Raw genomic sequence first — 71665 nt, forward strand, 5'->3', positions numbered from 1 at the left:
TACACACAGGGAAGAGGAGGTCAAGGTGAGATCAAGGCAAGGTCAAGGTGAGGTCGGACATGGGCAGTATGGCCCGAGCCATAGTCTCTCCCCTCATTTCTGTCAGTAGAGGTTTATCCTCACCCACATACGGACTTTGCAATGGAACTTGAGCTGTGAGGAGAAGGTGACACCAGGGAGTAGAATTGCTGATCCTGGGGACACTCCTCAGCACACACCCCACACAGCCCGTCTTGGGAACAGGAAGGGACACATTGGATCCTCAGGCCTTTCCCTTCCTTGCCTGCCTCTCAGCCCTTCCTGGATGCAAGGCCCCCAGGGGAAGCATGTTTAGATGGCCAGCTGCTTAAGAACTGTGATGAAGCTACTTGTAAACCACAGATCACAACAGGGAGGTATTTTATGTCTTGTTCTCTTTATGACTCTTCTACACGGGAGCATAAATGTCACTGGAGAGCCGCCCTTCGGTGGCTGAGTAGCTCCACTCCCATGTTCATAGAGGCCCCTGTCCTGGTACAGCACAGGAAGGGACCAATGGCTGCATGTTTGCACTGAGTTTTCGAGAAAGAGACCCTGGTGGCCCAATTGAGAGACACAGAAAGTGCAGAGAGGAGGGCCGTCTTCTATAGCATCGAGGGCCCGTCTCCCTCAGGCGTGCCGCCTCTTTCACCCTGCTCCTGGCCAAGGATGAAGTGAGGATTAACAGCTGACACCATGCTCTCTGAATCTGGGGCAGCCATTCTGGATTAGTGGGGGATCATTCTTCCTGGGAGGACGGTTCAGCTGGGAACTCGAAGGTTTGGGATTATGATGAAGGGCCCACTCGCTGCCAATCAACCTTGGGCCTCAGGCATCAGTAAAACGCTGGGCCTTGCTTTCAGCAAATGGATCAGTTTAATCGAGGCTCCTTGCCCTGGGCCTGAAAGAAGGAAGCTGTGTCTTGTGCAAGCAGAAGAAAAGATTGCCTAGTGTTTCCTTGAGACCTTTTTGTGCATCCGCGCCCCTGACACTCTAGCGTTGGAAGGGTTTGCTTTATCCCAAAGGGTGCTGGGCATTCCTGGCATCCAGAGAGGTGGGAGATGAGAGAATGTTCTAATTTCGCTTTTTGGGGGGGAAAGGAAGATGGAGAAATCACAAGCCAGGAAGTGTTAGAACTGGAGAGTCTTGGCTTGGAAGCCCGCGGGCTCGGCGTGCCCTGTATTCGTCATTCCCACGTGGATGATTTCATTTAGAAGTGTGGACCAAGAGCAGAGGGGTTCTTACAAGAGGCAATGCTTACTGTGCAATAGGAGATTTGGGGGTTGACATAGAGGTAGCTTTTGGGTGTTGGACAGGCACAGGCAGGAGACAAATGACTCCCTTGTGTGACCTTCAGGGCTCCGGGGACACAGAGTTTTGATTCTTAAATCAGAGCTGTTAAAAGTTGTTCTAGGCTACCCCTTCACTAGCTAGCTGAGGGTGGACCAGCTGTGGCAGGGCTCCTGTATGTGGGGTGGAAGGGACTGGATTAAATGCTCAAGAGCTGTGGGAGGAGGTCTCAGGAAGGCCCAGGAGTAGCTCTTTACTGATGCTTTTTCCAAAAGGATTCTGGTGTCTCTGGTCACCATGATTCCCTCTCATTCTGTGGGGGCTAAAACACCGCTCCCCTGAGCAATGCTATCCAGAATAAACCATGGACTCTTCACAGAGCTGAAGCCCCTGTGGGCATGAACCTTTCTTTGTGTTTGGCTCCTCTCGGAGGGCAGAGTCTGTCCTGTCCTTGGTTCCCTGTTTGTCAGTTAGAGAAGGTTAGCAGCCCCCAGGAGCCAGACTTTCAGTCTTGTTCTATATCCTGTGCTCAGCGGTATTCTGTCCCACACGTAATAAACCAATCTACATTGTGAAGACCACTCTGGAGAAAATGGCAGTGATTCTCTAGTCTGAGGACCCCCATCGTGCCCTAGTATTAGGAGTGCCAACCAGAAAGATCATGCTATGCCCTGTTCTGGGATGGAAATGGCTACAGTTCAAAGTCCTCCTGGCTGAGTAGGGCGGAGGACACGCAGTGACTGTGCACGTGGGGTATTAGTCAATTGCTTTGTTTTACTTATCAATTTAATGTTTTTGAGACGAGGCCTTATGGATCCCAGCCTGGTCTCAGCCTCACCATGTAGCAGAGGCTGGCCTTGAACTCCTGTTCCTCCTCTCAGTGTTTGTGACATCGTGATTCACCATCACCTGGCACTGCCTTGACCATTGCCAGAACTGTCGGGGTACTCTGTCTTCCTCTGGAAGCCACGCTTCCCCTGTCTTTGGCTGCTTCTGGCTCCCATGTTTCCTTCTTTGCCTTCTACCCTGGGCAGCCACCCACTCAACCCGCATGGCCCCTGATGGTGGCCGAGGAGAAGAAACTTCCCGGGTAACGGAGAAAAATCATTTTCCCCACACAAACACTGCGTACCTCAGGCCTCATGTCATGTCTCAGTGCCCTCTTTTGTCCCCAATTTCAAATTAGTCCTCCTACTTTTATGTCTTTGAAAAATATATAGGCTCTAAATTCTGTATATGCACTGAGGAGGAAGGACTCTCCAAGTCAAAAAGATGATGTCTGGTCCAATCTTCTGTTGCTCACAGCCCACTGTGTAATCAATATATCTATTAGTGTGATATCTCTCTCTCTCTCTCTCTCTCTCTCTCTCTCTCTCACACACACACACACACACACACACACATACACACACACACCCCCACACACACATTGCCTCCCTCTCCTTCTCCCTCTCCCTCCTCCACTCTCTGTGTGCCTGTACATGCATGTTCATACATGTGAAGGTCAGAGGCCAACACTGATGTCTTTCTCAATGGCTCCCTTAGTTTTCAAAGACAGACTCTCACCAAATATGTTGTTCACAATTTGACTAAACCAGTTGACCAAGAGCCTTGCGGTCCTCTTGTCTTTTCTTTCCTGGTTCTGGGATCCAAGACCTGTGTAAACACACCCGGCTTTTCACACGGGTGCCGGGGATCCAAACTCAGATGCTTGTGTAGTGACACTGTACCAACTGAGTCATTTCTCCACTGCCAGACCTTTGTCGGCAGGGGATGACGGATGGATTTACAGACTGCATTGGCTTACTGAAGACTGTGCTGCTAGGAAGGACACCGTGGCGTGGGCTCTGTAAACAGAATGGATGTCAGGCGTGTAAAAAACGAGGGATAGATAGAATTTGCTTTACGATGACTCTTCCTGGAAACACAGATGTACCAAGCACACAGAAACGAGTTGTTCTGCTGGAGGTGGGGCAAGAGTCCAAGTGTCCAGCCCTGGGCACTGAAGTGGCCCTGAAGCAACTGTCAGCCCTGTTGCTGTAATTAGAGGGGAACTGAGTGGATCATTCTGGGCTTCAGCTTTCCTGTAGGCCAAGGCTTCCCATAAGCGTTTACGGCCCAATTTATTCATCTAACAACATTTTACAGGGCAGCCACCATATGCCAGGACTTGTTAGGTATTGGGGACATGGCAACAAACACGAAAAGATGGAATGTTTTTATAGATCTGTGGTCCAAGGGAAGGACTGGGACATGTTGCTACTGTGCCACGTGCAGGGCAGTAGATACAGGGATGGGCTGGAATGAGTGGGAGGGTTCGTGTCCATTCTCAAGGGGTTATATAAACAGATCAAATGTTGCCCTTGCCTCTCAGGCTCTCACTGCCTGGAAAGAGGCCCTCAAATGCACTAGATTCCAGAGATGCTCAAACAACAGGGCTCTCATGGGAGGAGGCTGGCTGAGGCAGGAAACTCAGTAAGGGACACTGGGCTCAGTTGCATGTTTGTAGACAGCCATTGAGAGCCAGGTTGGGACTAAGTGTCATTTACGGGGTCACTACATCCTCCACATGGGCATGAGAACAACTTCGGGGCATTACTGAACATCTCAAGAGTCTGAGGAAGAGCTTGAGAGCTCCCCAAAACCCCCCACAGCTCTCCCCAGCCCCCCACAGCCTTCACCCTCAGCTGAGCCTCCCAGGACCACAGAGAGCTCCAGTGTGGCTCAAAATCAGTGCAGAATGGCTCAGGGCTAAGACATCAGAGGACATCCCTGTTCTTCTCTCATAGGCAGAATTTACACTTTAAGAAGACACAGGAGTAAAAGAGGACTGTTTCGGAAGTATGGATAAGAAAGCGTCATGAGGCATGATTAGGACCGATGCACACACATATGTGTATATGCAGATACGTGTGCATGTGGAGGTCAGAGGTCAACTCAAGTGTCGGTCTTCAGGTACCAGCTACCTTGGTTTTTGAGACAGGGTGGGTGTCTTGCTGGTTCGGAGCGTGTCATGTAAGCTAAGCTGTCTGCTCACCAAACTCCAGGGATTCCCCTGCTTCCACTAGCTCAGTACTTGAATTATGATTGTAAGCATGCACTATCACATATGACTTTAAAATGTTCTTTTACATTTGTTTATTCATTTACTCCCCTCCCCCAATCTGTCTCTGTCTCTTTCTGTCTCTGTCTGTCTCTGTCTCTCTGTCTCTCTCTGTTTCTCTCTCTCTCTCTCTCTGTGTGTGTGTGTGTGTGTGTGTGTGTGTGTGTGTGTCACAGCTTGCATATGAGATGAGAGGACAACTTTTAGCAGTTGATTCTGTCCTCCTACCATGTGGTTCCTCGGGATCAGTCTTGACAACACGTGCTTTCCTACTGAGCCATATTGCTGGCCTGTGCCTGACTTTCAATGGGAGTTCTGGTGGTTAAACCAACCAAGGTCCTCATGCTTGCAAGGCAAACACTTTACTGACTGAGCTAACTCCTCCCCCTACTATTTTGTACAGCAGAGTATTGAACAAAAAGCCCAGTGGTCTAAACTGGGGTTTCTATTGCAGCAACTTATGGTTTGAATAAGAATCTGGAGTTGAATAAAGAGTGAATGAAACTCTTTGATAGGATTAGATGGATTTGGTGGCTTGGCCTTATTAGAGCAGGTGTGGCCTTCTTCGAAGAGGTGTGGCCTTGGAGGGGGTGTGGTGATCTTGTTGGATTAGGCAAGGCCTTGTTGAAGGAGGTGTTGCCTTATTAGGAGAGGTGTGACCTCTTTAGAGTGGGTGTGGTCTTATTGGAGTGGGCGTGGCCTTATTGGAGTGGGTGTGGCCTTGTTGGATTAGTTGTGGCCTTGTTGGAGGAAATGTCTCTGGGGATGTGTTTTGAGGTTTCAAAAGCCCATGCTAAGCCAAGTTCTCTCCTTTTTGGCCTGTGCATCAACCTGTAGCTCCTGTCTACTGCTCCAGTGCCACACTCCCCTCCATAATGACAATGGACTAAGCCTCTGAAACTGTCAGCAAATCTCCAATTAAATGCTTCCTTTTTAACCTTGGTCATGGTTTCTCTTCACAGTAACAGAACAGTGTCTAATGCACTGTGATAAAACACCATGACTAATGCCATTTGGGGAGGAGATGGTTTATTGCAGCTTATAGCTCTACACCACAGCCTACCACTGAGAAAGGTCAGGATGGGAGCTCAAGCAGAGGCCTGGGGAGTTCTGCTTACTGGTTTGCTCCTTATGTCTTGCTCAGGCTCCCATCCAGGATCACTTTCCCAGGGGTGGCAACAACCTCAACGATATGGGTCCATCCCCATCAACCATCAATCAAGAAAATGCCTACTGACCAATCCAGTAAAAAAAAAAGTGGGGGATACTTTTTTCAAGTCAGATTATCTCTTCCCAAATGACTCCAGCTTGTATCACATTGACATAAATTAGTTGGCACACCCATATCAAAGCATGAAAAGTAACAGGAAAACGGGGTGAGGGGAGCTATAGGCTTAGATTATCGAAAATCTACTTTTAATAAGGGTTCTCAAATGCTTCAACTCCTTTCCTAGCTCACTGTCCGAAGGTAGGAGAGAAAAGATGGTAAGTAGGACGAGGGGGTGTGGACCTGTTTAGAAGTAGATTCTTGGGGCGATTCCAATCTCTGTTGTCGGGATACCAGCCGTCCAGTTCAGTAGTGTGACCAAGCCTGAATCAGCAGCAGTGGCAAAATCCAGCAGAAACTGCCAGTCCTCCGCCACTGAATCGACACGAGGATATCTGTGTGTGTGTGTGTGTGTGTGTGTGTGTGTGTGTGCTGTGTATGTGCAGTTTGTGTATCTTTATGAGTGTGCATGTGTGTTCATGTACATGTGTATGTAAGTGTGTGTGGGCATGTGTGTGCACATGTGTGTGTCTCTCTGTGTGTGCATGTATGTGTGTGTGTGTGTGCTGTATATGTGCGGTCTGAGTGTGTATATGAGTGTGCATGTGTGTTCATGTGCATGTGTATGTGTGTGGGCATGTGTGTGCACATGTGTGTGTCTCTGTGTGCATGTATGTATGTGTGTGTGCATGTGCATGCGCATGTGTGTGTCCATGTATGTGTCTCTGTGTGTGTGCATGTGTGTGTGTGTGTGTGTGTGTGTGCCTGTAGAAGTCAGAGGACATCTTGGATATTATTTCTTAGGTGCTTCCCACCTTTCTGCTTGAGATGGGGGGTCTCTCGTTGGCCTGGAACTTCACCACATAAGCTTGGCTCAGGTCCAGCGACTTCCCAGAGATCCTTCTGTGTCTGCTTCCCATTTTTCCACTGCTGGGATTGCAAGCCTGCACTACCTCACCTGTGTTTATGTTTGTGCTGGAACCAAACTCAGGTCCTTGTGCATTTGAGGCAATCGCTTTACCAACTAAGCCAACTCCCTGGCCCTTGGGGCTTCTTTGGTTTCCCTCAGATGATTTCTAGTTTGCACTTGCAGATATCACACATATTTTAGAAGTTGCATCTTAAAGTGTTTCTTAAATGCTGTGGCGAAGCACATTGTTTTCGAGTTTCAACTCCAAGTTCCGTTGCTCGCTCTTATATAGAAACACAATTAACTCTTGTAAATCGACCTCCTGTTAGGTTCACTTGTCTGCCCACGGCATGAGTGGCCATGCGGCAGTCTCATCCCTACACTGGGGTCTTGTTTCTTCTCTGTTTCCCACTTGGTTCAGTCTGGCTACAGCTTGGCCAGATGCATCGTTTTACTTAAAGATCAACTTTTGTCGTTATTGACTGTTCTCCACGCCGTCCCTCCAATATCAGTTCTCATTGCCCTCGTTCAGCTCATTGGGCTTGAGTTCCTCCTCTGTGGCGAGCTCCCTGCCATGGGCCCAGAGACCACTGACTTGTGTGGAAACTGGCTAGTCATTCCAGATGGCCAGAGTCCCTTCTGAATTTCTTTTCAGGGACCCTCGAGCAATGCAATTCACCACCAAACTGGTGTAAGCTTGGTGACATTTCACTTCCTGTCTGAAGAATGGACCCCACAGCAGCCTCTGTTGTCTCCAGTCATTCCCAACACATGTGCAGTGACTTAGTTCTTTTGGGGACCATATGACACCCCAAAAACTCTTGCATGCGCTGTCTACCTCAGTCCTCTAAAACTCTAAGCTGAGCCTTCTCAGTTCAAGGAGGCCACTGTGCTGTGCCTGGGCCATGGCCAAGAGACTTAATGTGGGCAGATGGGGCAGCTCAGGGTGCATTTCCCATGTCTCTTTCGTCAGCGCGATCCCATTCCAGTCTTGAGCATTGTTTTGGGCAGTGCTGATGTCTTCTTTTTTTTTTTTTTTTTTTTTCCTTTTTTTCAGAGCTGGGGACCGAACCCAGGGCCTTGCGGTTGCTGATGTCTTCTTAGTCAGAGTTTCTATTCCTGCACAAACATCATGACCAAGAAGCAAGTTGGGGAGGAAAGGGTTTATTCAGCTTACACTTCCACATTGCTGTTCATCACCAAAGGAAGTCAGGACTGGAACTCACACAGAGCACGAACCTGGAGGTAGAAGCTGGTGCAGAGGCCATGGAGGGATGTTACTTACTGGCTTGCTTCCCCTGGCTTGCTCAGCCTGCTCTCTTATAGAACCCAAGACCACTAGCCCAGGGACGGCACCACCCACCATGGGCTGGGTCCTCCCTCCTTGATCACTAATTGAGAAAATGCTTTACAGCTGGGTCTAATGGAGGCATTTCCTCAAGGGAGTTTCCTTTCTCTGTGATAACTCCAGTTTGTGTCAAGTTGACATATAAACCCAGCCCTTACAGTGGAGGACCCAGCCCAGGGACCTGTGCATGCCAGGCAAATGCTGTGTCCTCAGTCTTCTTGCCACAGGCTCTCCTCTCAGTCTCTTCATCTGTCGGTCCGACGCGCAGGCTCTCTCGAGTTCCTGCTGACTTACTGCACCAATCTCAGGACAGGTCAGTCTCCACGACAGGGGGTCAGTTCCTCAGGATGCACGTCTCTGCTCCTCTGGAGTATGTGTATGTGCATGCATCCCGCGTGCTCCCCATGTCCTGAGTGCTCCCCACATCCTGAGTGCTCCCCACATCCAGAGTGCTCCCCACATCCTGAGTGCTCCCCACATCCTGAGTGCTCCCCACATCCTGAGTGTTCCCCACATCCTGAGTGCTCCCCACATCCTGAGTGCTCCCCCCACCCTGCCTCATCTCCTCCTTCCCCACTCTGAGAAAGGCAAGTCTGGTTTCTTTGCTACAGGTTCACATTGCACAAAGACACAGTTTCTTCCTCATGCACTGGGTGGAAAGATTGGGCCAGCACTTGGGAAGGCTGGGCTAGCACAAGCTAGGTCTCCTATGTGTATGGCTACGTTTTGAGGGAGCTTCAGTGGAGTGGACTGCAACCCTTGGGCCCTCTTATGGCATATGCCAGTCTTTGGTTCCAGGCCCATCAAGGGAAGCCTGGTGGCACTTCATTTGGTCATCTTCTCCCTGTCTTCCCAGGTGGATGCTCCAAGGCCCTCACACTGGGTATAAAGAAGCGTTCACACAGTTAGCGTGTATCTCTCTTCCCACTATCTCACTGGAGTGGCGGCTGCCAGCCCCAATCCCTGCCTTTCAGGTCACATAAACCACGCTTGATGACACAGTAGCATTTGCCGGCTGACACATACAGCTGATCCTGTGATCCATCTGCTCCAAGCCAGGCTCCCCGGGTGCCATGATGGTCCCGAACAAATCCCGACAGCATGTCTGCCCTGGATGCTGCACGGACAAATGTCATTTCTGCTCCTGAGAGGGTTTCTGCGCTGCACTTAAGGACGTTTATGGGTTGGTGGTGACATTTCCATTTTAATTTGCTAATTATTATTGGTGAAATTGAGAGGCGACTCTAAATTTATTGGCATTTCACAGTCTGCTGTGCCCCGTGTACAGCTGTGAATCTTAACAGCCAAGAGGGCAACCTGCCCTGCGTGGTGGATATTAACCTGCTCAGCTCCAGGGGATCACTGGCTGCCATACATGGCTGTGCTCTGGAAGCTGGGGCTGCATGAACAGAGGGAGACTCTCTGCCAATCAAGCCTGCCACCATCTTCACTGAGAGAGATTCATTTTGGAAGATCGGGCAGGTGTGGGTGGAGCTTGGCTGACAGGATGTTAAGGACAGTTCAGGTGGAGCCTGGCTCTCCCACAGTGCTACACACAGAAAGATTATTCTCAGAGGCTCTGCTATTACTAGTGTTGTAATAGATCAGTGCTTCTTGGCCATCTTATACACACAGAGAGATATGCACATACATATATACACACATATATACACCTATATACATACACAAGCACACATATGCACACATACTCATACACACATGGATCCACACATATACACATGTATACACACATACACACACATACACATATATATGTGGACACACATATATAAGTAGACACATATATACACATGTAGACACATATGCACACATGTATACACATACATACATGCACATATACATGCATACATGGACATACATATTCACATTTACATACACACACATGCAGACACATACCTATGTACATATACACATATGTATACATGCACAGACATTCACATATACACACATGTGCACACATGCACACACACATACATATACGCACATATACACACGTGCATATATGGACACATATTCACATATACACATGCATACACATACACATATGTACATATACACACATGCGTACATATACACATATTCACATGCACACATACACACACATATATGCACATATATACATATGCATGCATTTATGTTGATGGGACCAAGCATTTGTTTCTGCACTGTCCCCTTCCCATGTTGATAAACGATTTTGTTCTGTGCACTGTCTGATAAGCTTCTTCCTTGCTCATGTCACAACTTCCTCAAAGACAGGCAATACTGGCTTCCTATCTCTCGAGCTCAGTTACACGAGTCTGGGCAAACGGGCAGTGTATGTGCTCTGATAATGAGCAAATTGGGCACCCGTGTCCCCAACTATTTATAAGGCCAGAAATCAATGGCAACTGTAGAAAAGGTCTTTGATAAATCATAGCAATTGAAGAAACATGGCAGTCATTAAAAGTTATGCTCAGGAATTCATAATAGCACAGGAGGCAGGCAGGCCACAACCTTAACTGGGAAGGCGTGTGACAAAGTGGGCCACCCATGATGCTCAGGGGCTAGGCATGTGATTCTTTCCTTACTCATTGACACGTCACTCCCCTCTAAGAACGAGTGTAAACAGGAAAGTGTGTATGGGGTCACGAAGACCCGGGACATACAAGTCAACACGCACTGTTTGCTTCTTCCTCACCAGTGGCCTCAGGGAGGGGGCAGCACTGGCCTTTTGGGTGACGCTTCACTGTCCATAGCCATGAAGAGATCTGAGATTCTGATCTACCTGAGGGACTGTGAGGGTCAAAGGTTGTGAGCCCTCTGTCTGCTGTGACAACAGCATACACAGGGCTCTGCTCTGGGTCTCTTCAGTGAGAGGGTTTGCATTCATTGGGGCCTGCACCTCATCCTGACCCCATTCCGTGTTCCCTGTGGATACTTCTCCAGAGGAAAGTGACTAACCCTGATCATGGCCCATAGGATGAAGGGCATGGACTTCTGATTACTTTTCAGTGTGTGTGTGTGTGTGTGTGTGTGTGTGTGTGTGTGTGTGTGTGTGTGTTGTACATGTGTGTGTACATTGTTAGCATATATGTGGGTGTACATGTGTGTGATTCTGTTGTGGGTGGACATGTGTATGCCTGCATGTGAAGGCCTGAGGTTGATGGTAAGAAGTCCCTTCGGACTTCATTCATTCACTGAGGCGGGGTCTCTCCATCAAACTCAGAGCTAACTGATGAGGCTAGTCTTGTTAGCCAACTTGCTCCAGAAACCCCTTATCTTGGTCTTTGAAGGCCACACATATACATGGGTGGTGTGGTGGTTTGAAAATGCTTGGCCCATAGGAAGTGGTACTGCTAGGAGGTGTGGTCTTGAAGCCCACCCCTCATAGTGGCACACTTTCTCCAACAAGACCACAGCTCCTAACAGTAGCACACTGTATGGGTCAAGCATATTCAAACCACCACCTGGCATTATGTAAGTTCTGGTGTGTTGGATAACATCTAAGAAATCTCAACCTTGTTGTACCCGGGACAGAGCCAGAGAGCAGAGGGTAGCTACCTATCCAAGGTCCTACAAGGCGGGGCTAGTGTGATGTGGGGTGGCACCAGCAGGACTCCAGGTTCCTTTACAGGACCCTAACCATTGCCTGCAGAGTTTTCCAGGGCACCCCACATAGGATTTCAGTCTCTGACATTAAGAAGACTTTATGGAGACTATAAAGTCAAGCTTTCTAATGCTGTGGTGAAATACCAGGGCCAAAAGCAAGCTGAGGAGGGAGGGGTTTCTTTCAACTTAGAGTTCGATGTCAAAGTCCTTCATCTCATCAATGGAACCCAGGCAGGAGCTGACACAGAGGCTGTGGAGGAGCACCGCTTCAGGCTTGCTCTTCATGACTCTCTCAGCCCGCCGCCTTACACCATCCAGGACCACTCAGCCAGGGTTGGCACCACCCACCAGTCACCAATTGATTGTGGCTTGCTCACAGGACAATTTGGTGGGGGCATTTTCTCAGTGGAAATTCTCTCTTCTAAAATGACTCTAGCCTGTGTCAAGCTGACATAGAACCTGCCAGCACAGAGGCTTGGAACATACTGTGTTCTGTCTTTGGCATAGGGCTAGCCGACAGGAGTATCAGAAGCTCTCAGAGCTGGCACGGATGCCAAAGGGAGGGGCCCCTGCCCGCACAGGTGCTATGGTCACCCAACTGTCCCCACCACGGTTACTATGAGCACCTGCAGCTGGCCGTGCAGCCTAAGCCTCTCACTGACTCCCTTGCTGGGTAATGACTGCTGCTCCCTAGCACTCAGGAGGCTGGCGTGGCACAGTCTTGTGGGTCACTGACTGCGGGACTGGGGACAGCTCCCCTGGGTTGGGGAGCAGCATTTCCGCAGACTGTTGATGGATTGAGATCTAATGGTATTGCAATGTGTGCGCAGAGGAGGGCCAGGCAGATGAAAAGAGAGATTTCAGACCAGAGAATAGAAATTGGTCTGTGGGAGCCTGGGCGCTGGCTGGAGATGTCCCATCTGTCAGCAGGACAACCTCTCAGCTCCACCTTCAGGATTGATCCAGAATCTACCGGCTCACACCTGCTCTGCCACCACCCATGCTCACTGTGTCTCAGCCTCAGTGCGGCCACAGGAGTCCTTTGAACCCAAAGTCACCGTGTATACGCTGCCTGTCTCCACACCATCCAGTGTCTTCGCCCAAGAGGACTGAGTGGTGTCCCTCCAAAACTCACATCTACCTGCCCAAATTAATCTGACATCAGTTGGAAGTAAGGTCTTTGTGGGTGTGGCCTCAAACCAGTGCTCTGGATCCTTGCAGCAGAGAACAGGGCTCTCTGATTCAAATGAGGGAGCCACAGGTCAAGGATGTTTGGGCCACTGGGAACTGAAGAGGTAGCAAGGGATTCTCCAGAGCCCGTGGAGGGGAATGACCCTGCCTGGGATTTGCTTCAGGATCTCTGCCTCCACAGGAGAAGGATCTGTGCTGTCTGTGCAGATTCGGTTTGCAGGAGCCACAGGAAAAAGGCATTGCCAAAGGTCTTAGGGGAAAGCCTGTGTCCTGGCAGGCCCCAGGTCCTTCAGAACATGTCCCCCCCCCCTGTGCTTCCTGCCTTTACGCCGACCTCACACAAGCTCGAGTTATCTGATAGAAGAAACCACGACTGAGAAAATACCTCCAACAGATGGGCCTGTAAACAAGTCTGTGGAGAGCCTTCTTGATTGATGGCTGGTGTGGGCGGGCCAACCCCCTCCTACTCCACTGTGAGTGGTCCCAAAGCAGGCTGAGAAAGCCTCGGGAAACAGCCAGTGAGCAGCACTTCTCCATGGTCTCTGCTTCAGTTCTTGGCTCCAGGTTCCTGCCAGGAGACCTGCCTTGACTTCCCCTCAGTGGTGCAGTGTGACCTGACAGTTGTACATTGGAATAAAATCTCTTTCCTTTCCAAGTTACTGTTGGTCATGGTGTTAATCCCATCCATAGAGAAGGAACCATGATACTCCCGACTCCTGGTTCTAAATAGCTTCTCACCACCATGGGGTAGGGCTGCCCATTGGCTCCCTGTTGATGTTCATACCTGGCACAGAGGAGGGCTTCCTGGAATCTACTGGAGGAACGTTCTGGATTGGCTGCCTTGCACACTCTAGAGCCCAAGGGGATGTTGAGCTTCCTAAGATCTGTGGCCATCTCTGCTCAGAGGCGTGAGACACAGGACACCGTGTGACCATGTTCTGAGCAGCAATGTTGCGTGTGTGGTGTACACGTGTTACAGTTTGTGTGCACATGAGATGACTCACACCACACACGTGTAGTGTAAACCCTTATCTAATGTGCAGATGACAAGGTCAGATGTCCACGTATGACAGAGGGACCAAGTATGGCTGGCTGTCTGCCGGTGCTCATCCTGTGACCACCGGGCCACAATCTGTCCACTGTCCTCTCTGAGCCTAACCATGTGTCTCTTCAACACGTTCTCACTCTTTCTCCTTAGGTGGCGCCAGGGTCACTGTCCCTGTGGGGGTTTCTGTTTGTATCAGTAGCTGTTTTCACAAATGAGTGGATTGATAGCACCCGGCTCTGTTGTGACCATCTCCCTCCTCATCAGCTCGGCGGTGAGGGCAGCAGAGTCCAGAGCCAGCACCTCTTGGGTTGGTCGGCGGGTTCTGTACATTGAGCATTAAACAGACTTCAGAGGGATCTTTCGCAGGAAAGATCCAGGTTAGCCGTTTGCTAGGGACCCGTGCATGCCCTTGAGAAGAGAGGGGAGAGCCACAGTGGCCTTAGGAATCACACCTGGGTGGTGAGCAGTTTTGTGAACGTGTTCAGACTCCTGCTTTGGTCATTTCATTGTCCGCTTGTGTTGTGTTCCAACAAGAAGATGGATGCCGAGTGCTACCCAGGGAGTGTGGTCCAGGGTGACGTTTCTGTGGCAGTGCCTGTAGTGGCCGGGGCTGGTGATGGGTTTGAGTCTTTCTCTCCTCCTCCGGCAACCTGTGTCAAGTCACTGGGACATAGTCCCTTGGTACCTGGTAGGCATTTTGACAGTTGCCAGGTACAAAGCCAAGGTACGTATGTGTTTTCTAACTCAGTCTGGCCGCTGAACTTCACTATTAGACGTGAGGAGCCACAGGGAACAAAGGTAAGTCCTTGCGTACAGGTCTGGGCTATAACTTGGATCTGGTGTTGGGGTACAGAGTCTGTGCACTTAGCCTTTGCACCATGGTATCCCTCATGTAAGAGTCTTCGTTAGGCTCCGTCGAGAGGAGCAGCCAAGCCTCCAGCTTCCGTGAATACCCACTGGGCCCTCCATGTTCCAGCTAGAGGGCACTTCTGTGAGCTGTGAGAAGGTCTCCTTGTTGGGTCCTCAGGGCGATGTGTCCAAGTGGCAGCTGATCAGAAGCTCTGAGAAGCCAGGTCCTTTTCCCTCCCTGCCGTGTGGGGCCCTCACGAATACTTAGTGATGTCAGCTTCTCTTATTGTTCCGAGCCCACTTGAAAGTGACTTTGTTTGGGCTGGTGTTTCACAGGTGCTTGCTGGCCTGACCTTGCCTGAGAGATCGCTGTGTGGAGCCACCATGTTCCTGGCCAAGTGCCCGCTCTTTCCCTTATCCCTGGATGAGGGTGAGCCTTTTCTCTCCCCGAGTGGCCCAGCCCAGTGGGCCTGGAGTGTTATCCACCCTGATTCCCCTCACCCCGATTTGCTGGTGGCAGACACGCCATTCCGGATCTGCACCTTTGATGTAACGAGGGCATTAGGGATGGGAGATGGAGGTGGAAATCACTCTTTAATGCATAAAACATAAATACAGCAAAAGTGCACAAATGGGCCATAACTTTCCCTCCTTTCATAGTCAATAAAAATATCCCCGCAATCTTTCCTCATTAATTTGGGCCACGATGAAGCCACGGGGCTGGTGATTTTCCAAAATGCTTTCTGCAGAATAATGAGACTGTTTGTTAACAGGAGAACCGGGCAGAAGGGAGCAGTGGCTACAGCGGTTTCCATGACAACCCCAAGGAGAGCTTCGAGGCACAGCCAGCAAGATCCAATCCCCCACCCACACCCCCAAATGCCAGGGCACCGGGGGTCCCAGGATCCAGGGATGGGCCCATTTGATGCTGTGTCAGCACGGGCATCTTCAGGTGGCGAGGAAAGGACCGGAGGGCTTGAGAGAAGCGATGTTGGATACGAAGGGACTTGTGGCAGTTTAGAACTCGTGGCTGTTGTGTGTAGTTTGGCTTCACACCATGAGGATGGAGAATGGCTGTAATCAGGACAGACAGTTCTAAGTGCTGGCAAGGATGTAGACGCTGGAGCCCATGTGACCTGCTGGGGGGATGTCCCACGGTGATCCCACGGTGAGGCTACTGCACAAATCCCTGTGGCAGTTCCTCAGGGGTTAAGGGCAGAGTCTCCATGAAGCCTGGCAGTTCTGAGCCTAGGCACAGACCCCATAGAGCCAAGAACACAGGACCAGCCAAACCCTCAAACGTGTCGTTTGCGTCAGGATTGCTCAATTTTAGTCCCATGGTGCAAACAACCCAAGTGTCCGTCATCAGGATTGGTCACAGCGATGTGGCAGCCAAACACTGAAGTGTGACTCGTACGGAGAGGGATGAAGTAACGATGCATCCTGCGAGGTGACGCCGGGCTAGTCTGACTTCATGTTTTCTGTGACAAAATGCCTGAAACATTTACTGAGAAAAAAAGGGTTTATTTCGGATCATGGTTTCAGAGACTTCTATTTATCATGATGGGGGAGGGCGTGGTGGAGAAGAGCAGCTAGCCTCATGATTGCCAGGAGGTGAGGGGAGAAAGAGAGGCAGAGAGGGACAGAGGGTGGGAGGGAGAGAGGGTGGGGGAGGGCGAGAGGAAGGGGAGGAGAGAGAGAGGGGGGAGGGAGAGAGGGACGGAGGGAGGGAGGGAGGGAGGGAAGGAGAGAGAGGGGTTACCAGGGTTTCACTTTGCAGCCAAGACTGGTTTAGCTTAGTTCAGGATCTGCTTTGGGCTAACTTCAAACACACATGGCGCCTACACCTCCTGTGATCCTGAGATCAGAGAGGCATGAACCACGCATGGACCACGGGTGTGACCTCATTTCTGTATAGTTTTTGAGATGGTGTTTTTCTCTCTAGTCTAGGCTGTACTTGAAAATGCTACATAGTCAGGGATCGGGTTCTGGAACTCAAGACTGTCCTGCATCAGCCCCCTGTGTGCTGGATTATAGCTCACTGGTGTTTAAACTTTTAGTCCCCAGAGCCTGGAAAAGCCAGATCCCAGCTCCTCTCCACGTGTGGGCTGAGAGCTCGCCTCTTGGGACTGAAGCACTAGGGGGGAGGGGGAAAGTTTCATTATTTTTACATTTTAGTTTGGGAATAGCCGCTGGTCAGTTCCTCCCTGGAAGCCCTTTCTGCCATTGTTAAGATTCTTTTCTTTATCCTTGATGGAGCTGTCTCTCCAAACGAAGGCTCAAGGCCACCACACTCTATGTCTTTACAGGAAAGAGCGGTTCAGGCCAGGATGTGAGCATGAGCTATGAGCTTACACTTCAGACACAGAACAAACACTGAGAAAATATGAAAACGGGAACATGCCAGCTTCGTCTTGGTGGGAGAGTTCAGACAATTTCTCCACAGCAGAAATCACAAGCAGACAAACTATCTGCTTGTCGGAATGTAGAGGCTCTGAACGATACCATAAATCAACCGGACTTAATTGACGGATAAGAAATAGCAGCCAGCGCCACCTTCCTTAGCTGCAGCAGTGGACATGGGACATTTACCAACAGTGACAACACAGTAGTTCATAAAGCACGCCTGACCATTTTCAAAGTAATGCAAGATGCGTTCACTGGCCCCGGCACAATTATATCAGAAACCAGTAGCAAAAAGATAAACAGAAAATCTCGAGCTGCTGGGCCTTTAAGCCTCACACTGCTAACCAGCCTGTGGTTCAGAGGGAACCTCAGTGGAAAGAAATTACAAAACATTCTTGACTAAAAGTCAACCAAGATGCACAGAATTGGATCCGTAGGTAATGGTGTTTGGAGAACAACGTGTGGCCTCATCTATATTTACAGCAGTGTAGGGATGCAATATGTAAGGAAAGACTGAACATATTTCAAAACTTTCATTTCATGAAGAAAGGAAGGAAGAAGAATGAAAGAAAGAAAGGAGAAGGCAGAAAAAAGGAAAGGAAAGGAAAGAAAAGAAAAAAGGAATTTAAGGGCTGGCGAGATGGCTCAGTGAGAAAAGTGCTTGTGGCCAAGCCTAATGATCTGAGTTCAATCCCAGGGACCCACATGGTAGGAGGAGAGAACAAACTTGTACAAATTTCCCCCTGACTTTCACCACAGTCTGTACTTTCATGTGTGTGTATGTGTATGTGCACGTGTGTATATGCATGTATATGATATACGTGAGTGTTTGCATGTATGTGCATGTTTGTGTGTGTGTGCAGATGTGTGTTTGTACATGTGCACATTTACATCTGACTTTCACAGTGCACCTTGGTCTGCATTTGTGTGAGTGTGTGTGTGTGTGTGTGTGTGTGTGCGTGCATGTGTGTGTGCATTCACACCCATGCACTCATATATAAAATTGAGCCAACTCCAAACAGAATAGAATGAAATAAATGATGAGAATAAAACCAAAAAATAAATATTGTAGAAAGTAAAACATGAGATAATAAAACAAGGGAGGAAAAAAGTTGCGTCTGAGGTCAATGAAATCGGCAGATCCCTAACAGAAACAATGAAGGACAAAGAGAATGCAAAGAGAATCCTATCAGGAATGATGGAGAAATATCAACATAAAGAGGCCACTAATCTGAGTAGATGGAAAACATCACAGACAGAGTCAACAAAGGATCATCCTGCCAGGCTGGCATGTAAGCATGGGGTGGGGGATTTTCTTGACTGTTATTTCATAGAGAAAGGCTAAGTCCATTGTGGGCAGCACCATTCCCTTGACTCGGCCCTGAATTACATGGGAGAGACAAAGCTAGCTGAGCAAAGCTGAGAAACAAGCAATGGGGAATCCATGTTTGCTTTCTGTCTTTGACTATGGATGTGATGTGACTAACTGCTTTAGGTTTCTGCCTTGGCTCTCAAATACACCTTTTCCATACTGCATTCCTTCTTGGTTATGTATACGTATATGTATATGTATATGTGTATGTGTATGTGTATGTGTATATATGTATATATATATGTATATATGTATATGTATATACACACACATACATACATATATATGTATGTATACACACACACATATATATGTATATTTAAAATCACAATAGTGGGAAAACATCTGTAACAATGGCCTGTCCATTGTTTATACTGACTACTGCATTTTTATATATATTTAAAATTCTTCATAGAAAAGAAATAGTAAGAGATTAAATCATTCTCCTGATGCTCTAATTGTTTGTAATGACGGAGACACATATATCCAATCAAAGACACTTTGTAACACATGCAGCATTTTAAGACAAGGTAGTCTGATTCTGACATTCTCTCTATTGGGTTCTGTCAGGAGGGTCTTGGTTGCCCTGGGGATGGAGTTACCAACTTAACAATCTCTTAAATGTTCGACACACAACTTCGTGTGTGGAGCTCGGGTCACTGGCTTGGCGTCCAGTGCCTTCCCTTGCTGCGCCATCTTGCCAGCCTCACTTCAGGTTCTTATAAAGCATTGAAACCATCCGTAGCAGGATAGCATTGTCTGCAACCCCGCCACATATTCTGCCTCCCAGGCTGTGCTCCCCACATCTTCTGCATCCTGACCCATGCTTCCTGCACACACGGACGCATCTCTGCACGCCCATGTGAACATTTCCCTCCTCTGCCACCGAAACCTCTGCACGTAGGTGTCTCTGCGACCCCTTTGCACCCGTAGCTGTCCCCACAGAACTCACCTATCCCAGCTCGCCACTCGGGACCCTGTGGTGAGAGGAGTCCAATGTACCTGAGCCTGACCCCGGCCACACAGGAGTGGAGCCCAGCTTGCAAGTGCTGTCGTAGTGTGCCTGGGGCCCTCTGGATCAGTGGTACACAGTCTCTCCCACACCCACAGGGAGGCGAGAGGAGACTGTTTCCAGTTCTTCTGGAGAACGAAGTGGCCTGCCAGTCGAGAAGCAGAACTGGCCTGTTGTGTGTGAAACTTCCCGTTTAACACCTTGTGGATGTGTTATTTTCGTCGCCCAAGAAATGGTTTAAATATGATTACAGTGAAGTTTGTAAGATGATTCTGGGCATCCTCCGGTGAGTTCGGAAGGGTTTTGAGCTTCATGGTTTGAAAGCCTGCCACTGAAATTCCTCTAAGGACCCTTATGTTTTTTGCTGCCTGAAATTCTGGTTAGGCATCAGAAATCATTCAAGAGGTAAGAACAAAGTCCTGTTCTTAAACTTTACTTGGCAAAATCTGGGACCATGTAGCTGATGCCTAGGGATAAACAAACAAATGCATGTCTAATTCCTTAAGGAGACGTAATTGTTTTTCGTTCATATCTGTGGGACTCTGTATAAGACCTCAGAGCAAGTGAACGAAATGATGAGTGGATAGATGGGTGGGTGGTAGATGAATGGGTGGGTAGATGGGTGGGTGCAAGGATGGGTGGGTAAATGGGTGGGTGAATGGGTGGGTGCATGGATGGGTGGGTGGGTGGATGGGTGGTGGGTGCATGGATGGGTGGGTGGGTGGATGGGTGGGTGGGTGGGTGGATGGGTGGGTGGGTGGGTGAATGGGTGGATGGGTGAATGGGTGTGTGGCTAGGTAGATGGTTACTTAGGTAAATAGATGGGTAGATAGGTGATTAGTGAGATCGATGGTTAGTTCAGTCACTGGATGTATAGCTAGATGTACGGTTGAGTAGATGGATAGATGGGTAGATAGGTAGGTGGATGGGGGGATGTACGTATTGATTAGACAGATGAATGTGTACATGAATGTGAATGTGTGGGATGGTTGGGTGGACACATGGTGATAGATGGTTGGGTGGGTGGATGGATGGATATATAGAGAAATGCATACCTGGGTTGGGTAATGATGGGTGAATAGATGCATGAGAGATGGGTCGGCAGATGGATGGGTCACAGCAAAGAGAAGGAAGTTAGCCCTGTCCTCATATCGCCTGGCCCTTGGCTTTAGAAGACGATCCAGGGTGCTCTGTATCTAGCATTCCAAACATATCCGTTCCTCCCACATGCCTGCCCAAGTGATGTTAAATCCCTTGCCTGCCCCCTTACCTGCCAGGGCACCAATGCCACTCATGCCTATGGCCTGCGCCTTAGAACTGAAGACTGAATTCAGATGAAGCCATTGTTGACACCGTTGCAAACGGGGGCCTACGTGATTTACTTTTCCATTGATGCGATATAACGCCATGACTAAGGCGGCTCGAGGAAGAAGAAGGTTATTTAGCTTTATGGTTCTGAGTGGATAAGAGTCCGTTGTAGCAGAGCAGGAGGCAGAGGTTGGAGGTGGAAGCTAAGAACTTAAATCTTGGAGCAGATGCAGCAAACAGCGAAATGGCAGGAGTCTAAACTCTCAAAACTTACCGTTAGTGACTCACCTCCAGAAGGCCATTATCTACTCAAGGCCACACCCCTCAAGGCCAAGGCCACACCCTCAAGGCCACGCCTCCTCAAGGCCACACCCCTCAAGGCCACACCCCTCAAGGCCACACTTCCTAGGCCTCTCCAACTGAGCACCAACAGAGGGCCAAGTGTCAAAATGACCCAGAATGAGAGGGGCAGACCTCATCATCTGACAAGCCGGGAGGTTGGAAATCATGGAGCAGACTGCCGCCCCACCTCCTTCTGCCCACAAAGCCCCAATCTGAGTAAATCCAGCTCCAGCAGGCCTTTCCCTCTGACAGACTCAACCAAAACAATCAGACTTGTCAGGACCCATCAAGCAAGGCAGGCTGCAGGCAGTGAATTGAATTTGCAAGCAAGATAATCAGTTATTGACTGAAGGGGTGAGCTGCAGCTCTGGCCTACTCCTGAGGAAATGAACTTCTTCACGTCCTGGTATATTTACTGGTCAGAGTGAAGGGTGCTGCTGGAAGTTGACGCTGGTGGGAGAGTGGAAAGATGGATGGGAGCTGCACCTTCCCTCCCCTCCCCTCCTCTCCACTTTATTCCCCTTTTCTCCCTTCCTCCTCTCCCTTCCCCTCCTCCCTTCCCCTCTTCCCTGCCCTTCCATCCCTTTCCCTCCTCCCCTCTTCTCCTCTCTCCTCACCTTCTCTCCCTTCCCCTCTCCTCCTCTACCCTCCCCTCCTCTCCAATCCTCTCCCTTCTCCTCCTTTCCCTTCCCCTCCCCTCCTCTCCCCTTCCCTTCTTCCCTTCTCTCCTTTCCCCTCACATCCCTTCCCCTCCTATTTTCTCCCCTCCCCTTCTCTCCCTTCCTCTCCCTTTCCCTCCCCTCCTGCTCTCCTCTTCCCTTCTCTCCCCACCCACTCCCCTCCCTCCCTTCTCTCCTTTCCCCTCCCATCCCTTCCCCTCTTATCTTCTCCCCTCTCCTCCCCTCCCCTCCCCTACTCTTCCTTCCCCTCCCCTCTCCACATCTGTAGGGAAAGTATATCCGGAAAAGCATGTGTCTTGGTAAAACGCACAGGTCAGTCTCATACCTCACAGGAGGGACGATGGGGGTGGAGGCCCAGACTCTTGATTTTGATTTTCCTGGCTCTCCTAGATGCTTCTGGCTTTGAGCAAGAATGGAAGGAACACAGCCAGCACCCCAGTCCTCTCCTCTAATGCCAGGCTCTCACAAGGGGTGCCGGATGCCGGGTTTGACTTCCACCCTTAAAGCTCCTGGCTGTAGGATGTCTGCATCAACTGTAGGGGGCACTATAGGCCTAACAACAGTACGGGGACAGCCTATGAAGTCCTGTTGTGCTCAGCATTCATCATAATTATAAAATGTGTCCCAATTCCAGGCAAGATAAAACGAGAATCGAGGACACGTGTCTCCGCGTCAAGAAAGCATGGGGCTGTTATTTTCATTATTCTCATTAATTTGTTTATATCTCACTCTGTACCCAAAGGGTTTGCCTTGGGGAATTGAGTCAGCTATGCCTGACTCTCTCAGATGTGGCTCGGTTTGGAGGCTACAGCGGACGAGGCAGCTTTGACCAGCCTTAGACCGCCAGCTCAGAAGGTCCTCGATGACGTCCCACAGGCAGAGAAGTCTGCAAGGTCAGGAGACATTAATTACATACTCAGGAAGGCCTAGAACCCACATGACAATACCCAGGGCGAAGGGCATCCCAGGTATGAATACTGAGGCCTTTCCAGGGTCCCTCTTAGGACAAACTGAGTGGCCAAGTGCCATCTGGACCAGCTCCCTGTGGCACCACACAGGTCTGGTACTGAATTCCAGGGAGTCTCAGGTTTCTAAGCTTGAACCCAGCCTCTGGGCTCTTAGAGAGTACATCTGTCAGGGTCAGAAGTAGGAGTGCTCCCTTTAGTCACTAGATCTTTCGATCTATTCGTGCACTCCGCTCTTCCTCTTGCTCTCGGAGGCTGGAGTGACATCAGGTTTACAGAGGGAAGGAAAGTAAAGGGGATGTGTTCATGGCCTGTGCTTGGCTTTTGTCTGGTTAGTTTTCTTTTCTTTTCTTTTCTTTTCTTTTCTTTTCTTTTCTTTTCTTTTCTTTTCTTTTCTTTTCTTTTGAGCTGGGGACCAAACCCAGGGCCTTGCACTTCCTAGGCAAGCGCTCTACCACTGAGCTAAATCCCCAACTCCTTGTCTGGTTAGTTTTACTCCATGTGTATGATTTTTTTTTTTTTTTATGCCTACTTAGGTCTGTGCACCAAATGCCTGTTATCTTCGGAGGCCAGAAGAGGGCGCCAGATCTACCGAATCTGGAATCGTGGGTAGTTGTGAGCCACCACATGGGTGCTGGGAATCAAATGCACGATCCCTGGGAGAGCAGCCAGTGCTCTTAGGTACAGAGCCATCTTTCTGGTTCCGAGTGCTTGTCTTTCCTTGGGCCCTGTATACCCAAGGGCCTGTGGGAGCCAACGACAGGTACCTCCAAATTCCAGGCTCTTCCCTTTTTTCCTGAGCTGCCCACCAGAGTCACATGGGCAGAGTGACGCTTGCAGGTAATGGCCCCATGTGCACCTGGCAGAATGCGAAAGGGGATCTGTCTACCTGGCTTGGTCTCCTCCATCCAGGGTCCCATGTCAACCTCTTTCTGCAGAGAGGGCTCTGGGCCCTGGGGGAAGACGGAACTGCAGGCCATAGGTGTGACCGTCCTCCTGTTCCTAGACATTTCTCCAAAACGATGCCATGCTTTTGCAGTTGGATCTCATGCAGGCATAATGCTGTGTTTGTAATGGAGGGAGCTTGGCCTATCTGCAAACATGAGACAATCTTTGGCTTTTTTTTTTTCCTGAGAAAGATGCCAGTGAGTTAGACAAAGGCTGGAGCCCCAGTCGGAAGCCTCAGCGAGAAGAATCGAAGCATGGAATCAAAGGCTCATGGGGGGAGCTGAGTCAATAGACACGGCTAATCCTGTGTCTCCTGCCTTCGCTCCTCATATGAGAGCTCAGTCCCTGGCCCCGGAGTGCCCAGGGCACAGGCATTTCTCCCTCATTAACTCTCGGCTTGTTTGGGTGTTAACTGGCAGGAAGGAAGGCACTAGGGATGTTGGTTCATAGAAAACACTCTGAGCTGCCACGGTCCCTCCTTGCACTTGAAAAGTAGAGTCTGTGGGAGGTCCTGGTGAGCCTTCTGACATGGATCCTGGGCCTCCATGGACAATATGGAGTCCCTGGCCCTTTCCAGTCAGGTCCTGTGTAGCTGGGCAGCTTTTCCTGGCTCCCCAGAGCATCCAGGGGCCAGACATTCCCAGGTCATCCAGGGGCATTGCTGTCTGGATCCTGGGTGATGAGGCTCTGCAAGTCTTCAGGTTGTGACAACTGCCTTAGCCCCATGGTAGCCAACACGCTTGATGACGTACGCAGGGAAGGAGGACTGACTTGCTCTGGCCTGTGCTTTGAGAAGTGTTTTTCCATCACAGAGGAGGCTGAATAGGAGAGTAAGTTTACGTCATGGTGGCCAGGAAGCAGAGCGGGGACCACACTGGAAGATATAACCCCAAGGCTACACTCCCAGCTTGAGCCTATCTAACTTTTTAAGCACTTCCTAATAAAGCCACCATCTCTTTAATGCATCAAGGGGTGAATCTTTCGCTTAAGTCAGAATCCCCGTAATCTAATTATCCACAGAAATTCCCTCAGAGACACGCCCAGAAGTGCTAACCTCCAGGGCAACTCTAAATCCAGGAGGATTAATCCGATCCAACCATGATTAATTAATCGAGACCAATCATCACACCTGTTTATTTGAGCTTTCTTTTCTCTTCTTCTGGGAGACATTAAAGGTGAGACAGGACTGGCCCTGTGGAAGGGAAAGAAAGTTGTTAGAGTCCCCAGCCTGGGTACACAGTCTAAAAAAAGAGAAATCTCGACCGAGGGATAGTTGATTTCCACTTCCTAAAATTTGTATTTAGAAGACTTCATCTTCTCTGGGCCCTGTATTTGGAATTGGGTTCTGTGAGGAAGTCAAGATTGATGGGGTCGTAGGTCAAGGTTAATAAGGGCATAGATGTGGATCCTTGACCCAATCTGGTGAATGTCCTTACAGAAAGGAGAAGGGACAGTGGATGCTCTCCTTCCAAGGATGACCACGTGAGGTACACGGTGAAGGGAACCACCTTGAAGCTACGGAGAGAGGCCTCAGAAGATGACAGCAGGAAACACCATCACCCTGGTCACCGATCTCCTCGAAGGCCTCAGAATGATGAGAATGCAGGTTTGTGCTGTGGAAGGCCTCGGGTTCCTTGCCAGTCTTGAGCTCACTAATGTCAGCACCTTGAGCCCATTTCGTGTGGTGCCTTGGTTCCCCTCCACCAGGGCCTTTCTGAGGCTGCCACTGGCCGTCTCTCCTCTGTCTGCCCAGCGGCCTCCTCTCTGGAGTCTTCCCCGACTCTGGAAGATCTACACCCTGGGAGCCTCAGATCCTTGCCAGAACCTCTGTAGTTGGCTCAGCTCAAACCTGGAGTTCAGGGAGAGGGGACACCTGGTGATTTGTCTCCACTAATGGAACTCGGCTAGAGAGAGCTGGAGGCCGGCGGGATTGTCTTAGACAATTTCCTGCGGTACAAATGCTAATATTTCAACCAGTGGGCTCAAGGGAGGAATCCGTAATTCCTCTAAAGAGGATGGCCATTTCAAGACATCCCTGGGCACCGATTCTGGAGACCAGCTCCTGGGCTGGATGGGCTGTGGGCTCAGCCCGCAGTGACCATTCTTATCGCCGTAACTAACCAGAACAGCTGAGTGAGAAAGGCAGGAAGATGCCTCCGGGTGACTTGTAAGGGATGGGATGGGAACTCATGAAGACGTAGGTGTTGGCAGGGCTCTGGGGAGGGTAAGACTATATCTCAACTGTATGCATGCTGTTCCCCTCAAAGCCCTTTACTCAAATCCACCCTCTTCTCGTGCTGTGGCCTTTGTGCACCTGTGAGCTGAGGACTCTTACAACAACATGTGTTATTGGTGGAACAGGGGTGAGTTACAGGTCTGGGGGACACTTTCTGTGGCTGATGGCTGCGTTGGCAGCTCAACATATGACTTCATGGTCTTGGTTTCCCTGGTTGCTATGACAACATGCCTTAAACCCAGTGGCTTAGGGCATTTCCTTTGAAGAGAAATCTGACTCGAGTCTATGGTTCCTTCTAGAAGTTCTAGGGGGCAATCTGGCCCTCACTATTTGCAACTTCTGGTGGCTCCCATGTTCCTTGACTTGTGTCTCCACATTGCAACCTCCGTCTCTGTTGTCACAGAGCACTGTCTCTGTCCCTGGGTCAGGTAGCCCTGGCCCTTCATCACAGGATGACCATGACTATACTTAGGGCCTGTGTTAATAACTTTCCTTGAGGCTGTGACAGAATACCTTCTAAAAGCAACCTAAGGAAGGGAGGGACGGTGGTTTCAGGTCTCAGTCATCCTGGTGCGTGATAGCGATTGGAGTGGGGTACACTGACTTAGAGCCTGGTCTGGATCCACTCAGAGAAGCCAGCTTTATGGTGTGGCCCTGGGCAAGTCACAGAGCACTTCTCAGGCAGAAAGGAACATGATTCCTTGCTGTCAGGGTCAAAGGGAAAGGTTACAGCACAGGTCTTATTCCAAATCTTCCCTGCATGCGGTGGGGTGTTCCCAGTTCACAGCCTTGCCATCGTGTAAATGTAGCTTACCAAGCAGGCGACACCAGCATCCAGTGAGCCCTAGGCATTCACCTGTCCACCTTCCCAACTCTGGAATTACAGATTAGGAAGTGGCTTCCTGACACACCCAATTCTAAGAAAGTACAGTGTTTACAGTATTTTCATCGATTCTTTGAAAATGTCATAAATGTGTATATCCTTTGGTCACATGCACTCCCACCATCCTCCCCCCCTCCCACTTCTTCCAGACCCACTCCCACCTTCTGCCTCTCCCAGCTTCATGTCCCTATTTCTCCCTGTAACCCACTCAGGACAATTTGTGCTGCCCGTGCACTCAAAGGGTGTAGAGCCATCCACTGAAGCACCATCAATCTGCCAGGTGCCACATCCTTGAGGAAACCTGGCTTTCCCTCCCTTAGAAGCCATCAACTGTCTGTAGCTCCTTGGCTGCAGGCAGCTCTTCAGGTGACCCTCCTTCCCCGGGTTAGAATGTTGGCTGGTTTGATCTTGTGCGGGTCTTGAACAAGTGCCACTGTCTCTCTGAGTTCAAGAGCCCGTTGGTCTCCTTGTGTCCAGATGGTTTAGTTTGACTCTGGTTCTCTCTAGCTTTGACAAATGTTCTGTCCCCACTTTGTCAACACCCCTGAGCAAGGGAACACGAGGGCCTTGGATGTGGGTCCTAGAGATTGAAGTTAGATGTTCCTTCACGAAAGGCCTGCTCTGCAGGCCCTGTGGTCATGTCCCTACAAGCGTCAAGCACGTCCTTTATCGAGTGTGTCCGCTGTCTTTGCTTCAGCTCTGGTGGTTACCTCGATGTCAGCTTTGGCTGTGGTGACAAATCCACGTGGCTGTGCCTCCTGCACACCCAACTGATGACTTAGGGTTCTGAAGGCATCAGGCTAAGGAGGTGGCAGGCTCAGTGCAAAGCCACTTCCTAATTAGCAGCTGCCTCCGTCCGGGCGTCTGTTGCTGTGATAAACACATGACTAAAAAGCAAGTGGGGAGGGGCTTGTTTCATTCATACACTAGCATCCTAGTCCCTTGGCAAAGGAAATCAGGGCAGGAGCTCAAGCAGAGCAGGAACCTGGAGGCAGGAGCTGAGGCAGAGGCCATGGAGGATGCTGCTGACTTACCCCTCCTGCCTTGCTCAGCCTGCTTTCTTATAGAAGCCAGGACCAGCAGCCCAGGGATAGAACCAACCATAATGGCTTACGTGTGCTCGTGTGACCTGTCATGTGTAGTCAAGTGTGCTCATGTGTGCCCAAGCTTGTGTGTGTTCATGTGTAGCAAACTTCTCAGGAGCCAGTTTCTGGTTTCTCTGCTCCATCCAAGAACTCTGTGCACAAATGAATGCTCAGCCTGGAGAGGAGTGAGAGGCGTCCGGGATGTGGTAGGGGACACTCAGTCCCTCGCACAGTGACATAGAGCGGCTGAAGGCTGTGTGCTCATTTCTGTCTCTGGCGATGTGTACGTGTCAAGAAAGCGTTGAAACTCTCTACATGTATCCCTGAGCTAAAGGGGACATTGTTTCCAAGCCAATGGGCAGAAGGAAGGAAGAAAAGCTGAAGGGAATTTTCTTCTGAGGAGCGGCACAGATCAGTTCTGCCTTCACGCGTGCGTGCACGTGTGTGTGTGTGTGTGTGTGTGTGTGTGACAGAGAGAAAGAGTATGTGTGTGTGAGTGAGTATTGTGTGTGTGAGTGTGTGTGTGTGTATGCGTGAGTGAGTGTGTGTGGTAGTATATGAGTGTGTGAGAGTGTGTTGTGTGAGTGTGTGTGTGCGTGTGTGTGTGTATGCATGAGTGAGTGTGTGAGTGTGTGAGTGTGTGTGAGTGTGTGCTCTGTTAGCTTGCCCTATTTAAGTTGCCAGGAAGGTGGGGAAGCTAGTGGCCAGCTCGCCACCCCCACACTGCCCCAGCCATGCACAGTGCATTGTAACAACAAAGGGGGGGCCTGGCAGCTGGGCCTTTAGCAGTCACAGCTACTGAGAGAGATGAGATGGAAGGCAGGGAGGTGCCCCCCGGGATGGAAATGAAGTGACCCCGTAGTACGCATCTACCTAAGCCTGTTCTAACCCAGAATGCAGTGCTCCGAGGAGCAGAGATCGAGGGGCTGGGACCACATTGTTAGAACACGAACCGTTTCTTAAGGAAAGAGGTGAGTCTTTTTCTGCAGGATGACTCACAGTGGAGGGGCGTCCAACTCCACACTCAGTCATTCAGCAGCAGGCATGTCTAACCTCAGCGAAGCTGTTCTGCTGTAAGAACCCGTTTCAGCAGGCTGGAGAGCAAGGCAAGCAAATGCAAGGCTGTGGCAAGCATCCCAGGGGCTGGATCTGCCGAGTGTCAGCTCCTCTGTCAGCTGACCTCATGGCCCCACCATCTCTTAAGAGAAGCACGGGGTGGTGACCAGCACAGAAGAAAACCTAAAAACTAGAGCGGAATCGGGCGTGAGAACCCTCAGCCTCTGCCTGCCTGGACATTTTTATCTTCCTAGGAACCAAGCTACAGAGGTAGCAGCCATCCCAGTTCCGAGGCTCACCTTCCAGAACACTGTCCACTTCACTTTAGTTTCAGTTCCCACTTGAGACCCAGAGTGTGTCCAGCACCCCACGCTGTCTCCTGATCCCTGTGTATAGAGCCAAACCATGAAAGAGCCCCCCGAACCAGCTGCAAAATAAGATGGCTTCCAGGTTTTGCTAATTTCTGTCATAGGCAACTGGAGACCCCCTGTGTGTCTTAGGGAGTAAAAGTGTCGGGTTGAAAGACTTCATGGTAAACACAGTGGGGCAGCCTTGTGGGCTTAAAACCACACGAGCAGTAGAGAGAAGGCTCAGCATGTAAGGGCACTTGCCATTCAGGCTGAGGACATGAGTTCAAATCCACAGAACCCACACGCAGGGAGCAGCAGGATGCTCCAAGTGCCTGTAACTCCTGAGCTGTAGGGGACAGAGGCAGGAGGATCACTGGGTTTGCTGACTGCCGGCTTAACTCAAGTTTCAGCAGCAGACCTTGTCTTAAGTGAGTAAGGCAGAGAGTTAGAGAACGGTACACTGGACATCCTCTTGTGACTTCAGTGCCTGTGTGAAGTAGTATATATACACCTATGTAACAAACAGAGACACCCCTTACACACACAGAAAGACAGGCAGGCAGACAGACAGATCACATACACCTACACATAGGACCCCCCCACATATACGCACATACAGAGAGAGAGAGACAGAGAGAGAGAGAAAGAGAAACACCACATACACACACCTTACAGACACACACACACACACAGAGAAACACACCACATACACACACAGACACCACACACTCACAACATAGACAGAAACACACCACATGCACCATACACACACACACACACACACACACACACACACACACACAGAAACACATCACATACACATAGACACCACACAGCCATATCACACCACACAACCCCCCCCTCCCACATACCTCTGTGGCAGAAACAATTCTTAAACTGAGTGGCTTCAAGTAGTAGAGCTATGTTGTCCCACTGTCACATCTACAGTGAGTTGTTGGCAGGGCTCCAGTCCCTTTGAGGCTCTGGGGAGGGATCCCTGCTTTGGGTGGCTGCTAGCACACCTTGTCTTAGATCACGCTGATTACTTTGTTGGCATCCCTGGGGTTCCTCTCTGGGAGTCCCATCTCCTTGACACCCTTGTCCACTCCCCTCTTCTGTGATGGATAGCTGTGATTAATTTCGGCTTCTCCTTGACGAAGTACAGCCTTGTGTTTGCTCAGTGACAATGCATTTCCAAATAAGGTCACATTCACAGTCATCAGGGACGACTTTTTGACAGGAAAAACTTCAACCCCATTAAATGTCACATGAAGTCTCAACCTTGTCATCCTGGAGGGGGCTGAATAATTTTCTTGCTGGGTAAGGACATTGTGGGCTCAAAATCTGCTTTCACTACCTGAAGATGGGGTACCCCTCCCCACCAGCTTTTCTTCATTGTCGTGAACTGGCATGGTAGTTCCAAGCACATTCTCATCCCTAAATGAGACATAGGGGGATGAATTGAAGGTTTGGCATCACAGAGGTTCATTTGTGGAAGGAGATGCTGGGGAGAGAACCCTCATGGGGGAGGGCAATAATGATAGCTCTTGGGTACTTGAGACATTTAAAGTTCACCTTGTGCAAGATTGAGCCAACATCTTTCCTACCAAATGCAAACATCCATCCTCAGCTTATGATGCACCTTCCTAGCTTGGGTGACTGTTTGGGGACTCATCCTGGACTCCTCTTTCTCTATCGTCTCTAAATTAGTCTAGAATCCAAGCACTTTTTCCCTATCCCCTAGCCAACACCTGCCCCTGACCACCATCTGCCCTTAGCCACCACCTGCTCCTGGCCAATACCTGTCTCTGGCCAACACCTGACCCTGGCCAACACCTGCCCTTGGCCAACACCTGCCCTTGGCCAACACCTGCCCTTGGCCAACACCTGCCCCTAGCCAACAACTGCCCCTGGCCCCCTGGGCTCCCTCTGGTGTCTTCTCTGTTCTCTTCAGTGACAAGAAAACACAGCTCCCAGGTCTGTCCACTCCACACTTGATATGGTAACCCAATAGGAGACCTGGGCATGTGTGAAAAACCAAACAAATGCTACCAATTATTCAGAAATAATTGCTCAGCAGCAAACAAAGATAGCCGGGAAGTATAATCTGGCCCGATTTATGGACTTTTCAACAATTTTATTTTTTAAAAAGAATAGCATGCTCTTTACATCATTTTCCCCCTCCCATGCTCCCTACAACTTTCCCTGTGTCCCACTCCTTCTCAAATCCTCTTGTTTTTCAATTATTATTTTCTTACAGGTATATAGTGGCAAACTTTTAAAGAGAACCTGATGAGTTCGTTTAGCGTTGCTCATATGTATATGCGTTTAAGGCTGTCCATGGGGGGTGGGGGAGTAGATCATCTACACGGTGCTCCTCCCCGTCTCAGCAGCTGGTGACTGCCTGTAGCTCATTGCCTGCGGATGGGCTCTGTCCACTGTCCACTGCCCTCTGTAAGAGACTGTGGACAAAAATTAAAACGACCGTAAGAGTTATTATGGATAACATGGAAACCAAAAATTGGAGATTTGGATAGAATTGAAACTAAATCTTTGGAAAGCATAAATGACTAAAAATGCCTGAGGAGGAAAAAGTTCCTCAATATTCGCATAACTGTTACAGAAATTGGATTCAGTTTAAAATACGTCTACAGAGAATGTACAATACCTTACGAGTTTTGCCTCCAAGTTTTACTGTTATTCAAAGAATAGGCATTATTTTTCCCACTCAAAAATTTTAGGAAACAGTTTTTCAAACTCAACCTATGAGAAGTATGTAACCTTGAAATCAAGACGAGGGTGGCCTGAGGAAAGGCTAGACTCAAACATTAACACCCCGTCCAAGGCCCTAAATATTTGCCGGCCCAGTACAGTTTGAAGGTGCAAATGTGTGTCATTTCCATTTCTAGAGAGCAAGACTGGGAGCTATATTGACTTTCTTGTTTCTTGTACGTTAACATCTTAAAGAAAGAGAGACATTTAGTTGTCTCAGTAGACATAGAAAGCTTTCCTTGCATCCAGCATTAATTTATCACAGTCCTTACTCAAACTCCAGGAGGCTGTTTTCCCTAGGAAAGCACACAGTCCAGGGCAAAATGGTTCCAGTGTTCTTCAAGGCTAGCACCATCCCATCACCGTCCAGGAAATGCTGTACCAGAGGAAGCAAGCAATGCAGTAACACAAGAAAGTGAATTTACACAGAAGACAGAGAGCCAAGGAGGGAAAGAACTGAGTGTGTGTGTGTGTGTGTCTGTGTGTGTGTCTGTGTGTGTCTGTGTGTGTATGTGTCTCTGTGTGTATGTATGTATGTATCTGTGTGTGTGTCTGTGTGTGTGTTTGTGTCTCTGTGTGTGTGTCTGTGTGTGTATCTGTGTGTGTGTCTGTGTATGTGTCTGTGTCCCTGTGTGTGTGTCTGTGTGTATGTGTGTGTGTGTGTCTGTGTGTGTGTGTCTCCAGGAATCCAGAGGGAAACACTACAAGTGAAGCAGCCTCTAGGGGAAGGAGGATCACCTTATCGATCCTACGTCTTATATAACCTTTGAAACCTTACTGGATATAAGATCAATAGGCAAGTTAATTGTATTTGCGTAAATAGAATGATCGAATTCATTTTACCAAAAAGAAATTTACAAATACCAATGCCAATAAAGGTAAACCAGGAATAAATCTAATCAAATGGTCGGGAGCTATTTATACAGAATGTTACTGAAACCATTGAAGACTCCTTCAAGACACTCTGATGAATTAGAACTTACCACACATTTATGGACAGGCCAAGACGAGAAAGGGACTAATCGATCGATTAGTAATGTTGAAATAATTGCTTATTCCATGGAAATATGGACTCTCCTGTTCACCTCTCATATGACATTCATCAAGATGTGTAGGAACCAGCACTTCAAAGAACAAAGAACACGGTAGGGAGATGGCACGAAGGTAAGACAGCTTGCCGCACAAGCAGGAGGACCTGAGCTTAGATCCCTACCACCCATGCAAAAGCCAAGCATGGCCCCAGGTATTTGTGACCCTGAGTTAGCAGTGGGGCAGGACGAAGCAGGGACAGCTGGACCCTGGGCGCTAGTTAGCCAGTGCAGTGGGCATGGTAAGCCTTAGGTTCAGTGAGGATGCTGTCTCAAGGAAATGGAGACAGAGAGCAGTAGAGGAAGACGTCCAATTTCCCCCTCTAGCTGCCAGATAAGCACACATGTGAACAGACAGACAGACGAATCACAGGCAGAATTACAATCACAGACAGACAGACACACAGACAGGCACACACACAGACAGAATCACAGACAGACACACAAACAAGCACACAGACAGAATCACAGACAGACAGACACACAAACAAGCAGACAGAATCACAGACAGACACACAGACAAGCACACAGACACACAAACAAGCACACAGACAGAATCACAGACAGACACACAAACACAGAGACAGACAGACAAATGCACACACAGAAACACAGACACACAAGCACACAAACAGAATCATAGACAGACAGATACACAGACAGGCACACACATAGACAGAATCACAGACAGACACACAAACAAGCACACAGACAGAATCACAGACAGACACACAAACACACAGATAGAATTACAGGCACACAAACACAAAAACAGACAGACAAGCACACACACAGATACACAGAATCACAGACACAGACACACACAGAGACAGACAAATGCACACACAGATACACAGACAGACACACACACAGACAGAATCACAGACAGATGGACACACAGACAAGCACACACAAAATCACAGACAGACATACACACAGATAGAATCACAGACAGACACACATGCAGATAGAATCACAGACACACACAGACAGGCACACACACACAGACAGAATCACAGACACACAAACACACAAACAAGCCGACAGACAGACACACAGACAAGCCCACAGATAGACACACAGACAAGCCCACAGATAGACACACAGACAAGCCCACAATAGACAGACACACAGACAGACAAACACACACAGAATCACACACACACACACACACACACACAGACAGGCACACAGATAAGCACACACACAGAGACAGACAGAATCACAGACACACAAACAGACAAGCACACACACACACAAAGACAGATGCACAGCAGACAGACACACACTATTCGAAAGAAGAGAAGTTGATTTCCTACTTTATTCCTTTAAAATGTTTTTCTTTTACTTTTGAGATTATAATTGCACTCTTCCTCCTCCCCCTTCTTCCCTCCAAACCCTTTCATATGTTCCTCCTTGAGAGCTGTTATTTCTTAAATGCATGTGAGCATACATGCACATGTATGTATGCATATACTTACACACACACACACACACACACACACACACACACACGAAGAGAGACTGATTTCTTAAAGGAGGTTTGGAAGAGATGTTACTAGTGAGATGCCCAATAAAATAATTCATAATGACAAATTAACACATCTGATGATATAAAAATCTAAATACTTCTATTTTAAATAAACATTTAGTGTATGCATATGAGAATTTTGCTTGCGTGTGTGCCTGTGCACACATGCATGCGGTGCCCACGGGGGCCAGAAGAGGACATTTGATTCCTGGAACTAGAGTTACAGGTGATTGTGTTTTCCTGGTAATGATTCACGATCTGTAACAAGGACACTAAACATCTCCTCAGTGTCATTTAAACAACACAAGGTGGACCAGAGAGACGGCTCTGCAGTTCAGAGCACTGGCTGCTTTATTAGAGGGCAGAGTTTGGTTTCCCGTACCCACAGAGAAATCCAGTAGTCAAGAAGAAAAGGGGGCAAGCATCACACGGAGGTGTTTCCCAGGGCTCCCCACTAACCTGCCATTGTGGTTATGTGAAGAGATTTAATTAGTAACCATGGAGATGCAAACTAAATAAGAACTAGGGACCCTCTTATTCTGATACAAGGGTCAGAGTCTACTGGGCCATCTGTCCTTCAGCCCTCCTCTTCTCCTCCCCCTCTGCAGACTAGCCTTGTAGGATTGACCACTGGCCCACACGTGCTGCTTGAACTTCATAGCTTGCATGGAGAAGAGTGAGTTTGAAAGACTCCCCGATGCCCTCAGGGTGCCCCTCTCCACCTGAGCCCTTACTGAATTGTCCTCCCCATGTCTCCAGTGAGACAGATCTCTGTCCATGCCTTCGCCTTCTCTTTGTCCCTTCACCCCAGGGATGGTATCAACACCCTTCACCACCTTGGTTCCCTGAAAGGGAACCAAGTTTGCTGAGTCCTTTTCATGGGAGAGCCTGCTTCCTGCTGGGTCTGATCAACACTCCCAACAGAAGAACAGAACTTATCTCACAGCCCAGCCGTTCCATGTCCACATATGTCATACCAGGGAAACTCCAGGCCCAACATGTGCTGATAATGATCTTATTGTGACAGACCCAGATGCTCATCGACAGTATCAGGGTGAGTAGATCCCACTGAGCATGCTGAGTTCAGCCAGCATAGATACTGAGGAATGACAGTGCTCGGAACAAACATGGGTAAGTCCTTAGGCGGGAAAGTCTAGTCAGAGAGCATGTGGGGGTGATGTTGGAAGCCGATGAAATCTAAGAGCATACCCTTTGGGATTGCAAGACCAGAAAAGTGCAAAGGAGGGGCTAGACAAAGCTAATGAACATTGTTAGGAAAGGGACGTTGGAAGGAGCTGGAACGATCAGCTTCTTCACGTGTATCTCAAACTGTGCGTAGCACACACATGTAACTGAACACGTATGGAGAGACCAGACACACAATAGCTCTTCTCCAGAGCCCCAACTCCAACCCTACTGTTAGGAGATGCAGGAGACGGACTGAGCTAAGGGATAGTGGGGGCACCCCTTGTCCCTCTCAGCCTCCTGGTGCAGCCAGTAACCCAGAGAGCTGGAGGAGCCATTATGTTCTGTGTCATTGCTAAGTGAAGGGAACGTGAAGCCTCTTTGCTGAGTGCCAGCAATTAGCCAGCAATCGGCAAACGTGATTAGCAAGGGGAGCCCCTTCTGATGGGCCTGCCACATCGCTGGCCGTCTGTCTGCTGTCTTTTCTCATTTACAACCCCATCTCCCTCTCTAATTTGGGGCCAAAAGGTAATTGGGAGTTGAGTGTGGCTGCATGGTGACCTGAGACAGTCCCGGTGGGATGTGAAGAGGCGAGAACATTGCAGGCACCTTCCTGCCTCCCTTCCAGAGCTGGCTGAGTGATACCGGCAAAGGGGAGAGCTGAGCTGGCCAGGGTCATGCAGTCCATCTTCCCATGGAGTCACAGCAACTGCTACGGGTTGACACAGCTTGGGAGGCTACACGTCAGTCATTGTTTTAAGAGATTATTGCCAGTAATTGCCTTAATGCTACCAATTGGCCCCAGAGGCCCCCAGAGGAGTCAACTTCTCTCTGCTGGAGCCACAAGCCCTGGTGCATTCCTCAGACGCTGGACCGGTCCAGCAGGCAGTTGGCCTGGGGGGACACACGGTCATGGGATGAAAACTAGGTCTGGGGAATTCGCTGTTGTTGGCTCAGCCTCCCAGGGAGACTTGCTGCTCATGACATCAGAGCTAGAATTAGGATCAGGGTCACAGTCAGGGTCAGGGGTGAGGTTGCTGATTAAAGGTTAGGGTTATTTTTTAAAAGAATCATTTGTTTATTTTATGTATACGAGTATGTCGTCCCTTTTTCCTCAGACAGACCAGAAGAGGGCATCAGATCCCATTACAGATGGTTGCGAGCCACCATGTGGTTGCTGGGAACTCAGGACCTCTGGAAGAGCAGACAGTGCTCCTAATCACTGAGCCATCCCTCCAGCCCCATCGAGTTAGAATTATTTGTTAAGGTTGAGTCTGGGTTTGGGCAGGGTTAATTGTCTCTTGGTTAGAGTTAGGGTTAGGGTTAAGGCTAGGTTAAGGTCTTGGTTAGAGTTAGGGTTAGTGTTAAGGCTAGGTTAAGGTCTTGGTTAGAGTTAGGGTTTGGGTTAAGGTTAGGTTAAGGTTAGTTAGGATTGTTTTAATGCCTCATGATGCTACAAAATGTGTAGAAATTTTATGGTTAGGGTTAGTCTTAGATTAGAGTTAGGTTGAATTTAGGGTTAGGCTATGGTTGTTTTAGTTTCTGGGTTAGGTTAGGTTAGATTTAGTGCTGGCCTCTGTTGGTGTAATGTCTTAGAATGTTCACTGGTTTTGCTGGAACTCCTCTTATGACTGAGAACTTAATTAAGCTCATCTTGAGGTCTGTCTTGGAACCCTAAGGCCTGGAGCTTTTCCTTTATCCTGCAGAGCAGTTCTCTGTGTCAGTGATGTTTATTCTGTGCTGCCCCTCTCCTGAAGAGTGTAGTTCGATTATGTACTCTTCCAGAAGGGGATGAAATGAATTCTGTGATGTGACAGCCTGGATGGAGGGACCATCTCTCCAAGATCTCCTAAGGTGGAAATAGTGCCCTATGTCCCCAGTGTTCACTGTGGATGCCTGAGCATGGGTGTCTTGTAGAATGTGGCGCTGAACAGGGTCCTGGTGAGCTTCAGTTGTCCACTCCACACAGTTTATGAACACGTGGAAGGAGAGTCTCAGTGGGGACTGTGTACATTGGGTTGGCCTGTGTGCTTGCCTGTGTTGACTGATATGGGAAGACTCAGTCCACTACTGGCAGCACCATCCCCTAGCAGGGTGTCCTGAACCGTGTGAGTGGGAACGCCGACTTGTGCACAAGCTAGAAAGCGTGTATGCATTCATTTTTTTTTCCTGCCTGATTGTGGGTGTGAAGCAAGCAGCTGAGTTAAGCTCCAACTGCTGTGAGTTTGCTGCTGTGGTAAACTGCAGCCTTGGATGATGAGCTGAAATAACCCCTTCTCCGTGGAGTTGCATCTTGTTGTGTTACTTTATCGCAGCAATGGAAATGAAACTAAATGGTAACCTAAACTGTGAGACGCAGATGCAACAGAAGTCGACTGCTGGCTGAGGCAGAGCCTTGAGGGCCAGGCAGATGAAGATTTTGTAAATATCACCCTTATTAAAGGTTTATTCGCATCTGAGAGCATGGACTCTATGTAGGCTCACGTTTGACAAGTTCTAAAGTGTATTTGTGTAGCTACCCCCAAACTCTCCCGTACCACTCTTCCTTGAGAGATGTGAAAAACGGTTTGCTAACCCCGGGGAGGGAACTGATGTCAAACCAAAGGACAGACGCCACCCCTGAGGTTCAACTCGGTAAAGCAATGAGTTTTACTGGGGTTAATTACAGGAGCAGAAATGAACAAAGACAGCTGTGTTGCCAAAGTCTGCCCCAGCATGGGTTACAGACGGCTTACAGGAGAGACAGAGCCTTGGAGGGGTTCATTGCACACAGCCTGTGCCTCAGCAGATTGGAGAGTTTGGGTAACTAGTTTGGTCTGAGTCTTCATGGAAACTCACTCTCTCTCCTTTCTTCCAGGCAGCTTCGTTTGTCTCTGCTTCTTTCATAGCTTGGCAGGTCTGAGCCTCTTCTCGGCCCTGGGCTTGTCTAAGAGTGACTCTCAGTAGTTTTTCCTGTTTAAATATGTGTGGAGAGAGAGAGGGACCTAGAGAAACTGCTCCATTTCAGGGACTTCCGGAAGCCATTTTGAGCTATTTCCTGTCTCAGCATGACTTCCTGTGGGACATGATGTTGCAATATCTCTTCTTTTACTGTTTCTTTAATGACCTCCCCTCCAAGATGGGTGGTTTGAATCTCATGGTAAGCTGCTACCCACACCCAACCCTAGTTCCTATATGTGCATAGCGAAGCCTCATTTCTGTTGCCTCAGCCTCAATCCTGCATCTGTCTGACCTTCTCAACACAGAGCAGGGCTCAGTCACCTTAGGCAACGTTCCAGTTTTGGGTCTTACTGTGGTCAGCGTACATGTTCACCCTGTGTCCATCTGTCGTCACTCCCCACTTCCCACCTGACAACTAGACAGAGCTCCCCTAGTTCAACCTCTTGTTCTCCAGCCCCCGGGTGCAGACACACACCGTGGTTAACCCTTAGTCCTGATGACCCCACTAAAATCCTTCCCTTTTGCCTGAAGCTGTGTGACCTTGGATGCTTTAGCTTCTTCCCATTAACTCCTCTGGGAAATGAACAAGAGTCAGCATGCTAAAACTAGCCAGGGCTGCACATGACAAGTGCTTTGGGAATACCCAGTGGTAGACTGAATGTCACTGGCAATTTCCTGTGATTTTTCGAATGTGAAATGCATCCCCCACCCCACCCAAGCTCATGTGTTTGAGTACCTGGTTTCCAGCTGGTAGAGGAGAGGTTGACTCTTCAGGAAGTAGAAGAAGTGGATTCCACCCTGCCCTGCCCTGGTTCTCTCTCTGCTTCCTGTCTTTTGTGATGTGAATAAGCATCTGTGCCACAGATGGATTGGCTCTGGCCGCCATGCCTTCCCTGCTCAAATGACCTGAAATCCCCTGATACCAGGAGCCCAGGTGAACATCCCTCTCTCAAATCGCTCCAGTCAGGAGTTTTGTCGCACAAAGTAACTCATATACCACCTAAGAGTTAAAGGATTCACATCCAGAGATAGAATTCTGTACCTAAGTCTCACGTGGGCCAATGCCCTTTCTGTCTTTCATTCTGCCTAGAACTGAGAACAATGCACAGCACACAGTAAGTGCTTAACACACACATTGGGATATGTGGGGGTGTTGGGGTGGGGCGTACATTCCCTGTAAAGAAGTTCGAAGCATCAGCAATGCCAAGAACCACGCCCACAACTACGCCCACAGACGTGCCCGTGACCACGCCCCACAGCCACGCTCTTCAGCTAGCCAGGCTCCTCCCCAGAGTGACTGGAACTGGAATATGGACAACCGACAATGTTCGCAAGGCTGGAATCGAGTTTTAACTGGACTAGTCGTGTGGGTTCCCTTCCTGGGTTGGCCTCGGGTGAGAGGGCAGGCAGTGTTGATGGTTCCCACGCTACTGTGAAGAGAAGATAACGTAATTGCTCACACTTAGTGGTGCGTACCAGACAGCAAAGTGACCCTGCTTCACTTCGAGGACAATGCTGGGCCATTTTCCCCCACAGGTGAGGACCAACACCCTTCCTACAGTCAGGCTGGGAGCGGGAGGAAAGAGACAGTTATGTGTGCCCTCGTTCCTGGAAAGATAGCATCCCCTCTGTCCTTTAGGTGCTTAGTTTCCAAAGGAACCAACCAGTGGCTTTCTCTGAATCCAGAGCGGAGGGCAGGACAGCCTGCAGCGTCTTCCTTCCTTCACCTGGAGAGAGCAAATTAGTGTAATAGCAACGCCCCCGCCGAGTGGCACGTGGGGTGGGGATCAACTTTCCAGCTCTGTCAAACTGAAATTCAACACGGGCATGGTAGTTTACACTTTGCCAGCGATTACGAAATTCGGTAAATCAGTGCCCAAAGATGGCTGTCTGAACGCCGCTGGCCCTAAGTGAAAAGGTCGGGCTTCCTCTGCTCCCTCCTTCATTGTCCCCTGAGCTCCAACCAGGCTGATGGAAAACGCTCATTGCGCTGTTCTTTCTGGAAGTGCCATGGGCCTCCGTCCCGGTGGCAAACCGCTCTACGAACATTTCAAGGGTTCCCTGGCAGATGGCCTGGCAAAAGCTGGGAACGGTGCCCAGCACCAAGCCCTCTTGTGATTAATGCTGGGGCTTTTATTATGCAGCCGTAAAGTGATGTATTTTACATACTGTGTAAAGCATTGAGCCACCATAGACTAGATTGCTTTCCCCTTGCTTTTATTAATATCGTTGCTCTCTTTGCCTTTGGAAAATTTAAACCTCACAGATGATGACCCCATCCCTGAGGAAGTCAAGAGGCAGCAGGTGGCATGGGACGCCGCTTCTCTGGTTGACTTGCCTCCTCTTGGTTCTGAGCACGACTAGAGTTTGTACGGGTAGCTGATTTTCCAGTGTATGTGTGTGCGGTGGTGTGGAGGGCTCAGTGAGCTGGCTCAGCCTTACAAGGATACCTGCAGTTAGGACATCGGTGACCCCATCAACAGGTCTGGACCCAGTTCCAGGAGAATGTGATCCGGCATGATGTAGAGGGTAATGTCATGAACCAACTTGACTTTCTAGGGCTTTCTTGGCTCGGTGGGAAAGAATTTGAGGGTGGGTCACTATAATGAGCATGCCTAGTCTTCCCTCCCTCCCTCCTTCTGACCGGCATGGGCTCTACGCTCTTCTCCTCTGGTTTCCTGCACAGGCTCAGAGACATCCTGAGCTGTCAGGTCCTACCAGGCCTTTCTGTAGGTGCTTCCTATGGGTTCTGAGGTCACTTCCGGCTGCTCTCTCTTCTCTGCTGTCTCATATTTTCATCCCAGCCTGCCTTAGTCAGGGTTTCTATTCCTGCACAAAACACCATGACCAAGAAGCAATTTGGGGAGGAAAGGGTTTATTCAGCTCACACTTCCACATTGCTGTTCATCACCAAAGGAAGTCAGGGCTGGAACTCAAGCAGGTCAGGAAGCAGGAGCTGATGTAGAGGCCATGGAGGGATGTTACTTACTGGCTTGTTTCCCCTGGCTTGCTCAGCTTGTTTTCTTAGAGAACCCAGGACTACCAGTCCAGGGACGGCACCACCCACAATGGGTCCTACCCCCTTGATCACTAGTTGAGAAAATGCCTTACAGCTGGGTCTCATGGAGGCATTTCCTCAAGGGAGGCTCCTTTCTCTGTGATAACTCCAGCTTGTGTCAAGCTGACACACAAAACCAGCCAGTTCACAGCCTCACCAGACTCCCATGGACAGGTGGCACACTTCATTCTGGCATTGTGAGGGGTTGGGGGTCACAGCGCTGTCTCCGAGGGACTCTAGTACAGTACCTGGGACACCCAGGGAGGCCAGGGACACCTGGAGAAGCCAGGGTAGATGGTCTCCTCCTAGGAGCAGGGTCCTTAATGAGTTTGACTCCAAGGGGCCTCCTACTGGTTCTGGTCAGCACCAGGAATGAACAGGGAGTGTGGCAGGTTCATGGCTGTTTTTCCCTAGCTGCCCTCCCTGATGTAATAGCAGCTGATAGTGAGGCTGTGATGGAGCACCTCGAGGAACGTGCTCCGAGATCCTCCTGAGAGTTACTGCCTGGTTTCACTGGTGCGACAACCTGGCTGACAATTGGACAGGCTGGTGTTGCCCAGCTGCAGAGAGAAATTCATCTTTATAGAGGAGTTAGGAGAGACTCTGCCTCAGAAATAGACCGTGGGTGGGGTGTCCGGCCCATTCTTGGAAAGCATCTCCTTGAGCTCTGGTAAGGAGCCCCTCCCCCAGCAGTCGGAAGGGGTTGTCTGCATTTTCTTCTCATTTTGGTGGCAGTCCAACAGGCTCCTGAAGGGCTTGGTTAGGGTCACAGATGTAGAATCTTGACTAGGGTGGCTGTCACTAGGTCCCACCTCCCCAGGCCTCCCCATGCCAGCCAGGGACTCTCTTCAGCCAAGTCAGATGGCAGAGGGGGAATCTTTCTGATAAGAGGGATCCCAGTAAATGGGACCCCAAGTAGTGACTTAGGAGGGGACAGTAGGGGACACTAGGGTGAGGTCTCTCCTGAGGCTCTGAGGTTCATCTGTGACACCAACCCTGGCTAAGTCTGCTCTTGAACACCAACGCCATTGTCACCTCAATGCCCAGTTCTGGCCCGGGCATGTTTGCTGAATGAATGTGTGAGGGCTTGGCTGGGTACCCACAGCAGGTCACTCTAAGTGCCTCTGAAGGCTGAACTACCTTAAGTTGCTGGCTGCCATGGTGACTCGTGTCTAGTTAATACTTGCTGTAAACTGGGGCCCACCACAGAGGTGTAGTGGAACCGGCATGGGACAGTTTTTGTTACTAAGATAGCCAAGGGATGTTTCAGGACTTGGCTGAGACACAAGGTCTAGACCTCAGTTCCAATTATGTCTCTAGCGATCTCTCCTGTGCCTGCCAGCTGCTGGGGTCCCTGGTGTCCTCGGCCTGACGGAGCAGTAAGCTCATTCTGGAGAGCCTGGGATGGCTATAATCTTACTGTCTCAGGCTGACTGGGCTCAGGAGTGACCCAAGGTCTGAAACAATATTTTTTAAAAAAAATTGTAAGAAAGCCAAGTTGATTAAAATTCATCCATTCATTCTTGGTTTGGTGGTTGTATTTTTCAGATTTTTTTTGTCAATATGAGATAAACTAGAGTCATCAGAGAAGAGGGAATTGCAAATGAGTAAAAGCCCTTACTAGACTGACCTGTAGGCACAGCCATGAGGCATTCTCTTGGCTAATGATTGATGTTCGAGGGCCCAGCCCATGGTGGGCAGTGCCACCCCTGGGCAGGTGGTCCTTGTCTGTGTAAGAAAGCACACTGTTGGGGTTGAGCCAGTAAGCAGCGGTCCTCATGGCCTCTGCATCAGCTCCTGCCTTGGGTTCCACTGATGACGGCCTGTAAGCTCTAAACTAAATGAACCCTTCCCTCCCTGAGTTGCCTTTGGTCTTGGTGTTGGATCACAGCAGCAGAAACCTGAGGTGGACTGGAACTGAGCCCAGAGCCCATGAATGACAGAACGGCATTCTTCTACTGAGCTGTGTTCGTCAGCCCCTCTTTGGTAAACCTTTTATTTCAAGATGGGGTCTCACCAGGCTGGCCTTGAATTCACCATCCTCCCGCCTCAGCCTTCTGAGTAGCTGAGACGACAGGCCCTTGCCACCAGACCTGGCTTCTTAGCATACATTGGTTTTGGTTGTAAGTGTCAATGGAGTCAGCGTGCTGCTTCTGCCCTGTACAGAGAGAGCTCTGAATCCACCCCACCTTCTCATCTGTCACAGCATGGGCTTCACCCTTAAGACAGTGCGAGCTCTAAGCAGCTCTGTCTTATAGCCTGAGGCCTCAGCCCCTTCAGACCTCTCTCTGTGTCAGAGTTCACAGTTAAGAGCTCCATAGCCTTAATCTGTGTCCCTACCCAACCCCTGCTCCTCTATGCTCCTTGTCAGGGTAGGCTACTCCAGACACGAGATAAAGAACTCCCCACCCCCCAGAAGACACATAATGTTTTTCTTTGTTTTGAACGTTTCTCTTTCCTCTAACCCTCCCCACCCCATCTCTCTGCTTGGGACAGCATCTCCTTTTTCTTTGAAGTGTTCCCTTTAAAAATATCGTATTCATCCTTCGGAAATTTAATACGCGTACACCCCGTGCATTTTCAGATTCATCCGCCTCTCCCTTCATCCACCCGCCATACTACTACTCACTCCATCCCCGACACAGCTTCTTGTTTCTCCTTTCCCCTTGATTATCAACAGCTTGCTACATCCTGTCAGTTTGGGGATTCGAGGCTGTTCCTTGCTGGGGAGAAAACCAATCGGCCATATTCCCAAAAAGACAACCACTCATCTAAGGTGTTTTTTATGGCTCCACCTCCAGGTCTTAAAGGGAAACCTCTTTCCCTTTAAGACCCCCCCGGCCATGTTGGTCTCCGATCTGCTGTACAGCCCTTTCTAACATTCCCTTACCTGACTGCCTCCATGATCAGTGTTAGCATTCTGTCTAAGCTCCACCCCACAGTTACCTGGCAATAGCCCTCCTCCCTCTTTTGCTCTTTTGCTCTTTTGCTCTCTTGCTCTCTTGCTCCTCTCTTGTTCTTGCTTTCCTGTCCCTACTCTCTCCCCATGCCCTATGTAGTGGCTATTCCTGGTTGTCAACTTGACTATATCTGGAATGAATTACATCCAGAATTGGAAAGCTCACCTTTGATCCTGATCTTGAGGTTGGGAGATCCAAGTTTCTGACCTGGATCTTGGTATGGAGATCTTGAGGCAATAGTGGCTATGAATCCCAGGAGCTTAAGGCAAGGAGATCTCTGAGTTCAAGGTCACCTGAGACAAAGCAAGTCCCAGACCCAGGCATGGTGGTACACACCTTTAATCTGGAACACACCTTCTGCTGGACATAAGGACATTGGAAGAAGGAAGAGTCTTTTTTGCCTGCCTGCCTGCCTGCCTCCCTCATGGACTGAGTCACCACTAGATCCTTGGACTTCCATTCACAGCTGCTGCAGATCATTTTTGGAGAGTTGAACTACAGACTGTAAGTCATCAACCAATTCTCTTACTAAATAGAGACTACCCATAAGTTCTGTGACTCTAGAAAACCATGACTAAGACAAATTGGTACCAGAAGTGGGGTTATTCCTGTGACAACTTGGCCATGAGGACTGTGGAAGGACTTTGGAACTTTGAGCTAGAAGAACTATTGGGATGATAAGAGTCTGTAGTAGCTTGGAAGATAATGTTGAGAACAGTGCAGAAGATGGAGGCCTGACTTGTGAAATTTCAGAGGGAAGATTAAAGACTCTTATCAGGGCCATGATGTTTTGATTGTAAAGATTTTGTGATTTTGGTTAGCTGGGGCTGAAGAATGAGCTGTGATTAACAAGATACCAGAACTACTAAAGTGAACCTTTAAGTTACTGGGACTATTGGTGCTGGTCAGCTGGAGCTAGGAAATTAGTGGTGATTAAGAAGAGACCAGCATCACTGAGGTGAAATCTTCTGGGAAGTGTTTCTGAGACCACAAAGAGGCTGTGTTCCAGAGATAGCCAAGGTTGTTCTTTGTGCTATGACTGGACTTGGTAATGTGTAAGAGTCACCTAGGTGGTAGTGGTTTTGAAGACATGAAGGGGTCATGAAGAGCAACTGAGACAAGGCACTGTGAGAGGCCATGGAAGGCCAATGGTGAAGGTGCACTCTTAGTTGCAACTGATGGCTCAGGACTGAAGGGGTCATGCAAAGGAGTTGAGGCCTGGTACCATGAAGAGAGCCTGTGAGAGGCTATTGGTGAAGCCCAGTTGCAATGGAAGACAGCAGCATTTTGGAGATGCCAGTACCATGAGATGACCACCAAGAGCAGTAGCAGCAGTGGAGAACAGGCATCTGGAGCCTAGAAGACAAGGTGTGGGCTACAAAGGGCAGAGGTGGAGGAATGACCTAAGCCCTTGGAAGAGCCTAGAAGATCATGGGTGCGTCCCAGACATTGGAGAGTTAGTTTGATTTTGCTTTTGATTGTGACTGCACCCTGATATTTTTCCCTCTTGAACTAAGAAGTCTTTTAGTGAAGTCCACAGTTAAGAGACTTTGAATTTTAAAAAGACTTTTTAATTTTAAAAGATATAGAACACTTTAAATGGATTGAACTTTTAATATGTAAAGACTGTGGGACTCTTAAAGTTATTTAGATCTTGGGGATGAATAAGAAAGTAAGGGTTGAGGTTTAATAGTGATGTGTTTGTGTGTCAAGTTGACAAGGGGTCAGTTGTACTGTCTGGTTTTGTGTGTCAACTTGACACAAGCTGGAGTTATCACAGAGAAAGGAGATTCCCTTGAGGAAATGCCTCCATGAGACCCAGCTGTAAGGCATTTTCTCAATTACTGATCAAGGGGCGAGGACCTAGCCCTTTGTGGGTGGTGCCATCCCTGGGCTGGTGATCTTGGGTTCTATAAGAAAGCAAGCTGAGCAGGCCAGGGGAAGCAAGCCAGTAAGTAACATCCCTCCATGGCCTCTCCATCAGCTCCTTCTTCCTGGCTTGCTTGAGTTCCAGTCCTGACTTCCTTTGGTGATGAACAGCAATGTGGAAGTGTAAGCTGAATAAACCCTTTCCTCCCCAACTTGCTTCTTGGTTATGATGTTTGTGTAGGAATAGAAACTCTGACTAAGACACCCTTCCCCTCTCTCTCCCTGTGTGCTCACATCGTTCTCTACTTTTCTCTTCCTCCTCCTCCTCTTCTTCCTCCTCCTCTTCCTCCTCCTCTTCCTCCTCCTCTTCCTCCTTCATCCTCTCTCTCTCTCTCTCTCTCTCTCTCTCTCTCTCTCTCTCTTTCTCTCCCTCCCTTTCTCTGCCCCTACTACCCTGGTAACCCCCCTCCATGTCCTGAATAAACTATTCTATACTATACATTTTGTGGCTGGTCCCTCAGGGGAAGGGATGCCTCAACATGGGCCTGTGGAGGCACCCCCTTCCCCACACCTCACCACACCTCCATAGAACATATCCCCCCTTTATCTTTTTATAAACACATCAGTCAGTACTCCCTCTCTGCTAGCACAGCTTCCCTAGGGGTAATTTCGTTTCTGCTCTTCATGCTTTTCTTTCCAAATGGCCTTCTGCTCAGCACCCACCCACTGTCAGGGGACCTCCGAGAGGGACACAGGACTCCTGCTCCAGTGTCTCGCCTGCTTTTGGAACAGGGCTGGAAATCCTGAAGAAAAGCCCTAGAGCTACCGCAGGAGGCTTCCAGTTTGGGGGCATTAGGCTTCAACAGTCAGACCCAGCCTCCCTAGGAGGTTTCAGGGTCACCTTCTTTGGGGTATGTGGTGGTTTGTATATGCTTGGCCCAGGGAGGGGCAGGATTAGGAGGTGTGGCCTTGTTGGAGGAGGTGTGGCCTTGGAGTGGGTGTGGCCTTGTTGGAGAAGGTGTGTCACTGTGGGTGTGGGCTTTAAGACCCTCATCCTAGCTGCCTGGAAGCCAGTCTTCTAACGGCCTTCAGATGAAGATGTAGAACTCTCAGCTCCTCCCGCACCATAGCTGCCTGGATGCTGCCATGTTCCCGCCCTGATGATAATGGACTGAAACTCCGAACCTGTAAGCCAGCCCTAGTCAGATGTTGTCCTTATCAGAGTTGCCTTGGTCATGGTGTCTGTTCACAGTGGTGTGATTCCAACCTGAGAGCCACAAGGTCTTCACAGATCCTGCTCAGCTTTCTGGAAGATTCCCAAGGCTGAGCCTGGCTCCTAGGGTTCAAAGCAGGAGGCGTTTTGGCCACAGACTGGTCCTCGCTGTTGAGATGTCCTTGGGGGAATGTGCTTCCTTCAATCTTCCACCATTTAAGTCTTTCTGCTCTCGACTCTGACTGAGTATGACCTCTTACTGTGGGATCCTAGAGGTAACAGGTGGGGCTCAGGCCTCTCTGGTCCTGCCCTCCATCCACACCTGAAGGCTGAGTGCTCTCAGAGGTGTCAGGCCACACCTGTCCTAGTGCAGTGTGACTGGCTGCAAATGCACTATTCTATTGTAACACCCCCCACCCCCCGCCACTGAGTTTCTGGGAGGGGCAGATGCCCCATTACATGGTGGGCGTGGCTTCCTCACCTGACACCAGCATGTGGAGGTAGGTCACTATCCCTACAGCAGGTCCACATGGAGAAATGGCTCTTTGTGGATCCTACTAGACCACGAAGCTACTGCCTGCAGTGCACACACCCTTAGAGAGAACGATTTCATCACTTCCACTAAACCTGCTTCTGCCAACACCACGTTCCCCATGTACATCTGGAGGAGCTGAAGCAGGACAGCTAAGAAACAGGAGCTCCCCTCCCCCAGCTAAGTCAGTGTACTGGACCACCAAAACATGGGGCGGAAGAGGTCAGTGCTAAGGACCACTGTGACACACTGGGGAAACTGAGGCAGCTTTAACCACACTCTCCCTTTACCTGACATTCCTAAGAACTGCTTTGGTGTATGTGTGTGTGTGTGTGTGTGTGTGTGTATGTGTGTGTGTGTGTGTATGTGTGTGTGTGTATGTATGTGTATGTGTGTATGTATGTATGTATGTGTATGTGTGTATGTATGTATGTGTATGTGTGTGTGTTTGTGCCCTCTAATCTTAGAAGTATTCCGTGCTCAGTACAAGAAAGCTGTAAACTGCAGAGGTAATGTATATAAAGGACCATAAAGATTAAAATCGGCTTCCCTTGATCCCATTTCAAAGGGTGGCTGGGATTTTCTGTTTATCTTCTGTGTTCTTTCCTGTATCTGAGAAACAAGGCATCGTAAAACTCCGGTGGCCAGGACTTCCTGTTTATCTGTGTGTTCCTCTCTGTATCTAGAAAATGAAGCAACGTAAAAAAAAATGATATCATGTCCTTGGTTAAGATCTCGACTTTGTTTTAGCATGACATTACAGGATAAACGTTTCCCCGGGTGTGTGTACCTGCTCTTAAGAGCAACACTTTTAGTTTTTTTGTTCGTTTGTTCATTTTTTGTTGTTGTTTTTGTCGGTTTTTTTTAGACACAGTCTCGCCAAACAGACCAGACTAGCCTGGAATTTGTAGAGATGCACCTCGTCGTGGGATTAAAGGTCGGGGGAGGCATCAACATGCCCTGCTCCAAACATTTTTTTTATGCATAAGTGATGTGTTTCCTTTTTGTGGAGAGATCAGAAATGCACAACACCCATGACTTGAGCCCTTATGGGGGTGCTATTTAGAGTCTGGGGACAACTACATGAGGGTCCTAGGTCTTGTTCCACAGAACACAGTGTTGACAGAGACACATAGTCAATTGCAGGCAAAGCAGAAAGTTTATTGAGAAGGGTTATGCTTTGAGGAAAGACTTTAGGGAAGACTGTGGGAAAGTTTAGTGAGTGCAGGTGTGTTGGACCAGGGATGGGCCTTTCTTTACGATATGCTTGGGCTCTGGGTCTCATCTGCTCAGCCTAGGATTTTCTGAGCATGCTCTGTGTACCCCCACGTCTCAGCCAAGGGTGAGAAGTGGGAAGAGGAGAGGGGGTTCGAGCCTTTCTCTTTGGCAGTATTTTTTTTCCCTGTATGCAAATTTTGTAATGTGACTAGAGGCCTTCCAGACCTCACTCTTCTGCCCCATTCTCTCTCAGTTGTCCTTGGTCCCGTTAGCTGCCAACAGCCATTTCCTGCTCAGTAACAAGGCCTCTAAGCATACATGGGGTGTCTATTGTATATCTGGGTCTAGAGAGAGGGTTGCAGGCAAGACCCCTCCACTTTGCCGTAGGCCTCTGCCTTGCCTCTCTGGAGGTCTGTCTCCAGGCCGCAAAGCTTCCTCTGGAAGATTCGAGCAGGTCTAGAAGATTTTGCCTGGGTGCAGAGAGCTGGCTCTCAAAGGGAGGTCTATGTGGGCTCCATGTGCTCAAGATCTTTAGTTTCCAGGAGAACAGGCTCATGGGGTAGAGTCAGAGGCTCCTGGGCTCAGCCCCAAGTCCCCTCTGTGGTCTGGGTGGGCTTGGGTGGGCCTGTGGCCCTGAAAGGCTTGGCCTTGATATTGTATGGGATACCACCAAGCTCCCTTCCCTGGATGCTCCAAGGAGTTTGTAATTCAGGACTTGCCTCAGTAATGGGGAGCTGCAGAGCCTTCCTTGGGGTCTCCTTGGACCTTGGCAATGAACACAGGGTGGTACAGACATATAGTCCTGTCTGCAGATCCATGCCAGCTGCTCCCCGCTCCACAGGTCCTCACTAACATCAGAACCCCTGTCTCCAGCAAGAGGTCTGCTGGTGGCCAGGGAGGGGCTGCAGCACACACCGAGTCCAGTTAGTCTAACAAAGGTCAAGGGGTTGTCCAACTTCTCTTAACACCTCAATATTTCTTTCCTTCCCCCTTTCAATCTGTTGCCTCGCGGCTGCAAGGTAGCTTGGCTGTCTTAGTTGGTGTTCCATTGCCTTGAACAGAGTCCACGATCATGGCTGCTCTTATAAAGGGAAGCGTTTGAGTCGGGGCTGGCTCCCAGTTTCAGAGGTTTGGTCCATCGCCATTATAGAGCAGAGTATGGTAGTATGTGGGAAGACATGGTGCTGGAGTGTTCTACATCGAGAGAGAGAGAGAGAGAGAGAGAGAGAGAGAGAGAGAGAGAGAGAGAGAGAGAGAGAGAGAGAGAGAGAGAGAGAGAGAGAGAGAGAGAGAAAAGACCTGGCATTGACTTTCGAAACCTCACAGCCCACTGCAGTGAAACACCTCCTCCAACGAGGCCACACCTCCTCCAACAAGGCCACACCTCCTAATCCTTTCAAATAGCGCCCCCGCCTGGTGACTGAGCATTAAGATCTATGAGCTTGTGGCTCTTTTCTTACTCAAACCACCACAGAGTCACAACACCAAAGCACATATTCGTATCCATGAGTGCGCTTCCCCTTTGGGATCCATTATAAACAAGGCCTCAGTTCACGGGAGGCCTCAGGCTTTCTCACCAGTAGGGAGAGAGAAGGCTGGCGCTGGCGACCGGCTGGCCCGAGTGCCTACGTGCCTCCTCTCTCAAGGCTGGCTAAGCAGGGCCACTTCCCATTCTTGTTGTGAACATTTTAATGAGCCATGTTTGCGATCTTCTCCTGAGTTTATGACTAGTTCCTTCTCATAAATCCCTGCAGGTGGAGTTGCGAGGTCAAGAGTATTTGCTGTTTGAGGCTCCTTAGCTGTGACCAGTGTAATTCCAGCTACAGATTCATGGGTCCTCAGGTCCTTCCCAGACTCCTCCTACCCCTGGTTAGCATGTTGTCTTCCAGACTTTTGCAGCATGTGTCACCCGTGGACAGCCCACAAAGTAGGCAGCGTCTTTCCCTCTGGAGCCAGCAGAGGCTCAGCCAGAACGCTCAGCGGTGTCAGATGCAATTGTCTGTCCACACAAGCGACTTGTTGAATTGTTTAGCAGTTTGCACGCTAGGGTGGCCCGAGGGTAAGACTTTTCACCTACCTCATTGAACAACTTGGCCTAATTAAACAAACCTGACAGTGACGGAGTGGGGGTTGGGTCCATCCAAGCTTTGGCTCAGTCCCAAGGTCACCTTCCGGACTTTGAGGGGGAAGGGGAGGGGGAGGGGGAGGGTCTAGACTCTGGTGCCACCAGGTTTCCATCTTTCTTGTTTCATGAGCACCTTCTCTTCTGGCTTGCAAGGCGGGAGGGGAGTTCTCTGCTGGTCGGGAGCTGGTCTACAGAGCAAGGAGGTGATGAGCTGTGTATTAGGAGGACTGTGATCGGCCTGCTGCTGCTGTTCCCTTCTGCAACCTACAGATTCTGGGGCCAGCCAGTACTCCAGGGTCTTGGGAAGAACCTCCGGAAGGGCCACTTTGGGTGGACCCTCCTTTCTTTATGTAGGACTCCCCCCACCCTGCCTCAGTTGTTTTGGGGAAACTTCCTGAATGCTGGTTCTCCAGCAAAGGGCATGGGTTGGAGTTTGGGTTTTCCCTCCTGCACACCAGCTAGACTCTCCAGATGGAATTCTACTGGAGGGATCTCTGCCACCAAAGTTGTGTTCAAAGAAGCACAGGGAAGGGGGAGAATTCAGTTAGCATCCAGGGCAGGGGGGCAGCTGAAGCCCTGGTACAGCTGTAGACCTGGGTCCAGTCCTGGGCTTTCCTTCTAGATATAGGCAGTTGCTGGGAAGGACGGCGTGTCTATTCCTGGATTCTTTGTTGTTGATTCCATTAGATGACGTCCTAGAAACATCAACTGTCAACCTGACATGGCCTAAGACTGAGTAAGTTGTCTACTAGGCTGGTCTGTGGACATATCCCTGAGGGATTGTCTTTCTTGTGGGCAGTAAAGTCCTCTGGGCGGAGATGGGTCAAAAACCCAGCTGAGTATGAGCCTGTGAGTGAGCCCCAAAGGCCATGCTCCCCCATGGCTCCCTCCCTGCCTTCCCTCCATGATGGACTGTGAGCTGGAGTCGTAAGCTCGAATAAATCCATCCCTCCCTGAGATGATTTTGGTTGGAGTGTTTTATTACAGCAACAGCACCATAGCAGAACAAAGCCAGAACAGGGAGAGAGGGAGAGAGAGACAGAGACAGAGACAGAGACACAGGGAGAGACAGACACAGAGAGACACAGACAGAGACAGAGACACACAGAGAGACAGACAGACACACACAGAGAGACAGAGAGAGACAGACACACATACAGAGACAGAGAGAGAGACAGACACAGAGAGACACAGAGAAAGACAGAGAGACACAGAGAGAGACAGAGAGAGACACACAGAGAACAGACAGACACACACACAGAGACAGACAGAGACACAGAGAGAGACAGACACAGAGAGACAGACAGAGACAGACAGGGAGAGACACACAGAGAGACAGAGACACACAGAGAGACAGACAGACACACACACAGAGACAGAGACAGAGACAGAGACAGAGAGAGACAGACACAGACAGAGACAGACAGAGAGAGACACAGAGACAGAGACACACAGAGAGACAGACACACACAGAGAGAGACAGAGACAGAGACACAGAGAGAGACAGACACAGAGAGACACAGAGAGAGACAGAGGGAGAGAGAGAGAGAGAGAGTCACTTTTGCCCCAGCAGTGAGATTTCTCACTTTTCTTGGAGACTGCTCCCTGCACAAGACAAGCCAGAAAGACCCAGAAATCCAAATCTGGAACAAGACTGGTACAATTTGGTAGTGTTTGTACACAGTCGGGAAGGTGACCCTCTCAGGGAGCCTGGGTGTGATTCCTACATATCTGGAAAGCACTCTTTACTGAGTAAGAAGGGAAAGACTGTGGGGACTCTCAGGGAGAAAACCGTTGGCCCATGAACCTTCCTGCAGGGGAGGAGACATCACTGTCAATTTCACATTGGGATCCAGAGAGCTCACTGATGTTCTGCTCTCAGCAACTTTCTCTCTGTGTGTGTGCACAGTTTCACGCCATTACAGTAAGGTGGTTCCACTCCCATTCTGGAAACCACAACCTTTTACTATCTTACTCTGTCTCTGTCTCTGTCTCTTTCTCTCAGCCTCTCTGTCTCTGTGTGTCTGTCTCTGTCTCTCTGTCCTTGTCTCTCTATCTCTCTCTGTGTCTGTTTCTTTGCCTTGCTGTCTCTGTCTCTCTGTCTCTGTGTGTGTGTCTGTCTCTCTGTCTGTCTCTGTCTCTGTCTCTTTCTCTGTCTCTCTCTGTCTCTCTCTCCATCTCTCTCAGGGTCTCTTGGTGTGTCTGTCCATTTGTTGCGATGCTTCTTATTGGCAGGTCTCTGTCTGTCTAAGTTAATCAAAGAAACAACAGATGATATTCCATGCTAGAAGTCACCAGCGTGGGAGTCAGCGCTCATCTCCTGGGGGTGCAATGCCATCCAGCCCATCACCCAGTACAGGCAGCAAATCCTGAGTGAATGGATGTCATTGACGTGCGCACAGCCATACCCCAGTCCAGGACCTGAGAAATGCAAAACCTTCTCTTGCTCAGTGTAGCTGTGGATGGTGTGTGCAGGATGCCCACATTCTTAACCCTCCCGAGTCGTTTCTCCAGCCCCAAGATTCTAGTTTTATTTTATTGATGGTGTATAGTCTGCTGTTGGTCAGATTATATTGTTTTTTTGTAGATTTTTCTTTCTTTCAGATGTTCTTCATTTTCTCTTCTTCCAGCCTGGCAGCCCTGTGAAGTGATTTTCATTACCTGTGCGCACACACCATGGTTTTTAGTCTTGTTGCAGACTGTATGATCTCAATTGCCAAGCTGCAGCCTATGGAATACTTACATACCATATGAGCAGGGGGTGTGAGACATGTGTGTACATGCGCATGAGTGTGCATGTGTATGTGCATGCATGGGTATGCATTCATGTGTTTGTGTGCATGCATGTGTGTGCGTGTTCACGCATGTACTCATGTGTGCACCTGTGTGTATGCATGTGCGCATGTGTATGCATGTGTGTATGTATGCACATGCTTGTGTGTGTACTCGTGTGCATATGCAGGTGTGTGAACTCATGTGTGTGAATGCGTGTGTGTGTGTGCACACATCTGTGTGTGAGTGTGTGTGCATTCATGTGTGTAACACTCACTGTTTATGACTGCCAGTGCGTGGAGGTTATAGGACTTGCAGGAGTCAATTCTCTCTTCCAACCATGAGAATTCCAGGCATTTGAGCCATGAATTAGGCCCGTGGAAAATGCCTTTGCCTGCTTAGCAATCTCTCTGGCCCTGTTCAATTCTTAAAAATCTGTTTCCTGGCTCGGGGAGATGACTCGGTGGTTAAGAGCACTGTCTGCTTTTGCAGAGGACTGGGATTCAAGCCCCAGCACCCACAGGACAGCTCATAAACACCCAGCTGTGGGGGATCCGCCGCCCCCTGCTGGCCTCTGGGGGCACTGCATGCGTAGTTTACCTGCGAACACTGTCTTCCTACTTAAAGGAATTTCTGCTGGTTTTCAGCCAGTCCCGTCTCAGATATGAAGCAGTACAGTAAATGCGTTCTGAAGTTCCTTGGCTTTCTGCTTTCTTTTTCTTCCATAGTCTCTGTCTCTTTTTTTGGCTTATCAACTTATGGCCACCATAGGTGTGTTTAACCATCTGCTTTCTTTCCGCTGCTGTGCTGTCCTCCTCCCTGAGGACCGACTTGTCCTTCTTGTCACCTCAGCCAGCCCAGAGACCAGATGGAGGGAGATGCTCTAAGCCTGGTCAGGAATAGCACCGGTGTGGGGGCGGGTGAGTGTTCGTGAACTGTGAGTTGTGAGGGAGGTCGAGGCAAGGGGAGTTTCTCAAAAGTTAAAAAGGCTCTGCACGTAATGTTTTGATGTCGTAATCCTTATCCACAAAGGTTAATAACACAGAGGATCTCTGAAGTGCAGATGTCTGTGCAGTGCTTTGCTGTGAGGCAGTGTTGGCGTCTGTGTAAGCCTCGGCCCTGGAGGAGTCCACGTGATCCTTCTGTGTGATTCTCTTCTCCAGATTTCCCAGCTTTATTTGTTAGAACTTGACACAAGCGACTCCATTTCGGTTCTGATAGCTTTCACATCCACTTACCCCCAGCGAACGGCCCGGATTTTTGTCCGTTTGGTTCCTGTTTAGCACCCAGCAGGACCCCGGCATCCCGCGCTCAGCAGGTGTTCAGTAATGGTTTGTGGGGATTTGATTGAGTTGCAACAGTGCTTTCCAGAAAGAGCCAACCAATTGACGTTTTTTATTTTTTATTTTATTTTTTTGCAGTACACACGCATTGTTTTTAATGACCGTATTTTCATCTTCAAAATTTTAATAGATCGCTTCGTATCTGCTACACCCACGCTCATTTTTATTTATGTAACATTTCAGTGTTCACATCTCAGTCCTGATGTTAGGAAGGAAGTAGCTGAGGCGTTGCTCTTTCGTTTCCCGGACAGCTTGGTACCACATCTTTTTCCGTGGGCTGCCATGGTCCGCACCGAGAGGATGCAGTCACCTGTGTGTCATGGTCCACACTGAGAGGATGCACGATACCTGTGTAACTTTAATTTTCTCAAACTCTATTTTTTGATGGTTCTTAAATGCTTTTACCTCCCTTTTAGCTCACCACCCACCAGAGGTAGTGGCAAAGAAAGGATATGGGGGAAGTGGAGCTGTTGAGAAAGGTTCTTTAGAGCAACTCCCGTCTGTGTTGTCTGGAAACCAGCAGTTCAGGTCACAGGTCAGCAATGGCAGCTCGATCCACTCTCAAACACTTCACAGATACACCAGCAGTCCAGTTTGGTAGAGTTGGGAGAGCAAACAAATCAGCGGTGGTGGCACGACCTAGTAGAGACAGCCAGGCCTCAGTCTTGGCCCAAGTCAGCAGAAGGGACCAGGAGGGGCTCCAGGAAAAGTTCTTGGCTGTGTCTGTCTGAGGGAAGCGAAGACCAGAGAAGCCTCGAGACCCACGAGCAGTGCACACCTATCTGTATCAGCAAACCTAACTCAGCTTCTGTCACTGCCTGTTGAGTCCCGTTTATACCCTCCAAACATCACGTGTCTTCCGTGGGTCTTGCCTCAGCACGTGAGCCTGTCTCAGCCGACATCACTCTGCCAGTCAGCCCGCGTCCACAGAAGCGACCAGAAACTACAGCACACCACCAGAAGCTTTTTGGTGTGTTTCCCTCTATGGAGTCCCAAAACCGCAGCTCAACTACCCAGTGTAAGGCGGACCAGTACATTCCTGGCTGGACTGGAGTTGTGTGGCTCCAGGATTCCGATTCACCCCCTCCTGGTCTCGTGCGCAGCTGCCTCTGAGGGAGGAAAAGGCAGAACCCGGAACCACGGGTGCCCACCTGTGTGTCAAGGTCAGTGGCTGAGGTCAGGTGCCCTCCTCAATCCACCTTAACATTTGAGACAAGGTCTCTCATTGGGCCGAGTGCTCTCCTATTCAGCGAGCCTGGCTGAGCAGCGAACCCTGGCGGTCCTCCTGTCTCTGCCTCCTCCCCACTCAGATTACATGTGCAACACGTGCACACCTGGCTTTTGATCCAAGCTCGGCTCCTCATGTTTGCACAGCAAGCATTTTACAGATGGTTAACATCTTCCCAGTTGAAGCAGAGACATTTTTAAAAACTTTTTCTTTTATTGAAAATAGTTTTTTTTAACACAATATGTTTTGATTATGGTTTTCCCTCCCTCTATTCCTCTGAGTTCCTTGTGTCCCCCCTCTTCCCCCATCCAGATTCAGCTGGTTTCTGTCTCTAGTTGGAAAACAAACAAGTGTCTAAGAGGATACTGTATGATACAACAAACAAGTCGGAATAGGACCAAACAGGCAGAAGAAGAAGAACCCAAGAAAAGGTACAAGAAACAGCTAAAGGTGCAGATACACAGTAGCTTGCGCATCTAGAAATGTTATAAAAGCACAAAACCAGAAACTAAAAATATACACAAAACCCATAGGGCTAAAAACTAATTAAAAATTAAAAAAAAATGGTTCTGACATACGAGACAAGAACCTCCAAAGAGGCCCTTACAACCAGTGTCTGAGCGGATCCATTTAAATAGAATTATCTGACTGAACTGCGAGCCTCTCAGTTTTGGATCCGTTTCTCATGCTCCGCTGAGGACTCTGGGAAACAGGAGCTGTGACGTCACCGTCTCTGTCTTTGTAATCCTTCCCGAGGCTCCTCCCCGCCACAGGCAGTGTGGAGGTGGTAGCTCCTAGCAGAGCTAGTTCTAAGTTCAAATGCACGCTCAGCTATTTTTTTCTGAGTGACCTGAAAGCAAATCTCGTGGGTGCCCCTGTCTTCAGTTCGGTTACCCGGAGTGGATGTAATCGTCACGTTGCAGGCTGTGTGAGGCTGAAGCCTTAGGGGTGACCCCTGTTTCTGGCTGCCTTCTGGGCTCCAGATGGCCCAGTGTTGTGAGTGTCGCTGAGCCCTCAGGACTCTGACTGACTGGTTGGAGAGGGACAGCGCACCAAACGAGACTGCTTCTTTTAATTAAGAGACATGTGTTAAAAGGGTTATTAGAGGAGGAAGTCGGCCGAACTGCGGCTCCATCAGTGTCATAGTCAGAGATTAATGTGAACTCCGGTTGGGGGTGGTGTGAACACATGGGGACCAAGTCCCAGACTGTGGCCTTGGTGGGAAGCCGGAAGCCAGTAATGAGAGCCAGTGGGGTGAGAGGGCTGACGCAGGCAACACAGAGATGCAGACCTGGGCTTTTTCTGCCTGTGTAAGCCGAGGTCTGTCCCTGTGACTATAACACCCCCAGGTAGTCTCTCACCGTGCCATCTTTTTTAATGAAAATGAAGTGCTCGACAGTACTAAATAGAAGCTTTGCTGACATATTTAACTGTCGCACTGGGAGCTGAAAACCACTTTTAAAAGCAAGCGAAACCTGAAGGAATCGAACAGACTCCTTTTTAACGACTGGGCCCCATTAACTTGAAGGAAAGACACCATTTCCAAGTCGCGTCGCCTCTGCTTCCTCGCTTTATGGGATCTCAGAGGGATGGCATGTATCGGAGATTTCAGTCGGTTTTTTAACCCAGGCTTCCACTTGACACTTCTCCTGGGGATTCTGCTGAGCTGACTTGGAGCATCGATTCTGTGAGGTGAGTGCCAGAGACAAACGCAACTGCAGCCCAGGGGCACGCTCTGTCTGTGGCCACGCCCTTCTGTGGTCCCGCCCAGCCTGGGGCCCCACCCTGCTTGGGGCCACGCCCTGCCTGGCCACCCTTGAATCTGGATTCCCCACCCCTACCCTAGGCTAAATCCCACAGAGGGAGGCAGGCTGGTGAAGAAGAGCTTGTGGTTAACTGCTCAATGTAGAAGGAGTCAGGAGCCGGGCAAGCTCTTTGCACACCAACAATACTGGTAATAGCGAGGGATTTTGTCAGCTTAATAAAATGGGTCTTCTCAGCTTTGACAGGATTGATTAATCCACTAAAGGAAAACTTCTGGAAGGAATCTTCAATCGAAAGTCTTTACTCTCCTAGAATATTTTCCTAAAATAAGCCCAAATTAATGGGGTTTATTGTATTCAAATCCAGAAATTTAAATCACTACGCTGTTCTCTTTTTCTTCCTTAAGTCTCTCAAATGAAAAAGGCTTTAAGGAAAGGGAATGGAAGAAAGAAAGAAAGAAAGAAAGAAAGAAAGAAAGAAAGAAAGAAAGATTTCTTGAGAAGTTACTGGTGAGTGCTGTAAGCTCAGATTGTTCTGGAATGAGTCCTGCTGCTGTGAGGGCTTCTGAGCAGGGTTAGGGGCTGGGCTGTTAAGTCTTCCTCCTTGCTGAAGTCACAACTCCAGACCCTCCATGAGGGGACTATTTGGAAAAAGGAAGGGGATATTCATTGCTTTGCTGTTGATGTGATAAAACCACCATGACTGTATTAGCCAGGGCTCTTTAAAGTAATAGCATTTACAGAATGAGTCTCTTTCTACAGAAAGGGGTTTGTTGGAATGAGTTACAGACCGCAGCTCAGGAAATCCAACAATGGCTGGCTGTGAATGGAAGGTCCAAGCATCCAGAAGTTGCTCAGTCTCTGAGGCTGTTCTCACTCAGATGGTCTTCAGTAGACACTGGAATCCTGAAGAAGTAGGTTCTAATGCCAGGGAAGGGATGGGTGTGCTGCCAAGGCGAGGGCAAGAGGGCAGAGAGCAAAGCTTCCTTCTTCTATGTCTTTTTATATGGCCCAGGCTAAAGGTGTGTTTGTCCCACCTCAAGATGTAGATTAAAACTGTGCGTCCTCTTGTCTCTAAGGTCCTGACTAGAAGTGGATTCAACTGCTTCAAACCAAGCCAAAGGAAAAAATCTTTCACAGGGGTGCCCTCCATGTCTGGATTGTAGTTCATTCCAGAGGTAGTCAAGCTGACAACCACGGTTAGCCATCAGGATCACCAAGGCAGCCTATAGAAGAAAGCTTCATTTGGGGTCATAGTTAAGTGAGTCATATACTCGGAAGGTGGGGGCTGTCCTCAGCTTTAGCCATGGGAGGGAGGGGAACGTGGGAAATCTCAACAGGAGGTTCCTGGATTCAGAGGGAGCTAGTGCACCCCAAGTCTAACAGGTGAGAAACAGGCCACCTCCTGATTTCTGCTTTCGCAATCTGCCTGTCTGGGGCTGTGGGGCTGTGACTGAGGGCTCCACTGGAGCTGGTCACACAGTGGGCACAGGGTACAGGGCATAGAGATAAATCAGCTAAAGTGATTATCTCGCAAATGCTAGGGTCATGGTGGAGGGACTTCGGTCTTTCCAAAGCCCCTGTTCGGAAAGGCCAATGAACAGAAGAAGGCACCATATCGGTGATTTTCTCTGAGCTGTGGTCTCTGGACATTTTGCCTTCCAGGTTTGGAGGATGTGTAGACTTGGAAATACGTTAGAAATACGTTGGGAGCTGGTTTACAGAGGGGGCAGTGGGATATACTGTTAAACAGGCCTAGCGGGGCACACCTAAAGGGCCCCAGCCAGAAGGTCTTGATTCTGGCTCCCCAACGTGGTTCATCCCGCAGAGATGCTCCCAAGAGTCCCTCTATGCCCCAGTGTCTCTCTTGGAAAGGTTCCTCCCTGCTTGACCTCAGAGAGATGGTCTATCACCTGACAGTGGGTCTTATGCTCTGCAGACTCTGCATGACTTAGGCTACTCAAGCACCCTGAGACCCTCAACCCAGGGAGACCGTGCTGAGCCTTGCTCACGTGAGGCCAGTGCAGAACATCCATGTAGCCTCTTCCCGGATGTGTACCCTTACTTGATTCAGCAGGTTCCTGTGGCCAGGCAGCTGGATGCATCTCCAAGAGGGGAGGTGTGGCCTCTTCCACCACGTTGGCATGCATGGCATACGTGGCCTCTCTTCGAATCCACCTTTGCTAAGCTCTTTTGCGTCTTCCTGTCACTTTCCAACAACCACACTGGGCAGGGTCCCAATCTGGAGCCTTATAAGTCAGCTGGATGGAAGGCTATTAGTTCTGTCCTCGGGATACATTAGTGCCCTGGGCATTTGAGTTCACCTGTTTCCTTACGATGGTCCTGGGAGAGACTTCAAGGCAGCAAAAGCCCACGAGGCCTCAGGGCCCGAAGGCTCAGAGCGGCCGAACTGTACAAAAGCCACCCAAATGCCTGCTTATTTATGAGATCCACGTGGTGTGGCCAACTGTGGAAGGCAGGAACGATACCTTGGGGCCACACCTCCAAGGTTTCTGGTTGGGTGGTTTGGGGGCCGTGGCCTGAGGATTGGCAACTTGCTGGGCTGCAGGATTCCAACAGACACTGGGTCTCATAATTGTAGGTGGCAATCACCTGGGCGGTATGAGGTGCGGGTCCCTGGGTCCCTCTTGGGCAATGTCACCGGCACACGGAGTAGTACTGGAGGTTTAAGAATCTCCTAGGGACGTCAAGCCCCACAGAGGAAAGGCTATTTATTCACGGTGTTAGGCTGAGCCTGAGGCAGGGTCTTGGGTTAGTGTGGCTCTAACATGGCTGTGTGCACAGATCCACAGAGAACCTAAGCCAGGAGGGAAGCGGTCTCAGGACACAGGGATCAGACACAGAGGAATCCTGACAAGGTTCCTTCTGTGCCTTTTGACGTATGTGGCCCACCCCTGCTTGGGAACACGCAAGGCAGAGATCAGGATCTTAAAATCCAGGTTAGAAGCCAGACCCAGAGGCATTTGTTGGCTCAAGATCTACTTCACGGAAACAGGCTGATCCTGACCTTCTCCACAGCCTTGTCCTGGTGCCTCAGTTTCTCCTTTGTTACCATGATGCCATTAGAATGGGTACATCCTTGACAGGAGGGGCCAAGAGCGTTGCCAATGTCAGGTATGGTACAAGTTCCCATACATCCAGCTTCCCCAGCTGAGATAGTAACCAGAGCCTCCCACCTCCTATCCTGGCCCCCAAAGTGAAGTCTTGACAACAAGTCTCCGGGTGTAAAGAGCCGTGCCTGGCCAGTGTGTTCCTTCACTGGTGTTGGTGGCCAGTGGTCCTCGTGGAGCTGCAGCATGTCACCCAGTCAGGAGGACTGCGTGTTATTTACAGAGCTATCTCCTCATTAGTTAACGACAGGAAGAGCTTCCAGGAGGAATGAGATGAATGGCCCCAAGCCAGAAGGTTCTTTGCACCCTAAGTGTAAATATCATAAATAAACAGCCACTGAGATCCAGCCGTCAGCCCTGGAGAATTAACCTCTGTGGGATGCAAGTTGTGAGGTGCGTCCCCTCAGCCTCCCATCTCAGTCCTCTGAGTCCTCTGAGTCTGGGCTTCCAGAGGAGAAGCCTTCAGAGAGGCCGGAAGCCACAGAGTTAAGCAACATTACCCTAATGCAGGGAAGAGATGATTTAACGAGGCTTTCTTCCTCAGATGCAATCCATCTCTGTGAAGAGATGAGAGAGTTAGTGCCAGGGCTGTTCTCCCGGCCCCTTGAATTAAAGAGCAGAGAGCTACACGTGTCCCGAAAGAAGCACAACATCACATGCGCTCTGTTAGTACCCGAGTGCCTCACCTGCCATCCCGGTCAGGTCACAGGGCTGGTGTTAGGACAAGCTGGTCCTCTTAGCAATGAGGGAGACAACTCCCCCACACCTGGGACTCTGGACAGTGACGGTCCCTTACTCTATTTGCCACCTCTGCCTTCTGGAAGGGACAAGGCTGTTCCTTGTGCCATCCTGTCTGCTCCAGCCCAGCCAATCAGGAAGAAGCAGTCAGTATCCCTGAGTGTGGTTTTGACACCCTGCAGCCTGCAGCTCCCCAGTGAGCTGGGGACACCTTGTCTGGCTTTGTTCTTCCAAGTTTGTTTGCTGTAGTGAATCCCTCTGCCAGTCCAGCTTCTCTGGGACTAAGGCCTGGTCCAAAGCCTCCTTGATCCAGGGTAGTGATAAGAAGAAGGGCAGATACTGAAGACCCAGCGTTGGACCCAGGCACACTCCTCATTCCTGGGCTGCCATACAATAAGTTTTCCGGGAAATCTCCCACAGAGTGTGACAGGGCAGTGTCCTTGGTCTTCCTCTGGATGAGTCATTATCTGGTCCTTGGCAAGGAGGGGAAAATCTAGAGTCAGAGTCCAGTGATACAGGACATGGAGGCCCAATCTGGCCTCATGTGTTGGGAGGGAAGTGAGCTCTCACCCAAGACCCCAGCCAACTACGTCTCATCACTGAGAGAGGACACTGCAGTGTCCTTAGAGACACACCTTGATGACAGTGCATAGAGCCTATTGAATAGACTAGATATTATTAGAACTCAGCCATAGTCCTAAGCACTCAATTTGGCAAATTTAATCTCCCTGGGTCTATTATCAACATCCTATCACATCGAGAATCGTTCACGACAAAACGCAAATTACAATCGGGTTACCATCATAACATCTTAAGCAATAATAAATTAGTTCTCATTTAATAACCCACTTTAAGGGTAGAAATGGTTATGCTAATAGATGATAAAATATCTGGGTCTGTATACACGCAACACCCTGGAAATACATTAAAAATTAATTATGGTAAAATCGATATGATTAGAAGCACAAGTCCTTTATGTGGAGGCAGTAAATGTGCTTAAGATGTTACGGGAAAGGGAAAAAAAAGGAAGTGCTGTGTGATTAAAGAGATGGGCATCGGTAGTGGCAAACTTTTAATAAACGTTTTCCCCTCGGGCAGTGTAGATGACAGATCTCAGAGCCTCATTCCCTCTGGGATGCAGCCCGTGCAGAATGATCGGGGTCACTTTTATCCTCGTACTGGGGGCCGTGAATTGGCTGACAGACGCCAGTCTTACCTCCCGGTCTGCTTGCATTCCAGTTAAAAGGGACTGGGCTTTTGTGCCATTCTTGGCACATCCCAGTGCTATTGTTTGAGGACCCCCCCCCCCACACACATAACCCCACTGCATTGAGAAGGCTCATGGTAGACAAAGTGAAGCCGTTAGTTAAATGACTTTGCAAAGTTGAGGATCAGTCAAGAGTGGCAGGCATGCTGACCGGGCTCAGAGAATGGTCTTGACAAGCCGATCTGAGGTCCTTCATCAGCTAAGTAATCACGACGGTGCAAGTTTACAAGTCAAATAGATTGTATTTTTCCATAGGCCACTGACATCGCTCTTCCTCCAAACAAAAGCCCTTGCGTGCGTGGCTTGCGTGCGTGGCTTGCGTGCGTGGCTTGCGTGCGTGGCTTGCGTGCGTGGCTTGCGTGCGTGGCTTGCGTGCGTGGCTTGCGTGCGTGGCTTGCGTGCGTGGCTTGCGTGCGTGGCTTGCGTGCGTGGCTTGCGTGCGTGGCTTGCGTGCGTGCGTGGCTTCCTCTCTACGTTTCCGCCCTGCTCGTTGGAAAGCTTAGAGGTCTTGTCAAGTCTGCAGATCGTTAAGCAAGCTTGGCTGTTGAAGTTTTCAATTCTAAACGTCCAGTCTGTGTGTGGGGTGGGTAGACGAGCAAAGTTTGGGTGGCAGTAGATAACCGTCGTAGATTGCTCTGATAAATGCTGTAACCAAAAGTAACTTTTGGTCCACACTGAGTGAAGTCGGAGCAGGAGCTCAAGCAGGAGCCGAGGCCAGTAGTCATGGAGGAAGGATGCTCACTGGCTTGCGCCTCATGGTTTGCTCGTCTTACTTTCGAGCAATAATTTAGGACCACCTGCCCGGGGATGCAATCACTTACATCAGCGGACAATTAAGATATCTCAAGAGACATGACCACCAGCCAGTCTGATGGCTCCCTCTTCCCGGCTGTGTCTAGGTCTGACAGAACCTAGGCAGCAAACCAACGTAGCTAGCCTGTGCTCTCAGTCACTTCGTCCTTGCTGTGACAGGAACTTGACCGACCCTATAGGTTTGCCTTAGTTTAACCTTTGGAGATTTCAGCCCATGACCACTGGCTCTGCTCTTTTTGGGGACTGTGGTAAGGCAGTGATGGTGGCGAGGAGATGTCTATATAACTGCAGACGCAGGTTGGGAGCACAAGTGTTGTTCTCAGTGCTGGGGGACAGACGAGAAAGAGGGAGAGTATGAGTTCCCATACTCCTGCTTTTAAAGGTCCCACAACCTCCTTACCGCTGGAGGGACTAGCAGTCAAGACTTTTTTGACACCTGGATGGGCCTCTGAGGCCACTTAAGCTCAAAACCATAGCACCCCACCTCCTGATACCATTATCTTCGGGAGTAGAGCATCTACATGCTAACTAGAGATGGAGACACATAGTCCTTGGCATCTCGGTCCTCACTTGTGGCTCACCTCTCATTGCCCTGCTAATTCATGGTGAATTTCTAGACCCAACCTTTTTCTCTTTCTGAAGTGAACCATGGTCCACTGGGTCAAGGAAGGTCAAGTGGTCATGTCTCACTTCAAGGGCTGAGGAATGCCATCATCTCTGGGAGATGTCCTGTATTGGGAGACACACTGGTCTGCACCCCAGTGGCCTTGCTAACTGCATGTGTCCTGAGGACCTGGAAACTGCTGACAGAGAGAAGTGCCCACAATGGCTTAAGTGGAGATTCCTCTGAGCACAGGAACTAGGCTGGGGTGATTCTAATTTGCTCTCTGAAGAGATCAGGCTCTAGGACTGGATCTTCAGAGGGTGCCACATGCGCCTGTGGGCAGCAGAAGTCAGGGATTCCTTAAGCATTCTGGCTCTAGAGCTGTGGCTGCCCATCTCAGGTGCAGAGGGCTGAGGTTGTCCCCCTGGTGCAGACAGCCTCTGACTAGAACAGCTTTGCCAGCCCTGGATAGAGCTCCTGGCAGGATCCAGGTGTCAGTTCTTGTTGGCTAAAGGCTGGGATGAGACCATTACCACTAAACTCAAGCTGCGAACTCCCAGCAGCACCTCTGAGTTTCTGCAGAAGCTTCTCTCTACCATCAAGGGAAGTGGAGACCAGGGGAGGAGCCCAGGAAGCTGGCCCTGTATGTCTGATTGGAGGCCTTTCCCTTTTCTCTTGTTCTGCAAAGGATGGAAGTGAATTAACAGAGAAAGGAGCCAAAGGTCACCTTCATGTTCAGGGACTGTGGGTGTGTCCTCTGGTGTGCTCCCAGCCCCATCTCCATGTCTGGTCAGTCTAGAGAGATTACCTAGCAGGCAACCCCACTCTGACCCAAGTTCCCAGGATAAAGAATCAGGACCATGCTGAGCATGGCAGGGGGATCCTACCTTCAGATGTAGGGTGTTATGTTATGGGGGTCAACGGGTCATTCTTTGAGTAGGTGGATTCTGTATTGTGGGAAAGCTTGAGATTGGCTTATAGTGAGGCAGAGGACTGACCTTGTTTGTCTTTATCTGGCCCTGGATGATCAGAGCAGGTGGGGGATGGCCTCGGTGTGAAAGCTCATGAAGGGGGGTGATGGGATTTGGGCCTTGGGTTGGCGTCTAAGGCAAGAGCCAGGGCAAGGGTTGGCAGACTGGAAGCCCACTGATCCTGCAAGAAACAATGTGTCTTTTATCCAGTAGAGGCTGTCCTTCACACTGAGCTGGGCAGAGATTTGAAGCTATTCTGTTGCTGGTGTGAGGAGGGATGTATGTGTGTATGTACATGTACCTCTGTGTGTGTGTGTGTACCTGTGTGTTTATGCATGTATGCATGTATGTGTGCATGCATATATGTGTGTGTGCATGTGTGTATGTAAATGTACGTGTGAGTGCATGCGCATATGCTTGTGTGTACATGCACATGCATAAGAGTGCTTGTGTGTTTCAGTGTTTGTTACTATAACAACTATCCAGAGTAATCAGCTTACAGAGAGAAAAGGTTGATTTTGGTTTATGGTTTCCGATGTCATCTCTCATTGGTTGGCCTCATTGCTTTGCACCTGTGATGAGGCAGCACATTATGATAGCTGTGTAAGATTAAACATTTACCTCACAGTTAAGACTCCAAAAAGAAGGAAGACCCTTGAATTCCACAATCCCCTTTGGAAGGTGCGCCCCATTTTGGTTGGGATTTTTGTTTGTTTGTTCTTTTGGTTTGTTTATGTATTTTTCTTGTTTTTATTTGTGCTGTGACACATACCAGTTCAAAGGAAGGTGAGAAGGAAGTGAAGAAGGAAGGAGGAAAGGAAGTGAGTTCATCTTGGCTGTTTCAGATGTCTCTTCCACCTCCCACAGTTGTCCAGGAACCCACACCTCCACCTCCCAAGTTGATCAGGCTGGTTTTGACGCAAACTGGAGTTATCACAGAGAAAGGAGCCTCCCTTGAGGAAATGCCTCCATGAGACCCAGCTGTAAGGCATTTTCTCAATTACTGATCAAGGGGGAAGGGTCCAGCCTATCATAGGCAGTGCCATTCCTGGGCTGGTGGTCCTGGGTTCTATAAGAGAGCAAGCTGAGCAAGCCAGGGGAAGCAAGCCAGTAAGTTACATCCCCCCATGGCCTCTGCATCAGCTCCTGCTTCCTGACCTGTGTGAGTTCCAGTCCTGACTTCCTTTGATGATGAACAGCAATGTGGAAGTGTAAGCTGAATAAACCCTTTCCTCCCTAACTTGCTTTTTGGTCATGATGTTTTGTGCAGGAATAGAAACCCTGACTAAGACAACCAGAAACCCACACCTCTACATCCCACAAAGGCTGTTCCCTTTCCTGGTCCATCTCACTCTACGTCCATCAAGAGAAAATTTCCCGATTGATTCAGAGACTCATTATCCAAAGCTGGGTGAGATGACAACCAAACCATTACCCATGAGGCCTAGAGGCCATTCCGATCCCCACTTGTCAATCACCAGTGGCCTGAAGGCTTCTCACCAGGCCCTTCCTGGGAAAGGTTCCACCAATGCCAGGTAGCATCAAGCTGAGAATGGAGCCTTTACCAGGTGGACCCACTGCGGAGTTATGGAGGAAGCTGCCTCAAACTAGGGCTTGTTGGGTGTGACTGAAGACACTCCAGCCTTCCGTTTAGTTGGCACGTCTCTTGGGAAGATGCTATTCCCAGTAGGAGGTGTCAGCTCAGAGAGCAGCTGCTCAGGGTCAGCGCAGAGCATGCTGGGATGGAAGAATGAGGATAGGGCTGTCTGAGAGCGCCCTCCTCAACACTTCTGCTCCCACCCCATGGGGCCCGTACTGTCCGTTAGAGCCCTTGGACCTGAATTTCTGATGTGTTTCTGTCTCTGAATCGCTCATCTGCCCTACACGTTTCCACAGTGCTAGCTGAGGCTTGCTGCGTCTGGGAAAAGCCCCTTCGTGCTCATGTACACAGCCCAAGACTGGCGATGCCCAGGAAGACACCTATCCAATTAGAGCCAGAGTGGAGACATATGCTGAAGGAGACATCCCAGCAAGGGCTGCTATGAGGAACACTCCTACAGCAGAGCTCCAGAGTCTCAGACAGGACAGGTGGTGACAACTTTTCATTTGTTGGGTTTCGGTTTGGGTACTTCCGTTTTTTTTTCCGGGTTCTTTTGGCTACCGCTCAAATTCTCCTCCTCTGATTCATGACAAGGCACCATCTGGGCCAACAGGAAATCCACGTCTCTGGGTGAAGGAGCTTTTAGGAATAAATCCAAGGAAACTTTCCAAAGTCACACTTAATCACACGTTCCTTGGATCCAGCCCCAGCCCAGGAGCCTGGTTTATAGCCCTTTAGTATATCTTGGAATTTGCCGGCTTATCCTTTTGTATTTATGTAGCTCATATGTCTCCCTTGACTGTAGGGTGTCTCCATAAATACTGGGCACAGCAGTGCCAGCGTGTGGGCAGGCGGGCAAAGGAGCCTTTCATATTTCATCCACGGCTGAACTGAGGATGGATTGAAGCCGACGCGCATGCGCTACAAGATGCGCACTCTCTCTTCTTAGCTACCATGCCACGTGCTCTTCCTGGCTGTCCATTGGCTCTGCCTCAGACAGGGACGGCCAGAGGACCTCTACTTATTCTTGCCCGAACTCTAAGCACTGGGTGAAGACAATGAAGATTAGAAAAGGTTGTGAGTCCAAAGAGACCTTGGGATTCCAGCCTCAGGCCTCGTGACCCTGAGGGCAGCTTCTAAACTTGCAAGCCTCACATCTTCTGTCTGAAGTAAAACAGTACCCCTCAGGTGCCCAGAATGGAGCCGTAGCTGAGGTTGACTGCTTTCTGGCACTTCCTGGGGGGGGGGGGGTCATCCTTGAAGTAGGAGGCTAAATTCTGATTTGAAATGTCATGCATGACATTCCGATGGGTCTCAGAGACGTGCCTACACGTCTCTGCCATGTCAGCAGTGGCCGTCTTCACCAATTTCCTCCAGAACAGGAGGCTTCTGGAAGAGCCTACCTCATTCAGTTCTTTCTGGCCTATTTACGAGATTGAGGATAAAGAGACGGGGGACAGAGACCATGGCGTGCACCTGTCAGGTGAAGGAGGGGCAGGGATGCTCTGTGGCCCCATGAATAATGAAGAACTTGTATATTAACGAGAGAAACAGAAGTGCGAGCCTGGCAGGAATGCCATCGCAGATAGATTGAGACAGAGGGATGAGGGACATGGCATGGATAAATTCTTCATAAAAGACGTTACTTAAGAGAGGAGAAATTAAGCGTCCAAGCATCCATTTTCCCAGCTCGCCGAGTCAGCCTTTTAAAGTAAATTCCAGTTAAATCCACTCGAGCTAGAGCAGGCTCAGTAATGAGGTTTGATGTCTGCTCTCTGTACAGAGAAGGAGAGGCATGGGAGAAGGCGGCCAAAGGCCAGCCAGGTTCTTGCATCTCAAACACAATCACCTCTGTGCCCTCGTTGGAGAGCCACTGAAATTACCTTCAGGTGCCAATAGTCAGAAAGAAAAAACCCCTGAAATTAAATATCGCATCATTTCCAAAGGCAACTTTTTTTCACCACAGAATATTCAGTTAATCAGTACAACCCTGGCCCTGTTATTTTAGGGAAAGATATGCTTATTCTGGAAGGAGGTTTTGCCAAATTACTTTAAGATCTATTTCAGAAGAACAACATTAGGCAAAAAATTTTTTTTCACTTTAGAGAAATGTATGTACGGACACAAATGTGCCAAAGAGCCTAGCATGGCTTTGTTCTCCATGTTGTATTTTAGTGCTTGTATCTAATACGTGAGTGTGTGTGTGTGTGTGTGTGTGTATCTGTGTGTGAGTGTGTGTGTATGTGAGTGAGAGTGTGTGAGTGTGAATGTGTGAGTGTGAGTGTGTGTGGGTGTGAGTGTGTGTATGTGAGTGTGAGTGTGTGTGGTGTGTGTATGTGTGTGTGTATGTGAGTGAGAGTGTGTGAGTGTGAGTGTGTGTGGTGTGTGTATGTGTGTGTATGTGAGTGAGAGTGTGTGAGTGTGAATGTGTGTGGGTGTGAGTGAGTGTGAGTGTGTGTGTGAGTGTGTGAGTGTGAATGTGTGAGTGTGAGTGTGTGTGGGTGTGAGTGTGTGTATGTGAGTGAGAGTGTGTGAGTGTGAATGTGTGTGGGTGTGAGTGAGTGTGAGTGTGTGTGTTGTGTATCTGTGTGTGAGTGTGAGTGTGTGTGTGAGTGAGAGTGTGTGAGTGTGAATGTGTGTGGGTGTGAGTGAGTGTGAGTGTGTGTGATATGTGAGTGTGAGTGTGTGTGTGTGTGTGTGTGTGTGTGTGTTGCCCTTGATGAAGAGAGGATACATGGTCGCATGTCAAAGAGACCCATGGATAGATAGTAGATGGATAAATGAGAGATATATAGACAGGCAAGCAAATATCTGTAGATGCATATATCTGCACAGATCTATCGATCATCTATCTACCTACCTGTCGGGCATCCATCTATATGCACATGGATGGATGCAAAAAGAGGAGAAACAGAAGAGCGGGAGAAAGAGCAAGTGGAGGAGAAAAATGGGCAGAGAGGTGGCAGCTCAATGGATGAATGAGTAGATGCATATATATAATATATGATATATATATGTATCACCTATCTATCTCTCTACTTATACAGCATCCATCTATGTGTAGATGCATATGTGTGTATCCCCCTATTTATCAAGCATCTATCTATATGTAGATGCATATATATACATATATATGTATACATGTGTAGATCTCTATATATGTAACTCAAATTGAGCATCTGTCTATAAGTAGATGCATATATCTGTATCTATCTATCATCTATCTATCTACCTATCAAGCATAGATCCATATGCACCTGGATGGATGTGGAAAGAGAGGAGAAACAGAAGAGCGGGAGAAAGAGGAAAAGTGGAGGAGAACAATTCTCCTGAGCAAAATGGAACCTCTGCTCCCTTGAGGCTGGGGCCACTGCTTCCACCCACCCTAACGTAGCAAATGGCTCAGCTCTTTGTGCTCTGGGTTGTTCATGACTGTACAGCCTAGCTCCCTCCCTGTGTGCTGTTGTGACTTGGTAACTTCCATTACTCTGTCCCTGCTGTGCTCACAGCATCTGAAAGATGCCGGGCTCTGCCTGAACAGCAGCTTTGCTGTGGCCATCCCAGCCCCCACCTCCTTCATTCATCCTGTGTTACCTCAGCCTTTGTTCTCTTCATGCCATTTACTTCAGCTCCCATCTCCATTCCCCTATGTTACCTCAGCCTTTGTC

The 71665-nt window shown here is 49.3% G+C and overlaps 1 long non-coding RNA gene across 3 annotated transcripts; it reads left to right on the plus strand.

Moving 5' to 3' along the window:
- The first annotated feature begins 20242 nt into the window (after positions 1-20242).
- On the plus strand, positions 20243-49928 carry LOC102549399 (uncharacterized). Of its 3 annotated transcripts, XR_010052017.1 has the most exons (5): positions 20253-22646; positions 23255-23399; positions 25105-25272; positions 35276-35343; positions 35479-35677. It is a non-coding gene; the product is annotated as an uncharacterized LOC102549399 (long non-coding RNA). The 3 variants fall into 3 exon arrangements; XR_010052018.1 differs by adding an exon at positions 36971-49928 and having other exon boundaries at positions 20243-22646; positions 25105-35721; XR_010052019.1 differs by having other exon boundaries at positions 20254-21479; positions 22496-22646; positions 25105-35677.
- The last annotated feature ends 21737 nt before the right edge of the window (positions 49929-71665 follow it).

The sequence above is a fragment of the Rattus norvegicus genome, chromosome 5, assembly GCF_036323735.1.
Source record: "Rattus norvegicus strain BN/NHsdMcwi chromosome 5, GRCr8, whole genome shotgun sequence".
Classification (NCBI taxonomy): Eukaryota; Metazoa; Chordata; class Mammalia; order Rodentia; family Muridae; genus Rattus; species Rattus norvegicus.